Source organism: Leptosomus discolor, chromosome Z, assembly GCF_034619465.1.
Source record: "Leptosomus discolor isolate bLepDis1 chromosome Z, bLepDis1.hap2, whole genome shotgun sequence".
NCBI lineage: Eukaryota > Metazoa > Chordata > Aves > Leptosomiformes > Leptosomidae > Leptosomus > Leptosomus discolor.
In genome coordinates, this window is record NC_141419.1 from 14,564,965 (window position 1) to 14,636,590 (window position 71,626).

At 39.4% G+C, this 71,626-nt stretch overlaps 1 protein-coding gene across 2 annotated transcripts; it reads left to right on the forward strand.

The window, feature by feature from the left end:
• Window positions 1–6,279: 6,279 nt before the first annotated feature.
• HAPLN1 (hyaluronan and proteoglycan link protein 1) lies at window positions 6,280–35,016 on the forward strand. Of its 2 annotated transcripts, none has more exons than XM_009959551.2 (4): window positions 6,280–6,379; window positions 18,097–18,471; window positions 28,079–28,381; window positions 34,727–35,016. In XM_009959551.2, exons 1-4 carry the CDS (start codon window positions 6,280–6,282, stop codon window positions 35,014–35,016), a joined length of 1,068 nt encoding a protein of 355 aa, XP_009957853.2. The 2 variants fall into 2 exon arrangements, with proteins under 2 accessions (XP_009957853.2, XP_086335941.1); XM_086479815.1 differs by having other exon boundaries at window positions 18,100–18,471.
• Window positions 35,017–71,626: the final 36,610 nt, after the last annotated feature.

Consider the following 71,626-nt stretch of genomic DNA (forward strand, 5'->3'; position numbering starts at 1 on the left):
CCTTAACTGCAGCACATTTGCCTTATCCCTGTCTGCATTAAACCCAGAGTACCAAATTTTCTAACTTCTAGTCATAAAACCAGACCACATGACCTTGGCTATACTCTATGAATTACGTCAAAAGTGTTGTTACTATTGTTACCCTGTGTATCTGGAATAAATTTCATATCTAACATAAGGCATACACTTCAAAGACTGTAAAGATATTTTCTTTCTCCCTGCAGGCAATTTATCAGCATTCTTCCCAGGGAATTAATAGAATCCAGGGGATTCCAGATGTCTTTGAGTGGTCATGCTGCTTTTCCACTGAACAGTTCTGCCTGTGCTTAGGGAACTACTATGACAACCTGTTCTCCAGACATTGACCGTCTGGCACTTTACATGGCCCCAAGACTCACACAGTCTCACAAACTTCCAAATTGCCTTAACTAATGAAGTAGCATGGGAGGAGGTCTTGGAAAGCTTGCTCTAAGTCATTCTAATAGAGCATGTAAACATTATCATTCTTATGCCATCAATTGTTCTTTCTTTTTGCTATGGCAAAAGTTTCCTTTGTGGGAAAAAGTTAGCTTGAGGACCAGTCTTGCCTTAATTCCATCAGCCTGGGAGGCTTTTTAACTCAGGAGAATCTGTCTTAGCAGAATAAGAGAAAAGTAGACTCAAGACTAGGTGGTGTAAGGGCATATCAGGACAAGAAGGGGATTTTCCTTTGATTCTACTAACTACAGACGGTAGCTGGAACTAAGTATTTTACTGTTGCCTTTGGAGAATGGAAGATCTTTGAAGGAGAGTGGAAGTGCTTGTGAGAAGCTAGATGTCCTTCAAGAGTAAGGCTGACTTTGCTGTTGCCTACTTTAGATGCCCACTTTTGGCACCAGGACATCTAAAACGAGTGTGTCAGTGCTACCAGGATGAGTCAGAACACTCACTCTCCTTCTGTAGTCGATAGAGAGATGAATATTTGTTTCTTAAAATGTTGCTTACCATGCTGAGTGGGAAGATGTCTAGAACCAGCCAAAAGAAATGCTAATTATGAGAGGGACTCTGAAACACTGCTTGTGAGGAACCTCTGAGTCAGATCTGCATATCACATACCTCTGTCTGCTGTCAATTTAATCATGAGTGATGAGGCCTTGACTATACAAATTTACATCTGTACCTCATTTGCAAAACAGCCTCATGTTAGGCCACTCAGCAAAAGAGGTCGTGCAAGGTGTGCCCTCCATGTCAGTGTGCAAGATTCAAGCCCACTATTTCCACGTCTCCAGAGAGGTCACAATGAAGACAGAGGAAGCTATGCAAAGATGAAAGTGAATAAACAAAAGTCATTCTAGGTCAAACACACATCTACCTTCCACTGGTCACATTGGTTAGGTATAAACTGACTATAACAATAGCTTGGCTCCTGATATAAATGTGAGCATTTTACATACAGACGCACTTAGGTGTCCACAATCTGGAGCTGAATTCCATCCTTATGGCTTGACTCAGTTGCTTAAACCTTGGTGTCTACACATATATATAACTTATGATCTTTAGGAGAATTGGGCCAGTCATTTGATACCAGAAATATGTCTAATCAGCTAGATTGAAGTATTCTACTTCAACTTCCCACTTTTAGGAAAGGCTATTGAAGTGAGTGTGTAAGTACTGCCTAGATCAGTCTTCATCCTGTTCTATTAACTACCAACAGTGTCTAAGGATGAGAGGCTCTTGGTTACTGCAGCTGAAAATACATAAATTTTGTTTCATTAATAGGTGCTTGTCTAGTGCTTAGCACCAATTCCCAGGCTGAACAGAGCTGCACAGAGAGGGGGCCTTATATTATACAGTAGGTTTGTGCACGGATGTATATAGTCCACAGATTTGGGGGCTATTTCAACCCTAAACAATTGAGACTGGTTTTACTGATTCTGTTATGTGTTTCAGATATCACTGATTACTGCCTTTACTTGCTGAGTCTCACTGTATAAATATAGGAAACTCCCAAGAAAGACAGAACCTTTTATGAAGAAGTCCCCCATGCCTGCCTTAGGAGTTTGTTTTTTTCTTTGTCCCTATGCACTGGTACCTCATCTTCTTCTTCTATAGGTATCTGCTTTTGGCCTTCTCTCCTCCTAAACCTTCTTTGCACCATGAAGTTACGCACATAAGTTGACGTAATATATTGTTACAATACCCTCTTCTCTGAGGGTCCTGTGGATAGCTGGGTAGCTGTGAGGGAATCACAGTCCTGCAAGATCCAAAGCAGCAGGGTTGCTTCCACAAAAGCAGATAGAATTTTGCATGAGTTAGATAAAATCTAGTTCAAGCACCTACCTTACTAGGATGACAGTGTCAACAACTGCATTGTAGGAAGTGGTGGTTGTGCTATCATATGGACTGCCATAGGTCTTTCTTCTGAGGGAAACAATCATTTGATATAGGACATCATGTCTTAATATGTGACAAAAATTAACTCCTGTAAGTAAAGGCATTTTCCAGCCTTTAACCCACTGTCAGAGGGAGAATATTGAGCTAGGTGGACCTTTGTCTTCACACAGTGGATGCTCTTGTGTTCTGTAGCTAGAAAGTAGTTGCAATAGTAAATAAGAAATATGTTGTTTTATTAAAGACAGAGATTGGTATGTAACATTATTTTTTAGTACTCTGTTCTTCAGAGAAATGCTTGTTACTTATGTAGTTGAATTACTAGAAGGCATTCTGTTAATTTTCTGAATATTATATTAAAATACAAACTTTGGTGCTTTATAGCCTTTTAGATTTGCCAGTAGAAGATGAATTATGGATGGGTAAGTATTACAAACAGTGATTAGTATCGGAATTTCAAATTGTATCTAAGAATGAACAGTTATTGAGAATTTAAAAACTAAATGTACAGTCACCTTGACCACTTCTCTGAGCCTTGAGATCTCCCTTTAAAAACTACTTTTCAGCTTCTTTGTTCAGGGAGATAGAAGATTCATAAACTGCAGTAATTGAAACTAGTGTGAATTTCTTGAATATGACTAATCATTACCATTTCTTACCAAAAATCCACTTACTCATAGCCAAGATGTTATTAATTTTAATATGAAAACATCCACACCTATCATTTCTCCCCTGAGGTCTTCCTAGGCTGCTGCAGAAATGGAGCCTGACTTCTATTGCTTTGGCTAGAGCTGAGGATGTGAATTCCTCTGGCTAATTGCTTTTTGGATAACCTACAAAACACCAGAGGTCAGATTCTTGGCCTGGTAACGTTTCTTTGCACTGCTCTGGCTCGATGCCACAGCTCCCATCATGGGGAATCCCAGGAGGAGAGTGGTACAAGTTCAGGGTATTCCTGACTTCAGATACCCAGATTTTTTCAGCTCCTGCTGTACATGGGACAGACTTAAAACTACCCAGACTTAAATGGAGGGTTGAAATGCCCCCCAATGGGATGCTTCTGCCCAGCTAAAACTTTACTGTCAGTTGATTGACCTCAAGCATCTGGTGACTTAAACAAAGATATGCAATAGACACATTTTCTAAAATGTTGACCAGTCATTTACTCCTCTGGAAAATAATTTTTAAGTTCTTACTATGTTTGCACAATCTGACAAACACACCTTAGCAGTGCAGATAAACTAGACTCAAAGAGAGCACAGATGTGCATACACACGCTATTTGTCCGTGTGCTTCTGCGCACACAATGAACTCTTTAGGATGCCCTTTCTGCCTGTGGCAATTAGGGAAAACTGGAAACCCAGCCACTGTAAACTTAGCCTATTAACAAAGCTAAAGTACCACCATCTTGTGTATATCCCTCCAAAAAAATTGTTGATCTGTAACTGAATGTTGATTTTACCACGTCTGTGGTTTGTGACATCTAAAATTGTTCAGCTGCATCCAGGAAATTGTGGAAAAGGAAGAGCAGATCTCCAAGTCATCATTGACCTGCCTCTTTTCCTGCTTATGTGATACTATCACATAAACTCTATAGAGTAACATGATATTTGCCTGAAGGTATAGGCAAATATCTCTAAAAGGTGTATCCTGCCCCCTCAGTGCACCAGGCTAATCCTGAAACTAATTGTCTGACAATCATCACCTGATGATGCTACACGGGAGGACTTTCCCCCATCATATAACGGAGACCTTGACAAGGAAGAGGGGGCATGTGTGGAGTTCTCCATCCATGTAACTGAAGGTAAATCTTTCTCATTGCACAATACAGCCCCAGTCCCTGTGCACACAGGGTTTGGTGGAGATGGTGATGCTGTCCCCAAAAAAGGTAGTACTGCCTGTCATCAGATTATGTAGCTGTTTCTTTTCACTAGTGCCATGGAAAAGAGCAGGTTTATGGCAAAAGGTAGAGACAAAAGTGTTAATGAGCAGCTACAGTGCTCCCAGAGCAGGTCTGTAGAGCCCCTGTGGGCTTTAACCCCACTCACTGGGTCCAGGAGGTTTTGCATCTAGCACAGCTCCAAGCTGCATATTGAAGTGGGAATGCCCCCATAAACTTTACCTTCAAAATCAAAACTTATTTACTAACTAGACTATTTCTAAATCAATGACACTCTCCCCCACCAATAAAGAATTGTCAGTTGTTAGTCAACAGCCAAAAAACAAACACCAAACCCAAAGCATTTTTCACTCTTAGATGGAATAAAACCAGCCAGGCTGACTGTCCCATGATGCAGGAGGGACACCAGCTGCACTTGCGTGACCCCTCTGCTCAGCCTTATACTCGGGCTGATGTGCTCTAGGGGGAGCCACATCTGTCCTTGCTGTCCGGAGTGGAGGTCATCAGCCTGACAAGCTTTCCAGGAAAGAGGGAGTGGCCGGAGAGTCTTGAGTTACTGAGCGTGGACCACCTGGAAAATAGTGTGCAGCGAGCACTTGTCCTACCTCTAGACACTCCACAGTAAGGAGTAAGAGGTGCTGAATTGGCTTTGAACTCCCACCCAAAGTCGCTTTGAAGAAATGGAAGGGCAGGCAAGTAACATGCATGCTCTCTTATGAAAAAATGGCAATAGCATTTCTGCATTTTAGTCAGTAACAGAGATTTGTTTGGATGACGATATTTGGATCTTGACTTGAAACACATAGGTGTTTGAGTCTATTTGGGAACAGGGACTGTTGGCAAAGCTTGGACCTTGACCCAGGTTCTGAATAAGAGCATCCTGCAACATTGATATGTTTCTAGCTCTGATAGAGAAAAAGGGGGGAAAAAAATTCTCTCTGCATTACAGAGAAAGCATATTAATAATGCTGCCACTGTTTGATGATTGGGGAAAAAATCCTAGTCTCTTGAAAGGTAAAGATGGGAAATAGCTATCTTTTATTTCAAGAAGTCAGGGTCAAAAAAATTATAGCTATAAAACACACAACAGCCTGAACCCTCTACTTAAAACTTCTTGCATTTTATGCCTCCTTTTCTATTTCAGGTTGTCATTTGCCTAATTACTACTCAGAGGCTGGCAGAGATTTTCCCTGCAGCGCTCAGCTCTGCTGACTGCAGAGACCCTACCTGGCACACACTAAGTTAGTGCGTCAGCATTCTAGGTAGAAATGAATGAAAAATCAATCAGGGCAACTGCAGTGGTAGCATATACAACTCTAACCTACTTTGTGCATGGTTTCGAACATTTCATTGTGTATTTAGACATCTTTTAAAATGGTAAGTGGATCTGAAATAAAATAGATCTTTCTAGTAAGCCTAAGAAATGTTTTGTCATCTTTATTGCTCAGCTTAAACAAACTTGCCACCCTGACTGCTAAGTTAACTTGCAATCTTGATTGAAATGACAAAACCTATGAGAAGATTGTTTTAATCTTGAAAATCTATCACCAGCAGATTGCATCATGCAGTGGATGTAGATATAGTGATAGCTTTGATTGTTTTAACTGTATGTATAGACCAGATCTAGAGTAGGGGCTGGAAAAGCAAAAGTACATTAGAACATTTTTTGAAACACAGGTATTACTTACATATGGTCTTGCAAGGAGTTTGGTTTATGTATATTTGTGTGTCTGCTTTTGTTTTTCATGTTGTATTTCTGCATAGGCAGAGTTAAATATGGATTGTCAGTTTCAATTAACAAAAGTCCTGTCTTCATGTCTAAGAAATTACTAAAAAATTACTAGCTGTTGTAATATTTGCAGCTGAGTGGATTAAATATGTTATAGTTCCCTCATAAGATCATGGCTGTAACAAGTTGTGCAGTGCATCATTGTTAAGGTTTCCAAAAATTCACAAGCCTCTTTGTATGTGATACCCTTACAGTGAAGAAGATTCTTTTGACTATGAAGATGAAGAGTCTACTTTTTCTGGTGCTGATTTCTGTCTGCTGGGCTGAACCTCACCCTGACAACTCAAGTCTGGAGCATGAAAGAATTATTCACATTCAAGGTAAGGAAATACATGAGAAAATAACAATATCTGCAGGCTGATGAGGGAAACAGAATAATGCACTTTACGATCCTTATTTTTTTATTCTGTTACACTGTTTTTAAAATATTATTATCACTGGTAACCAAACCTTTTCTTTTCTGGTTCTGTTGCATTATTATTAGTCCTAAGGAAAGTAAAAAGCAAAAGTTGCACTGTTTAATAGCACTTAGTCACAACCTTGCAAAGATTAGTGAGTAAAGTACAGCATGATTTAAGATAAAGAAAAAAGGCATGCATTCTAAAGTAATAAGAAACTGCAATGGGTTGCAATAACTTTAATTTATTGTGGAATAGATTTAAGTTTAAGAAGACTGTTATACATAGTTCTTCACATGACAGAAAATGATTGCTGTTTGTTATTTGAAAAGGCTCAGCACATCTGAGATCATAATTGGGCAATTTAAAACAGAAAAAAAAAAAAAAAAAAAAAGTAGCTTACCCCGAAAGAAATGTGTCTTTCCTCATACCTTGAATTCACACTAAGTGTTATGCTGGCCTTCGACATAATCTTGTTTGGTTCATGTTTGAATCCTAGAGCTTATAGCTGTAGCAGAATTTGATGCAGTACAATGCAGCTGTTTTTTCAGTCCCAGCTTCAGTAGTTGAGGGTCATTCTGTGTAAGAAAAAACAGGAGATATATGCAGTAAAGACAGGCAGAACTAACAGGGTTTTCCTGCTTTCATTTATAGGTTTCTTGAGGCTGGCTAAGATTAATTTTGCAAAATTAAGAAATGCAGCATTATTATTCTCTTTGTTTGTCTTTAAAGTTTGATTTCTGTCTCTCAACAGCTGGCAAATTGTGTTATCTGAATGTTCGTGTAAATATGAATTACCAAATTAGGGCAGGTTTCTAGGAAATCCTGAATATTTAGAAGTTCACAGGAAAGTCACAGAAGTTAAAGGTACCCTGCACCTATTAAAAAATAGGCACTTGGATTGTCAAGGTCAAATAAGGAATAACAGATAGGTGGTTTCACTCTAAGGAAACGCACAGGACGAAGGTCAAATAAATGTGTTATATCAAAATGAAGATATTTCGCTGTTGTAACATGATGAATATTTGTCCTCCAGAGTAAATTTCAAATTTGACATCAATGTCTAATAAATATAAAACATATAGTTTGCCTTTCCTTGTATAATGCAGATATTTATCTCTGAACTTTACCTTGCTGGAAGATTAAATTAGTGGAAATAATTAAATTAAATTAAAATTATTTTTCCTTAATCTGTGTATGTTATACTTTCTTAGTCAGTAGTTTAGTGTGATTTGCAGGTCATACAGGTCACTTATGACTAGTCCTTCAGCATGTGTACAGTGCAGTCTGCAAGTGCTAAATAATACAAAGTTGTTAGTTTCAAGACAGATAATTCTCCCTATCCCTGAAAACTCATCTGAACCTCGAGAGTTTATTCCTTTAAGGAAAGTTGGAAAATGCTTAAAATTGAGCTCCACCATGAGCTTTGTACATCAGCTGATTCAGGCTCTGAAATACACAGACCACAAAAGAATGAATCTGCTAGGAACTTGGTATTTTTACTATTATTTTTTCTCATTCCTCTCTGCATTGTGGAATCCCATCAGGGTTGGGATTGCACTCTGCCCAATGCTGCATAAACACATACGGTGATCTACACCTGGAAATGAGCTGGAAATCAGGGAAGCCTGTAGAACACGTGTGTTACAGCTTCATACAAAAGGTATTTTATATTACATTAAGGATTGTAGCATCCCCCTCCACAGCTGAAATCCAAGAGTTGTGTAGCTGAGCTCCTCCCAGATTGCACGCTTTGGAATGCCTTGGGATTACAAAAGGTGTGGATAGATGTTGTGTAGTCAAGAACCCAGAGCTGAAAGGGGTCTCCTGAGGCAATGAACTAAACAGCCTTCTATTCTCCTTTCTTTACATCATGTAATTTCCTGCAGGTATTAGTTCGTTTTTAGAAAATCTGGGTTTCAAATCTTGTTACTGCAAGGTAGTTTTGGACCCTATTTTTCTGATACAAAAAACCTTCTAACTCTCCATGTTTATTCACAGATGGACTTATGTATGGACTTATGCTTCTCCTAGTGTTGTTCCTTAGCTTCAAATAACAATTTTTCTTACTTAATTTTCACTTTAAAACGTTGACAAAGTAACACGATATCCTCACAACTATCATTTGAGTAAATGCTTTCAAATTCTTCTCTAAGTGTATAACCTCCAGTTACCTGATAATGTTAGCAGTTCATCTTTACACTGGTTCTTGTTTGAATTCATACTTCTTGAGCGTGCCCAGCCTGGATTTTATTCCAGATAAGGTCTTACACTGGCATTAGTATTTTCATTTCCAAGCTACAATGCTTTGTTTTTCAGACCTTGGATCAAATTTGTACTCTTCCCAGCCTTGCTGCAGTGCTGATAGATGGTCTATTGTGACAGACAATATTTAGTAGTCATTCTCCCTCATTATCACTTGCAATTAACAAGTACAAGCTTTATGTCAATAATTCTTTGCACTAGGCCTTAAAAATCTAGATTATACATTCGATATTAAATGTTATCATACTTTTTCCACCCTTCTTTCTTCAAACATTCTCCTCTCTTCAGTGATGCTTAATCTGCCATGTGAAAATTTTATTAATTCAATAGTGACATTCACTTCACGAGGTAAAATAGTCCAAATATCAGAGTCTCAAAATTATACTGGAGACAGTTCACTGGCCTTTTTCTAGGCTAATCATTGATGTTTCAGCCCAACCAATTGCAGTCTCTTCTGTATCTGGTTCTTAGACACATATCAAAGTTTCCAGCAAAACACTTACTTTCTCTATCCTGTCTAATTTCATATATTTCCCATATCACTCACTTCCCTGAGCTCCAAACAATTGGTGCATCGCGTTTCCCTGGTCCTGTACATTTATTTTTGTTATACAGTTGGTATCAAATTACTCTGGCACACTTTGCTAAATATCTGCTGCATTTTACCCCTCTTTTTAGTGACTTACTCTATTTCTGTTCTTCGACAATTTTTCTCCAAAAATTGTTCTAAGGTCCTGTTTTCTGTTGAGGTCAGACTAATTGTCCTGTTAATGATTAAATTACTTTTCTTACATATATTCATTATTTTGCTGTTGTCCAGAAACACATGGTACCACTCTTAAAGTGACAGATGAGCTAATATCTCTGCCATCAGATTTGCCATACCAAGTGTCAGTAGTAACATCAGTACTTCAGGCTGTGGGGGCTTCCTACCCTTTTCTTTGATCAGGCTGTATTTTCTGAGTTCAGCTTTCATCTTTATGTTTTCATTTCATATCAATGCACCCATGCACTTTAAACAACATCACACTTCCAGAGCATCAAAACCAATGTTATTAAAAAGAGAGGGTTTGTTATTATAGCACTTGGACCATTTCTCTATTGTCCTCCATCTTTATCTGCATAGTGACTCCATACTACAAAATGAACTCATGCCTGTTTAAAGGACTTTTTTTTCACTGCTACAGGAAGATCTTTTACAGTCCTTCCTGACATGCTTTTGATCCGTGTTCCATTTTGTCCTCACTATCATTTCTTATTTCTTCACAACCTGCTAAAGCAGTAGTGTACAGTTCCACCTCATCACCTCTATCTTTCATTTGGCTTTCCTAAAAAGCACCCACCTATTAATACTGTATTACAGCCTGACAGCTATTTCAGTGAGCTTCTGACTCCCTTAACAACTCTCTGTGTCAGGAACCAGATCTAGTTACCCCACTTTGCTGCCCCTGCATTAGTATAAAAACTCCTGCCATCTCTCTCAGACTCAGTGTTTGCTAACCAGAATGAACTGTATTTCATAAATTCTATTGTTCTCTGATTACACTGACAGGTCATTGCTTTTATGAACAAAGCTCTGTCTTTCAAATGTCCACTGTCTTGAAACTGTGGATTTCTTTAGCTTTTCTAAACACATGCCAAACTCTTAACATTGCAATAGGTAGAAATGTGTCCTCTCTTAAGTCTTTCAATTTTTCTTAGAAATGAGTCGCTGGCTTCATGAATATCTCTGTTCCTGCTGTCAGTGTCAGCTCTAGTTCCTGATTCTCCTCTTGTTGTTTAATACAGTGAAACTGGATCTCAGTCAAATTTCTCATCTGCTAGACAGTTTTACCTCTCTACCTTTGCCAGTATTCCTTTCTGCTTCTTTCCTCTGACCCACTTCTTTTGTTTATATCTTTTCTTCTTTGGTTTCATTCCAATATCCAGGAACAAAACTTACAAAATATCTAAAGCTGCATTTTATCTCTTCTGTGACTTCATTCCTTTCCTGAAGCCCCTGGTAGATTTCATGGTTTTGGCCAGGCTGCTCTATTATCCCAGAGTGCTTGACCATATCACCTTCCTCTCTGGTAGGTTGTCTGCATACAAGAGTCATTCCAGTTTAACTTGTGTACATAAAAGCAAATGAGAAAACTATATTTAAATACGTTAAATTTAAATTTAACTTATTAAATTACCACCCACCCCGGTAAACTGTGTGTGCCTTAGGGGATACCAATTTCACTCTGTAGAAAAAATCGTAATCCTAAATTAAATAATCTGCTGAATGTGCAAATGGGACATCAGTATACCCTAGCCACGTAATTGTCCACAACAAGAAAACAATACTACTCTAAGCATATCTATGTAATTAAAGACTCATGTTTTTCTCTGAAGTCGAGATCTGCAAAGGACTCTGTGACCCATGAGAGGGGAAAATGATTCTTTTCAGTGCTCAGCTTTGTATATCTCTCTAATCTATTTGTAGTGCTAGTTGCTGACCAATTATTCAAAAAGGCAGAGTACACTTCAGAGATAAGAACATTCTTCTGTGTATAGCTGTTCTGCAGAATAAAGGAAGTTGACTAAGCCATTACAGTAATTGCTAAGTTAATTACTTAAGGGTGGCAGGAACCTTTAACATATGCTTCCAGTTTGTTCAGGTTTTAGATACATCAAGAAAGGCCAGTGAAGAGAATACAAAGTCTGGTTTATGAAGGATCAACCTTTAACTTTTTAGCTTTTCCTTGCTTGTAAGTGAATTTACATTTTGCAGCATTTCTTTCCATTTCAGATTAAGAATACACCCATTTGCCTGTCAAGATCTCTTCACAGGTTTGTTTGTACATACCAAGAAATATATCAACATGGAATGAGTAGAAAACTTTCTAATATTGCCCTATTGAAAAAAAAAAAAAAAAGGCAGTTAAATCAATTAATCAATAACAAAAGCAGAACAAATCTTTGCCCAACTTGTGCCCAACTTGTTCTGCATGATAATGCATTTTATTTATAATCCGCTTCCTTTTCTTCAAAACAAGCCAGAACCAACAGAGAGAAAGAAGCTGCACAGACTTGCTGGACTAGCCAAAAACATGATAAGAGATTAGATGCATTTCTGATTTGACCTCTTACACTAATTCTTATCTTTCCGAGTTTCATGCTCTTCCACTTTCCTTTTGATTTTCTTCCTATGGTCCACGTTTCTGCATTTTTCCATTTTCAGTGATGTTATCTGTTATTTCTTCCCATTTTCTTGCATTTAGCTTCTCCACTTTAAATTTCTTACTAGTTTTGTTGCCATTCAGGGTACTTTAGATTATGTCATGATCCATTTTGCAGTCTCTTTTTATAGTTGAGCTGATTCTCCTACATCAACATTACTTGCTTTCGTCTTCAGAGCATGCCATGTTGCAATAGCATGTAATACAAATATCAGGAAAAAGCAACCTCGCCTCCTCTTGACATGTTGGTTTTATTAAAGACATTCAGGACTGCATAATCTGGACTAGACCTTAAATGATAGGTACCGGTATATTTGGGTTGTAAAAAATTATTACAGAAGCAAAAGGATTCACATTAAACATAAATTTAAATTACTGATTTATCTTTATTTGCTCCATCAGTCTAATCCCATATATATATATGTAGCATTTAAAGGTAATTAAAGAACTACAAAAGATCTTCGCTGCTTTGGTGTGATATTTTGATTTTGTCAAACAGTCTCAATGACACCCATGAAGATGTTGTTCTGTGCAGAAGAGGTGCAGAGACATTGTCATGATTTCTGTTCTATTCTGTTCTATGAACCCTGATCTTCAGGCAATTTCTTTATCTATACTGAAGTAAACACATACTTAAAGTTATTTATGGCAAAAGGTGGCAATATTTTAGAAGAGCTGAAGTTTGTTATTGCCTTGATGGTTTTATGTGCTCTTAAGAAACCCAAACTTGAGTTAATACGGCCCCTTTAAAAAATACACTCCAACATGTTACTCATATTGAGTAGATGGGATCAGCTGAAAAATGTTTTACCTTAATCTTGTTATCTCTATTTTTGAGAAACAGATTTCCCCTCTGCCGTTTATAAAATGGGTGTTTTTAGCTGTACAATGATTTGGAACCAAGTACCTGAACTTTTTAACTAAGATTTATTTAGGATCTCTTTTACAATCTGTACGAGAAAACTTAAAAGAAATGTGTAGAGAGTATTTTATCCATTGTAGAACCGGATCTATTTAGAAGTTTAAAGTCAAGAACACAGGAGTGTGGTGCTTGTATTTTCTTTCTCATTAAATAAAAAAAAAAGATTGCATTAATGCTAGGTCCAAATTAAGAACAGCTTTTCCCAGTCTTACAGCTGATATGCAAAATTTTTTATATTTATTTTTCCAAAAGCAGAAAAAAATAAGTAGTTATTTAAAACACAGTAGAAAAAATGTAGTAGGCAAAGCATGTGCAAAAAAGTGTGTCTAATTCTTCCTCATGTTTTTCCCGTCGGATTCTCTGAGTAATACACACCTATATATATATACATATTCATAGTGCACTTTTGTACATATTATAGCAAGCGCGATTTATTGTTATCACAGAAATGATTTTTGAGTTTTAGATAAGGGTGGCAGGACAACAAAACATGCCACTGCTATAGGAAGAGTGAGGATATATTCACATGCAAGTTATGCTCAAGTCACTGGTAATACTACAGGAAAGCAAGAAACAACTGTGTGTTTATTTAAAGTAGGATGGCACATGGTGTTATTAAACTAATGGCTTGCTAACAGCATGGAACATTTAGGCAATACATCGGTTTATCTGACAAAACACGTCTATGATGTGATCCCTGATTTATTACTTTTTGCCTCTAAAAATGTACAAAGTTTTTTTCCACTGTTATTCTGTAAGTTACTCCATTAAAGTGTGGGAATAATCAAGCTTTCTAGCCAGGCCAGCATAAGGTTCTCCACAGTTCTGATGGATCAAATGGATAAAGCTGTTTGCCGAGGGTCGTGTTGTGACTCATCCTTTCTGCCCTGGACTATGTTCCCGGTTTTCCAAACCTGGCTTGCCATTACTCTTGAGTGCATAAGCCAATTAAGAGAGGAAAATAAACCAAACCCCAAACAAAAAGAAAACTCCACACTGAGAAAAACCCCACCAAACCAGCTAAAAAGCAAAATGAATCTGAATATGGGTCTAGCAGTCAAATTTGGAACTAAACAAGTAAGGCACCAGGTGAAACTGAACTGAGGGCTCTAGCAGCATGAGAGCAAGTCCATTCACTGTCGTTGAAATGGGAACCACACTGAAGCCAAGGTTAGATGTGTACAAAGTAATGACAACCAGAACAGCAGTGCTAATTGCAGAGCATTCAGACGAGTGGGAAAGGGAGGTGGAGAATAAAAGAGGTGGATAGCATGCTGCTGCCCATGCCTTTTTTCCTAAGGTAGCAAGATACCCTTTTGCCTGCAGTATATATCTGCTTGATTTGGCACCGCTGAGATACAGCAAAGCAACCCGAGTAGCAAGTTTCTAAGTGAGTTTTTGTTTGTAGCAGGCAGTCTTTTCCTACAGCTTGGAAAAGCAGCTCACAGAGTTGTGTATTACCCTGCACAGCTGGACAGTTTCTCTACTTGGACAAACTTATCTATAGCTAGCTTAGCTGTTTTTGCATTATGTTGCCTTTGTCATCAATCTAATTGCACCAAGAGGATTAACAAAGGGCCATAGCCTGTTTGAATCCATAGTAGGGAAGCAGGAGTGGAAAAAATGTGGCGAATCATTCACCAGTGGTGCCTGGTTCTGTACTAACAGTTAAGCTGCTGCCTGTCTAACAAGGCAAAATATGCCAGGAAGGGTGAAAAGCCCACCTAGCAAACCTTTCTCATCCCATTTCTGACCTTGGAGCTGAGAACAGAGCCAATGACCAGGCTGTTGCCATCTCTGTTCACAACAGAAGGAGCAGCTGGTCATTGCCCAGCACATTTCTCACCCTTAGTCCACTATCTGAGGCTCTTGAGTGACCATGCATGTGGTCTGTCTTGTCTCCAGCAAGGATCCAAACTGTCCTATTGCAGACAACTGTTTAGCAAGGCATTATCTGGGGTTTGCAGAATTTATAGTTGTTTGGCCATTCACCTTACAAGTTCTCTGATGGTAATTCTGAAGAAAATAATTCTGGGGAAAAAGACGTATTGTCTTCTTCAAGCAACATACTGGACTCTGTGATAACACTCACGCATCCCATCTTTTTCCTTCTTGCACTCGTCTTTTAGATATCCCTGCCATTTAGATACAAAGATAATTTTGTTCAGAAGGAGAAGACTTGTCAGAAACCTCATGAGGAAAGTAGTCAGCAAGCCACTCTAACAAGCCTTTAAAAGAGTGTTTATCCCGTCTTCCATGATCAGATCACCACCATTTCACAACAGATCATTGTTCATTTTATTAAGGTAACCCAGGAAGCAGGATTCAGTCCTTATTTAAACTGACTTTCAGAGCAGTAATATAGAATACTGCATCCAGACTGCTAAACATACTATAAATGAAAGGATTGTGGTTTGCTCTATGTTTGGGCATTTTTTTTTGTCTGTTGTGGTTGGTTTTTTTAACTCCTTCTCTGTCCAGAAGAACCAAGACCATTCATTTTGCCATGCTCCCAAAAATATGCAGGTAGGTGAATTTGGCCCTGATTCTCACTGGCTGCTGGATAATAAAGAGTTCTTGGCCTGTTGCTGAATCCCTGCTGCCTGCATGTCTTCTGCATGTCTTCTAGCCCAAAAAAATTATGCAGCATCCCCCGATCTGACATCTGCTTTTCCTTGAAAGCTGGAGATTCTTCCTTCCTCCTCTCTTAGGTTTGGAAGCAGCAGCAATGTAATTTTCTGCCTCGCTGTCTTGCCAGAGAGAAGGGCACATCGTCTCTTTTTCTGTAAAAAAACACTGGCTTTTAGAAAACTTGAAGGTGAAGCCACATTTCAAGCGTTGCATCTCACTTTGAGCCTCCAGGGACATAGCAGGTGTTCCAGGCTGAGAGAAGCCATGCTTTTCCTTTCTTTCCCAGGTTGCCATCCCCTCTGTTCTTTTACACATACTGAGATATAAAGGTAATGGCTGCTGCAAAGGGCCAGAGAAGGTGGGAAACTGACAGGAGAGAGTTACACCACCGCATTAGGATGCTAACACTGGAGTCAGAGGTGACAGTGCTCTGGGCAAGTCTCCAGGCTTTGCTGGCATCGACTAGTTGTTGTTAGAAAGAAAGACCTTCAGCAGCCTGAGTCAGCCTCTCCCTCCTGCCCCAGTCCTTCCTGCTAATATTTATTAACTTGACTATTTCAGTGTTAAAGACCCAGCATAGTTGAGCTCTGATTCAGATTTCTTGGTAATAACCACCCCAAAGCATAACATTTCTCCTCCCAAGGTGGACAGAAGTCTGTGGAACATCTTTGTCCCTGAAGGAAGCAGGGAAATTCTCAGACAAACTGTCCTGGCTGCCTTCACTTTCTTCCTTCACCTTGTCCTGTGGAAACAGTGTTAGCAACACTTTCCATGGTGTCTTGCCTCAGATCACCTCTCTCCTTGGATGCTCTACTCTGAAAGGGGGAAGATGGGTCAGCAGAGCAGCCCCAAGCCTCTGATCACCTCTGAGAAGAAGGGCATTGAAAAATAAAACCAGGTGATCTGATCTGCAGTAATGATTTTTCACTGGGTAGGAAAGTCTCTCATCCTGGTAAAACAACTTGCAGCACTCAAGATTGTTCATTCTTGAGGAAGCCACTGCCCTGGCTAATCTGTCCTGTGCAGATAATATCAATGCTTTTGACACAACATCTCCTGACAAAGAACTACATATTTGGGATACCTGTTTTTCTTAAGCAGATGCACATTTCCATTTGGCAAGTTTGTTTTTGCAATTACCACACCTGAACCTGTTTGCGTCATTAAAAAATGCTGCACACCCTGGGGTTTCTTCTGCAGCTTGGTGTAGGCAGCGTGGACAGATAGCAAAACCAAGATGACACTGCAGTTTAAGTGACTATATCATTTAGCTGGCAGTCCTATTGACAAGACTCAGGAGCCTAGGGCTGTCTGGAGACATTTATGAGTTACAGATCCCAACGTCTCCCTGTAACCACAGGTTTTTTGTAGTCCTGTGAACAGACAGCTGGCTGTGTGGGAAACATCCTGGTGGGCTCGTCACTGAAACCTCGTCTGTCAGCCCATCTCCGTGTCTCAGTGATAGAGGGTGGCAATATCTACAGAAGTGCTGAGCTTGCTAAATCAATTTTGCAAACTGCACGAGAGGAGAGGCAAGAGGTACTGAAAGAAGGAAATATTCTCACTTTTGGATACATGTGCTGACTGCTACCATGAAATCTGCGTTTTCCACAGGCAGCGCAGCCTATCAAAGAAGGCACAGAGACTAAAGGTTGGATCTGAGCACCTGCTTAAGCTGACTGTCCTAAACATAATGATTTCATCAAGGAACATCAGCTGTAGTGACCTACTAGAGAGAAAAGAGAGCAGAGAGTCTGGAGTGAGGGTGAGGAGGAGAGGAACAGGCCAGTTAAATACAGGTTCGTGTGAAAAGTGGGCTCAAAATATCAAAGATAAAATATTGAGTTTGAAGGAGTTGAGAAAAGCAGATGAAGAAAAAAGGATTGAGATGATGAAGAAAGTGGGCAGGAGAGGATTGGATTTTACATTTGAAGGTAAATTGGACTTCCTCACTTTGGTGGAAGTATGTCAGGAGGAAACATAAACTCAAAATTAGAATAAAATACAAATAGAAAATAAGACATTTTAGAATAGACACTTTTCATGTCAATATAAATAGTGTTATTTGATACAGTAATGGTTTTCTTGATTTGTCAGTGTGATCCACTGCATCCCAGCTTGTGAGGGGCTTTGTATGCTGTTGCCTGAATAAGCTGAGTCCATACATAAAAACTGAATTATGAATAAAATGCAGTACTGATAGCTCTTGAACAACCTGCAGAGAAATATAAGATGTGTGTGTGGAGGGTTTTATGGATGATGCCATTCATCCACCAGCTATACAACTATGTAAATACATTTATACAACTCTGTCTTCATGACTATGGAGTATAGGATGGCTTCTGCCTACGTGGGAAGGGCAATGCTGTAAACCGGTTTGCCTCTCTGCCTGTCTGAGATTGTACACACGCAGACATACTCACAGCTAAGTAAATAATTATATGTACTGATTCATACATCCTACTACTGCACAGGTACAAAATGATTGCAGGGAAATGATCCTGCAGTCCTAATGTATAATATAGCTGACGGTTGTTATGGCATTGGTCTTACCCATTTTGTAAAAGGTAGATTGCAGACTAATTCTTGTTTCTGTTTTTCTCCTTGAATCCTAGCAGAAAATGGACCCCGTCTACTTGTGGTAGCAGAGCAAGCTAAGATCTTCTCACACCGGGGTGGCAATGTCACACTGCCATGTAAATTTTACCATGAACACACATCAACAGCTGGCTCAGGAACCCACAAAATCCGAATCAAGTGGACCAAACTCACCTCAGATTACCTCAAAGAAGTGGATGTCTTTGTTGCAATGGGACATCACAGAAAGAGCTATGGAAACTACCAGGGCAGAGTGTTTCTGAGAGAAAGCAGTGAAAATGATGCCTCTCTTATAATCACAAATATAATGCTGGAGGATTATGGGAGATATAAGTGCGAGGTGATTGAAGGATTAGAGGATGATACAGCAGTGGTAGCTCTGAATTTGGAAGGTAGGTAACACATGAATTATACTTAAATTCAGATTTGCATTGAATAAGGAATACCTGCTTTTTTTCTCCTAATACAGCTGAAGTTATCAGTGATAACAGCAAGCTGAGAGGTGCGATTCATTGTGCTCTGGGGATCTTGTCCTGAAAGCCCATCACAACGATCATAAATTAGAAGAACGTTAGGACTTCTATAACTTATACTAGCCTGCGGCATATTAAGCTCCCAGTGAGACTTGGTGTGAGGGGAGCCAAAAAAGAATGGCCAATCACAGTATGAAGAACTCCATATGTTTTTAATTTTCTCCTATCACTTTACAGCAGCCATTGCATGTTTTTACAGCAGACTTAGGCAAAATTTTATTAAATATTCCGCTAATAGCCATTTTACAGGTCTTCAGGACATTTTATATTATCGGGCAAATACAAATCTACTTACAAAGAGGAAAAAAGTGAATGTTGTTTTCCAGAGACAATGTTTTTGTCTTTTCCAGCCTTATAATTATGTAAAATAAATGTCTATATTGCCTGCCAAGACAACTGCTACACGTAGTCTGTTGTCATTTCGCCCAGCAATATTCTTGAAAACAGTAGAGTACAAAGCATTAGAAAAATTAGCAAAACAGGTTAAAGAGGACCAAAAATTCATCTTACGAAATTTAGATAAATTTTATGAGTGTCAATGTATGTAAACCAGCATTTGGGCTGTTTGCCCAAAGCACTGCACTGAACTCAGCAGTAAACTAAAAGTTGCATGAAGATGTCTCCCTTAGCCTTATACTTGCAAGCGTGTGCCAGAGAGAACTTTATAGAAGCCATGTTATCTGTGAAAAGGAGTTAGGAAGAAAAAAAAGGAAAGAAAAGAATATCGAACCCTGCCTCTCACACCTGTAAACAGTTGACTTATTGCGGGTTATTGTACATTGTCGTTACCCTGCGCAGCATGACTGGCTGACTGGTTCTTGGAACCAAATAGATGTTGTGGGCTTAGCTTACTTCTTTACATTTGTTTTTCCATTCTTGGATGGAGGCTGCTAAAAACTTCATTTCTGAGTACAAAAAGGCCCTGCGCAGTTTCCATGCCAGCAGCAATTTAGGTTGTTTCACCTCACATGATCCATCTTTAATAAGAATGCACACTGTTCTTTTCAAACTTGGGAGATAAAGAAAAGTGGACACATACAAGTCCAGTTTGTCTTCAACAGTTTTGAGTGAAGACAGAAATGAGTAGGAGGAAAAAGCATTTTACTTCATTTTTCTCTGCTAGCCAAAGGCTCTTGTGTGTTCAGTCTCCTCTTCACTCAGACAGGCACTGAAGTGGTTGCTTTTTGTGACTGCAGTCATTGAGATGAGACACTTAAGGGAAAGCAGTTTCTACTTGGCATGCTCAGCTTTACCTGAAAGCAAGGCTATGATCGGCTGCCCAGGCTGCAGGTACGGGCCCTGTGGTTGGGAGACACATTAAAAGGTGGTCAGCCCCAGGGGAAGAGAGTGATCCACCTTATAGGGTGGTTTCCAGACAATAAGGATGTAAATAAACATGTGGTAAATGCAGATATTTACTGCCCGTGAGGAATAGCAAATGCCACGTAATCCAGAACTGAAACATCCAGCATCTCTTTAGCTGTGTTTGACCCCAGCACGTCTTTTCTCCTTTTGTGTTGTTGTGCAGATGGTTCTGGAGTCCACCCTTGAGTTGCAAGGATGATGAATAATTTGCTAATATGCTTCCAACAGTCTGCTTACATCCTATGTATGTACCTCTATCAGGCTTCGAGATATTCCAGATAAATAACTACATATAGAATCATGGTTAGTTTGAGTTAGAAGGGACCTTAAAGATCATCTAGTTCCAACCCCTCTGCCTTGGGGAAGTCCCAGTTAGATACTGGGATTTCCCTGCGTTTTACAACATTGTGGTATTTTTGCTAATGTAAAAGGATCAGAGCCAGTGTAAAATCTTTAAAGTGTTCATCACACCACACATCTGGACCAGATACTTGTCTGGTGATATTTAGCATCGTGCCTCTGAAGCAAAAGTACATTAGCTTTCTGCTGTTGAAAGCAAGGAGGTTCCAATACAAATGCTTTCTGCTGTGCCAGGGGTGCATGGGGAAGAGGAGATGCTGATGGCTGTAGCGGCAGATCGGGAAGTTTTGCCTGAAGCTTGGTACAAATACTTGTGCGCATGTAGAGATCCACATTTGAAAGGCAATATTTAATTGATACTAGAGTAAGAAAGCAATGAGAAATCTTTTCTTTACTGCATACAGCAACACAACTGAAAAAAGGAGATTTTCTGCCTTTTGTATTGTGACTGTTTGGTGCTATAGCAGCAACCCATTGGATACAAGATCTGGTCCCACCTCCTGATATGCACTGTCCCCTCTAGCTTACTGCTATTACTCTAAGTAGCGTCTCCCTCTGAAGTATGCCAACTCCAGTCCATCCTGTACAACAGCACCACTCCTTTCCATTTTCCCACACCTCCAAAATGAGGACGTTCATAAGGATAGGAAGAATTGTATTTCTTCAACAAAGTATGTTCCAAGGGAACTGCTCAAGGGAAAGTTTATATATTTTAACTAGCGTCCAGCTGAAGGAACAATAACTTTTTAATGATTTTTGTCAGACATGAGACAGGTGTAGTAACGCTGTTCATTTCTGGTGTTATAGAGTGATGTCTCCTAAACTGACAGGAAAATTCCGTTTCCAAAACCTCATGGTAAAATGTAACCTTTCAAGTGAGATAAGACTAGTGAGTGTGTCAGTGTCAGTCCTGCGTATAGCAACTTAATCCAATGATTTTGAGTCTAAGTTACATTGAAGTTTCCTTCTAAAATGATAATGTTTCAAATGCACTTATATTTACAATAGACATTTACAGTTGATGGAATGTATTCCTCTGTTTGAATACCCCGTGCTTATTTTTTTCACCTCATCTGCAGCTATATGTGGTACTGTCTTTAGTTGCTGCTTCATGTGTTTGAGCAATGCAGAACAGATCAAGGAAAAAAAATCAATTTTTGGACAAAAATAAAAATGTGTCAGCCTATTCCAACATTCTACATCTGTTACAAATAATAAGGTTAATCTCACAGCAGGAAGGATTTGCATCAATTGCCTGATGTCCTGAGATGGTGGCCTTGAGGATGTTAATTGGCAGCAAGACAAACCCATTTATATACAGGAATGCCCACTAGCAGTGCAAAACAGCTGATTGCTCCAATATGAGCTCACTGCACAAGCAGTATAGCTTTGGCTAGGCAAAAGCATGTTAATATATCAATATGAAAATAGTTGACCTCTACCTCAATGGACTTTTTTTCTTCTCTGAATGTGTTAGTGTTTTATTCTTATTAGACTTAAAGGCCTCCTGGGATTGTCATTAAATAAACTGTTCATAATAATTGGGTACTTTTAGCTTTGAAAAAACAGTGGAATAAGATTTAATCTGTCAGTGGAATTAGATTCAGTCTGTCTTTGGTACATACCTTACATGGTTTTGGTATGTTTTCTTCACTATTATTTAATGCAGAACAAGTGAGACAGTGTTGTCTAGCAGTTAAAGCTCAGGACTAGGATTCACTGCAGTATTTCACATCCACCAGCTTTAAGAACTAACCAATCATATCATGATTATCATCATGTTTTGTAGCCTTAACTACAGGGCCTGGTCTAAGGGCAGGAGACTTGGACTGGACACAGTGACTACAAGAAATGTCAAGTATTGCAGAGAGCAGGACACTTTATGTTGGCCTTGCCACTAAAGCCATTTTTCCACTGAACTGGCCTTACTCTTCTCCTGCATGTAAAATATGGTTCATGAGTTTTACACTCTTTGTCAAATGTTCTGAGAGTCAGAAGCGAAACAATTTAAAAGGTCTCCTATGGCAGGTAGAAAATGTTGCCTGAGTCATAAGCAACGAAAGAATTCTCAGCTCACATTAAATCTTCTTTATGTTGGTGTTTTACTGTTCTACACTAAATTTTTTTTATGTTAGTGCTTTACTATTTTCCTTTCTTATGAATACTAGGCAGTGTAATGAATCTCACTACATCGGGTTTGTATGCTTCGGCTTCCCAGGCACGTGAAGGCTCCAGCACTGGCTCTCGGTTATATGGCTCAGGCACAGATTTTGCGTACTATTCCTTTGTGAGAATCATGGGCCAGGTGACAAAGAAAGTGGAACAACGTTAAACTGCCAAAAGCAGATTTTTACTCTACTAGAAATTTTTTTTATAGTTTCTGTCTTCAGGGAGAGGTGATAACTGACTTTCTTAGTTTTGCAATACGGGCTATAAAATAATTACTTTGTATGTTCAACAGTACCACAAATATACAGATTTAGATAAAGCCATTTAAAATCTCTGTATAAAGCTGCTTTTACATAGAAGCTAACTGTTTTGGTGGCTCCACACAAACCAAAAAACCATCAGGTTTTATGATTTTGCTTAGAAGTATGTTTGCCTTTATGTCCAAGATAGAGCTAGAAAAAGAACAGGCATCTCTTTCAAAAACAGACTTTATAGTTCAAAATAGATCAAACAAATCCATAAGCTTCATATAAAGAAATTCTTCCAAATTGTCACAGCAATCATCTTCTAATCTAGTAATTTGCTCTTAAGATGGACATAAGCAATGGGGAATTCATAGCTGAAACCAATGCAAAACCAACTCCATGCTCTCAACAGCAGGACACATCAGATTTAGCCTAATACTGTATGTCATATGTATTTCTTCTGTGTGTTGCTGTTACATTTGTACACCAAAAGCTATTTTAAACATCCTTTGGGTGACATTCTGTTGTACTCTCTACTATAAAACTGGTTTCACAGGACACAGTATTTGTGGGTCACTAGAAGACCACAGAAAGTCTTGTAAAAAACAACAGGAGTTTGTCAAGAGTAAGTCATGACAGACAAATGTTATTCATTCTATGACAGGGTAACAGACAAAACTGTGTTTGCTAGTGCTGTGAGAAACGGTACTTGAAAGATGCAGGTGAAGTAAAAATTTCAAAATACAGCAGCAAAGTATTATATGGAAATCATAATTGGAAAGGAAAATTTTAAAAGAATTAGGACTAGTTAGCCTAATGAGAACAAGCAAAGACAACAGTCTCCAAATTTTGATAAAGGCCATAGAAAAATGAGGGAATAATCACCAGGTCAGGTGAGTCTAGTTCGTATGTCCGTATTTGTCAGAAATAAGCAATCCCATTGACAGCTTGGCTATGGAATGCTGTGGGATGGGGGGTCACTATCTCAAGCTTCAGTTTCACTTTTAGTGAGATTGGTACCTGATGACAGCTGGTAGCCCACCCATGGAGTCTGTGCTGAATGATCAGATATCTGACAGTTCTGATAGGCAGAGAAATGGAGTCAGAGTCTCAAGGAAAATGAGGGACTTAGCCTTTTTACAGAATTTTAGAAATCCATCATGGAAAATTTTGCCATCATTTGTATGAACCTGCCAGCATAAAACTATACCCTACAGTATAGTATATAGCAAACTCTACTGTTACCCTGTGTTTACACTAGCTACAAGAAAACTCACTTTTCTGTTTGGGCTAGAACTCAAGGAAACCCATTTCTTTACTCTGGCTTTGAAAAGCCCTTTTTTTTTCCATATGGGTCAACAGAAATTTATGTTATTTTGTTCAATGTGTAAAAACTCTTAAAACTGCTAATTGTGTATGATGCTGGCTTAATAGACAGCCATAAATTGTCACAGGAGTTGAGCTTTCTAAGGTTATTTCCTCATCTTGTTGTCTTGAGTAACCTTGCACTTACAAGGTGTCTATAGCAACTGAGTAATTGAAGAGCACTTACACTGAATTTTAGGGATTACCTGCATATAAGACTCTGAAATACAAATACCTTACAGAGGACATGTAAATATCATCTCTTTTGCATTCCCTAAAAACCACAGTAACTGAAGGAGACCTGTACATTGTGGAACTGAATGTAAGGCATTCATGGAAAAAGAGGTGTGCATATGGGGAGGATATGTTATACATCCAGTTCTTATGTTCCAATTTGGTAGAAATCCTAATTTCCACTACAACACTAAATTTCTGGACTGTGATTGCATTGTCACAGGTGCATACAGCAAGCCTCAGCCGGCCCTCCTTTTTGACTAACAGATTTATTCTACACTGAATTGATGTGTCTCAGGTTCTTCCTCTCTTGCTTGGAGGAAAGGAGGTCCTTCCCTGGGGGTACAACCCCTTCCAGGGAACTGCATGTTTGGGAGAGGAGCCACACTGTGAAGTCTAAGTTGTAAATTAATATTCTCCATTCAGACTCCACAAGTGGCTCAGCTGCTTCCTTAGAGTGGGGAGCCAAATCCCTAAGGTCAAATTAAGGCTCCTCAGCTCAGTTGTCCCACAAACTAACCAGATTTTAACCATCTGAGGCTGGAAGTTTTTATCTTACTCCATTTTTTAAGATGAATTTGTTAACATTTAGAAGCGGGTGTTTTGTCTAGTGGTAAAACATAGGGTTGGAGTCAGGAGTTTAGATTCAGTCTGTAGTTTGGGAACAGTAACAAGCCTCAGGACAGCTTTTGTCCATTCAAGAACAGATGGGATGGATTATCTTTTGATGGGTTATAAGATCCAAGATTGAAGAAGATACTTTGCAATTATAACTGGAATTCAGCACTGCTAAATTGTAACAAAAGGGAGATGAATAGTAAGAGCTAACTGTGAATTAGGTCTGATAGGGAAATGAAGAGGAAAAAAAATAATTATCAAAGATACAAGATAATGCAAAGCTATACAAAACACATACCCAGTCAATTTTGCTCTGCAAAATCACCGATTGCCGCCCCCATCTGCAGGGTGAAATTAATGCTAATCAGTTGCAGGCTTGTACTGCAGATGAACTCAAACAAAAATCAGCTTCTATGCAGTCTACCCATATCTAGCACAAAGCTAATATTACAGTTTTGTGCATATTTATGTTATTAAAACATTATGTCCCGAACTGTCAAACTCGAATAAATTTGTAACAAATTTACATACGTATTTAACCCCTTTTAAAAAGTTATTTTGTAAACCTTAAGGAATCAAATCTGATTTGAATAGTTTCCAATTAATTATTGCTCAGTTATTAGAAGTATGTCAGTTTAGATCTTGATTAAAAAATACCCACCTCTGACTATTTTAGGGGTTTTTTAACATGTATACACAAATCAGACACATGTACCAGACAAGAAGTCAGTTGTCTGGGGAAATGTAGTTCTGGAAAAATTATGTTTGAGTTCTAATAAAGTAATAAAGCTTGGACTCCTCTATTTGCTATATTTTTGTTATAGCCAGTGATATTTCTATCCATTAGCGCTGAGGGTAAACGAGGTCAGGAGGAGGAAGGAAAAACAGAGCTCTAGAAAAATACGAAACATCTACAGCTTCTTGTTTATAAAGTTACAGTTAACAGCACATGTTGTATTGCATTACATTTATGCTTTATAGTTCAGAACAGCTAATAAGTTAAAAGCCCTTTAACAAAGGATTTACAAAAGGAAAGATCCTCAGCAGACTCTAATTAATCGCTGAAGGAGAACAAAATATTGTTTATTATTACCCTGCCAGGTTTACATTTGCAAGCTTTATTTTCTTGGAACAAGTCACTGAAGTTTAGTAATAACAAAGATTTTGTTTAACAAAAATAACACTTCTTGGATGATAGATTAGCGAGGAAGAGAAGGGAAAGAAATGAGATGTTAAGATTACTGGTGGAATAGACACCAAAGTCGGTTTGAATGTTCAGAAAGAAGAATGGCTTCATTACATGATGACAGTCTCGCGTGACCATAATGTAATTTCTCTATCCTATGCTACATTGCCCTGGAGACAAGGAACTTGTTACAGGTGGGAGAATTCATCAGCAGGGAGAAAGTAAAAAGAAAGATGATTGTTTATACCAGGGTAAAGGTTATACCAGGGTAAAGGTTTTGGCTCATGTCATGTGTTACCTTGTCTTCAGTCCCTCTGCCTCCTACAGCACTTAGTTCTACAGAGATGTTTGAGAATAAACATTCTGAGCTGTATCTTCCCTGATGCCCTTTTATTTCAGCTTATTATGAGACTGGGCTAAAGCAAACTATAAAATTTAGATCTAGATTAAGTTTCTAAACCCTGCCAAATATTAGGGTGGTCTGATCCAAACTTTTGTTTCAAGTCTCCCTCTTTTCTTTTATCAGAGCCACATGGGGAGATGGTTCTTCAGCATTTTCTGCAACATCTTTCATGCTTCTAGAAGTAATCTGTAACTACAGAATTTTTTCTTAAAATAGGCAGAATATACACTGTGGAAAAATCTGTCAGATAAGGGCAATGACTTTGATTAAATGTTGCTGCTGAAACAATTCTGGATGTGTCCCCACATTTCCCATCTCCACTTGGATGTCCTGTGTTATGAGAAGGTCTCCCTGCCGTCCCTATCTGCAACGGCTGACACCAATGAGCAGCAGACAGGGCTTTGGGCCCTCCTGTGGCTAGTCCTCAGGGGTGGAAGCAAGCATTTGGTGGATCCATGCTTCTTGCACAGTGGCTCTCTGGCAAGCCCCCTTTGGTTAAGCCAGCAGTGCTTTTGGCAGCCATCGGGGTAGCAAGGGAAGGTGGTGTCTCATATGGCTTCCTACTAGGGCTAACTTGCGTTGCTGCATGCTGTGGCTCACCATCTGCAACTGGAGGAACTTGTCTTCTGCTCAGGGAACTGGGCTCCCAGGTGCCCTCTGTGAGGAGCTCTCCCTCCTTGAGTGGTGATAAACTGCCAAAAACCAGCTGGAAAGTAGCAGAAAAGTCTCCCTACAACCACACACATCTTCACTGATTTTATTTCCCTGTAGATCTCCTACTTGAAGACCTCAGGACACTAAAATTATGTCTTCTATCAGTCTATCCTTGAAATGTTATTAAGCCAGGCATGAAATACCTTTCCATTCATAGGATGATGTGAAATAAAATAAAAACAAACAAAAACCTGACAATCTTGAACCTCTCAGGAAATCTTGGCAAGGGTCCGTGCAAAGAACATAGCATTCTTTTTTTGTCAATCAAAATGTTTCATTTCTATGTGTAAAAAGAAGTAGTTCATATGCCTCTCTACTACAGTTTCTTCTTTCTAAATGACTGCCAGAAAATCCCCAGATCCCATACCACAAAAAATATATTGGCTTAGTTTTAATTTACTTTTTTTAGATGAGAAATTGATATTGCAGCTGATAAATTTTCTAGTGAAAACCGTGTTGTCACAAAATTTCAGCCAACTCTGCTCATCTTTAAGCACTCTCAGAGTGCATGAGGATGAGATCACAGTGGGGACAGCAAAGCTGCAGATGACAGCAATGTGCAGATCTGGGATGCTTTCCATTTGGAAAGGAATGAAGTTATGGGGAGAGAAGCCAGATAAGATAGCAGCCCTATCCCCTTCCCAAATTTAATGGCTGATGTGCTGACAGTGCATTTTGCCCCAGAAACAAAACAACTTAACAGTCTGACACACATCACAGAGTTAACTTTCATTTCTCCTGTGACCGTAAATTATGTTTCCCTTTCTTCTGCACTTTCAGTAACTCACTCTCTTTTTACCACTTCAGGTGTCGTATTCCCTTACTCTCCAAGACTGGGTCGTTACAACTTAAACTTCCACGAGGCTCAGCAAGCATGTCTGGACCAAGACTCTGTTATTGCCTCTTTTGACCAGCTGTACGATGCCTGGAGGTCAGGGCTGGACTGGTGTAACGCCGGCTGGCTCAGCGATGGCTCTGTGCAGTACCCCATCACCAAGCCCAGGGAGCCCTGTGGAGGGAAGAACACAGTGCCTGGGGTCAGGAATTACGGGTTCTGGGATAAAGACAAAAGCCGATATGATGTTTTCTGCTTTACTTCAAACTTCAACGGTAAGAGTCTTCTTCACCCCTACCTCATAAATGACTGTTTCTGTCCTTAGGAAAGAAACTCCAATGGCAACAAGTGTTATTTGATCTGTCAAAGCTTATGTTAGGCTTGGAAAATGTTATTGTTGAATTTACAAGGACACATACGCAGAGTAAATTTGTCTTTGCCACATGTTCATGTAGATTGTTTTTACAACTCAGAACTTGTATTGGCAGGAGCTTCTAATATCTCTGCTTTCACCCTGTTAAAATTTATATGTACTCTTTTAATGTTGATATATGCCCAGTTTATTTCAGTTAAAGTGATGAAGAAACCTGTAATTCATTAATTGAACTTTCCTGTTGAATTCAATTATAATTACACTGGTTTACAACATAAATATATCACCAAAACAAAATTCTGATCACCACTTCATCTATTCTGCTGTGCCATGCTCATGTTACAGGTCTAATATGACTAATACTTCCTTATTAGCAAAGCTATTTCTAGATTTTATGCCTAATAATTTAGATTCCTCATCTCAGTACGCTGCCAAAACCCTGTTCACTTTTACTGCGATATTGGTCTGCTCTAAACCTTATTTTGGCAACTGAAAGCTTTTTTGCTATTAGCAGATGTTACAGTAGGTATAAAATTCCTTGATCTCAGCTTGCTATCATTTCAGGTTTAATCTAATGGCAGAAAAGGATTTAGAAAGCATGGCTGTGAATGAGGGTAATGCTGCAAGTGAACATGTACAAAAGGAGTCTATAATCCTCTACAGTATCATACTTGTGGATAATTCCTACACGACTTTGCACATGTTTGGCTTGCAGCCCACCCAGACCAAGAACCATGGCCTTTTTTGTTTATGCACAGATTGCTTATCCACAATGAAGCATTTTTGTCCTCCAACACACCAAAAAATAAGCATAAGCCTTCCTCTCAGAAGATATGCTCAAGTGCTAAGTCTGCTCCACCCTCTCAAAAAACCCCTGAATCCTCAAACCAACAATACCAAATTAGGCTGAATGTGGTCTGAAATAAAAGTTTAACTGACTTTTATCATGCTGCATCATTCCATGAAATGCTCACTCATTTTTTTCTCGCTTGGTTTATCCAAACTGAAATCATATATGAGCTCATCTCTTATATGCAGATTTATCCTTGTAGTATAGAAATAGCACCGATGAATAAAATAAACAAAGAAAAAGATTTAAAATGTGATAGCTGCACTATTTACACTGCGTGCAGAGTAAATGTTTGTGACTACTCTTCAGTAGTCACCACCCTTTTCCACACCAGCAGCTGGACAGTATCTCTTAAGGAAAGAGAAAAATAATTTCAGAAACAAACAAAAAAAAAGTACTGACAGATAAATATTGTCTGTGCATTGATACAGCAAGAGAGAGAAAGAGGGAGAAAGAGGGAGAAAGAGGGAGAAAGAGGAATGAGGTAATGTGAGGATATGGTACACAGGTAGTGAGAAATCAAAGACAAGGCACTAAAATGGATCTCATCCTTGGTGAGTCTGTTAAACTGACATGAAAGACAGAATACTACACAGCAACAGGATGATATATAGAGCTGAACACCATTTTCTGGTTCCCTACAACCCAGTGTCGTGTGAGTCTCCCAAGGTGTCAGCAGAACATCTGGTCTTCTGCTTTTCTCAGTGTCCATTTCCATAACCAGCAACTCACCAGGTTACATTATCCTCGTATGTCCCTGCTATGTACTCCACTATTCATGTCCCAAGCTTACCTTAATGTCCCCAATAAACTCAGTCACTCTCCCAAAATGCCAACTTCCTATTTTCATCTCAATGCTTCAGATAGCCTCTGTATCCTTAACAGTATATATTAGCTTTCTCACTGTCAAGGGAAAAGCTTACAATAACCCATTTTGCCACCAGGTTGCAATTGCTGAAGGTAGTGGCTATGGGCAAAGAGCTATTTCTGCAACACCCAATATTGATTCTTTCAGCTCAGGAACAGCCAAGGAAAATGAGAAGTGGTTAGGACACCATGTATTTCCAGCGGTGGCAGTGACTGCTGGAGTCTTCTGACTGTATGAAACAGAGAAGCCTTCACCTTTATGTAAGAGACCTGGAAAAATGCCAAGGGCCCCAGGATCTGGGGAGTATAAGAGAGCTCAAAAAAAAATCTCAAAGAGGTCAGTTGTGGGAGCTGCTATGAAGAAAGAGGCTGATTCTGCTCACTGGGCTCTTTTTAGGGAAAGAAATCCCCCAAATACATTACAATCTCAGTGATCATTTAAAAAAAAAAAAGGAACTCAGTTTTAAATAGTTTGTCAGTCAAAGCAAAAAGTCCTTGTCTAAAATATATGCAAAGTTATTTTTTTACCTGAAGAAGAAAGGTACAATACAGCAAAACTACATTCAACCATGAAGGTGAAAAATGAAAACGTAAGTCATCAATGTAGTGAGTTCAAATCCAAGTTCAGTGTTTTCTTGATGGAACTGTTGGATCCCATCTGTGATGAGATGAGTACACCAAAAAGTACTGGTAAAAAAAAGGAGGTTTTACACTCTTAGTGAAGAATTCTACATGCATTCCTGTTACCTGCACAGCAAAATTATTTTAGCAAAGTTTATCTGCAATGCAACATAAAATAATCTTAGTACTTTGTGAAATTACCCTCTACAGTGTCTTTTCTTGGACTAGTGTAAGTGCAATACTGGAAGGTTTAGTTCTGCCTGTATATCTGCTTCATTCTCAAATCTTTCTGTTGGTTAATAGAACTGTTCTTGTTTCGAGTCTGTGCAAGCAAAGCCAAAACCCTGAAAATGCACCAGCAATTTACCAGTTTATAAGAATATGTAGTGATGTTGTTTCATAAAAGAATGCAAAGAGCAATATTAGCATAACACTGTCCATTTAATGCATCAAGATATTGTGAAATAATTTTTTTTTTCTGCCTGCATAGAGATAACTACTGGATGGCCAACCTGCTTTTACATTCCTTGTGTTGATAAAGGCTATTGAAAATGAATATACACAAGTGGGAAACATCTAACTTAAATTTGGAAATTCCAAGTTGGAATTTCGTGGTGTCTGAGGGCTCAGCTCTGCTCCCTCACAGCTAATTTCTGCTCCCCTTTTCCTTTATGGTAGGAGCCACTTTAGTCCCATGTTCTCCTTAGAAAGGATAATGGTTCCTGCTCCGCGTGGTGGGAAACCTGCCATGATCCGAACTTTTGCAATGAATGCAAACCACTCAGTTTCTCTCCCTGCCCTGCCCCAAGGAATGGGGATGCATTACATACATTCTCTCTAGAAGGTCAATTTGGGCTTCTGCACACCAATTTCGAGGAATAAATGCAGATTAAGTCTTTTGTTGTAGTCTTCCCCACAGAGCCCAAAACGCACAGGACAAAGAATACGTATATGTAGAGCTGAGTGGTTATTCTTTGCTTAATTTCAAAGGACTTCTGAAGGAGAGCAGTGAGTCTCTTAAAGGAAAAAACATGGGAACCTTTTGCACTGAAAACTGTTAAGTGAGCTAAATATAAACATATCCATCAGCTCCTCTATAATTAAGCGTTTTCAAAGAACAAAAGGTATAAGTAGAGCTTTTATCACACTTTCTGCTCATTAACATTTTATTATATGCTTTGCACACCACAGAACCACAGTGCATAATTGATTTGTTATCAGCTCTAGCAGAATCAAGTAAAAATCTCGTGTTAACAAAGTGTAAAATACAAAGAATAAATTTTAGGGATCATGTTAAGAGTGCAGCTGTGAACCACCTGTTTGTTACAGTAATGCATGGAATATCTAACCACCTTCGCCATTTAAACAGGAGAAAGGCATAAAAGGTCGTCTCCTAGTAATGCATGCTGACTGCTCATTTGACCATTTCAGAATATTTTATCACTGGGAACATGTAGCCATTGTTCTGAAAGGACAAACAAACCCCACCCAAACTAAAATTACATACTCTTTCCTAGAATTGATTGCTTCTGAGTCACCAGAGTCACTGCTGATATTAAAGGGACTGGAAGAGGATTTTAAAAAATTATTCTCACATATTTAATGTAGTCATTCAAAATCAGTTACCTGATATGATAACTGGATATTGAAACACTTATCAGGACCTTATGATTAAAGAAATGGAAAGCATCTCACTTAGCACAAATTTGTAACTTGTTCTTCAGTTTTGAGGAACAATGGCCTCGCTCAACCGTTTAGGATTGCTGTATTGAACTGAGTCTGCTGAACAGATGATATGGTCTACATGTTGTGCAAGCTATTAGCAGGGAAAACCAGCAAATCTGTACTGAGTTTATTAACAGAATTTTATTTAATCAGACATTCTGGATGAACATTGCACCCATGTGGGGTTTACTATTAAGGTTCTCCTATTTAAGGAAAGGGCAGAGTATAGGAGTTTTTGTTATTGATGTCATATGTCAAAAGACTGACCTTACTGCAAATCCCTAGGAAATTACATTCCATTGACATATGGTTTGAAGAGCAACTAATAAGCTAGGTGAAGTTTACATACTATCAGTCCAAATCCCTGTTCCCCTAAGTCTGAAATCCTGTTTGCTTTGGGGAAACCTCTTAATAATGTAGTAGGAACAGGTTTTCACTTAATAAACATTCTCTTTAACAACACCTTGTAAATGCTCTCAACTTGCCGAAGTGGAGTTAAGGAAGCATTTTACAAAGGGGTAGATTATCTACTCTCAACAGTTTTCTGTGGAAATACTGACAGCAATGGAACTTTTGAAAAGTTTCTTCTCTACCACAGCTGCAATGTAGATGCCTTCTTTTTTTAAAAAATGTTCTTGTCACGGTATACAGTTACCAACCTTTCCAGAAAGTTAATTCAGTTATTTTTATATTGTCATCTGACCCGACATTTCTTCACTTAGGAAAAGCTGAGTGTTTTTTGCAGGCATCTGAAACTGATGGAACTCTTCATCTTGCTCAGTGCTTTTCTTCACCAAGAGAAAATCTGAAACAGAATAGAATTCTGTTTGTGTGTTTGGCTGGGTTTTTTTGTGAGGAAGAAAAAGGGTCTTATTCTGGTGTACATTCTTAATTAAGAAGGAAAGAATGTGCGCTGGAATGAGAAGATCCCCACATGAATAAATTCCTTTGGTTTTCAGCTAACCTGCCTCTTACAGGACACTCAGATCGAAAAGTTGTGAATTTATTTGGAAGCTATTATCCTTCAAATAAACACCATTCCTCTACAATCCATTTCTACCTCACACTTGGTTAAATTTCAAATCAACGATGATAACCCTAAGTATAATGAATGAGAGGCTTACAATGAATTTATATTGCTCTGATAAACGAAATTAATGTTAGTATTATTGCTGCTTGTGGATTAGTAGGGGAGACTTCCTTTTTGAGCTTTACTTGCTGGCATATGTTTTCATTACCCTGAGACAGAGACACATTTTTCTTAGCAGCACTACCGGTTCATGCCGTCTTACGGTGAGGATATACCCTTTGATGACTAAGGAGAAACAGAGCTGCAGAACCGCTGCACATAGTTTTGATACTGCTAATGAAGTCTTACGACAGGCATGGTTTTGATCTACCACAGGCTCAAACTCTGCTTCTGAGGAGCTGTGCAATATCTCAGCTTTCTTACAAACAAAAACAAATCAAAAAACCCCTTGTGCTTGTACTTAATCAAAAGCAAGATCACTGCTTTGTCAGAGAGCAAAACTGCATGTGTTGCCTCCATCTACCCTCATCCAAATGCTATCAAAGGTCAGATCTTGCTATGCTGTGCCTGTGAGAGGAAGACTTATAAGGATTTTAAGGTAATGCTGGGAGCATAATGTAGAATTGCACTGCTTTGGACATTTAACTGATTTCCCTTCTCTGACAGTAAGCTACACCTGTATGAGGTCTGCTTTGCCTGAAATAAAGGGTTCCTCAGACTTTTCACTGGATTGTCATTGTCACCATCTGTTGATAAACAGGGATCCTCCTCCAAATCCCAAGATGCCTTCCATCATCCCTCTGCTCGGATCTTTTTCTTCTTGTTTTTCTACCTCTGAATGTGAAAATGCATTGCAACAGCTCAGTTACTACTGAATACAAGTGAGCATGGGGATGCCATGCTGTGCTAAGTTAGCAGAAAGAAATACAGCACTACTTTTTTTGTTCAAATCGTCTGATTTGATTTGATATTTGTCAACTCACTATCAAAAAATTAAGATTTTTTTAGCAGGGCAAAGTCCAAATTGCACAGTCCCAAATCCACCACTGTTTGATATGATTCTTCAGTGGATTTCTCCCCAAAAGCCACTGTTATGTTATCACATCATCTTAATCACGTTGCTAATGACCCTTTTTCCTTCTTTCTCTTACTAGGTCGATTTTACTACCTAATCCACCCAACTAAGCTGACCTATGATGAAGCCGTTCAGGCATGCTTGAAGGATGGAGCTCAGATCGCTAAAGTTGGCCAGATATTTGCTGCCTGGAAGCTCCTGGGGTATGACCGTTGTGATGCCGGCTGGCTGGCTGATGGCAGCGTCCGCTACCCAATCTCCAGGCCAAGGAAACGCTGCAGTCCTAATGAAGCAGCAGTTCGCTTTGTAGGCTTCCCCGATAAAAAACACAAGCTGTATGGCGTCTACTGTTTCAGAGCATACAATTGAAAATACCTAGAGCACAGAAGTTTTAAATTCATTAAGAACATGTGAAAGATTTCTTTTCGATATGAACTCATGCAAGTTACCAAAACTGTGATAAACGTTTTTTACTTACTGTAAAGCGTAATTTTCATAAACCAAATCCATTCATTTGTTCGCTTTTTGTTTTGTTTTAGTATTTTTGTAAAAGTATCATTCCATAGATATTTTAAATTAATATAATTTAATGGAAGCTCTAGGTAATGAAGTTTTAGAGCCAAATTCTTTAAACTACATCATCCCAACAAAATATAATTTTCATGAACGGGGCATGCAATAGAGCTTGACAATTGCTAGGGCACAATTACGGAATGCAAGGCTACTCAAAGCAGAAGCTTTTAAAAGCACAGATTTTTCATATTTGTACCAGTTTGAGAAATACTGCAAATTGGTTATATCAGGAATTTTGAAATAAGATAATCTTTTTGTTAAAGGGGATCAGTGAGGTTTTGTAAGAAAACCTCACAAAAATGTAGGTTAGAAAATAATTCTTTTCACTGGTTTCACATGGGAACAACACAGAGTTTAATAAAAGCAGCTAAAACAGTCCACAAAAATAGGGCTAGTTTTACAATTTAAAATCTTGCCTTTCTGAAAAATAAGCTCATGGTCCCATGCATAGGAACAAGCACAATTAGTTTTCCTGAACATTTAAATTGTGGTTTTGTTGTGTATAAATCATTTATGAGCGATTTAATAATTAACTAATGAGAAAACATTGTTTTCTTCTTAACTCCAATTAAAGATGCCTGAGAAGTGTTGTATTACCTTTGAGTAGCTTTACTGAGTTACTTTAAAATTCTTAAAGGCCATTCGCTAAGCAGCATATAGCATCTACTCAGGGCAGTTGTATAAATGAACTGCTGGACAGAGAAATTGTAAACTTTAGCAGCTTGATTTTACATTAGCCTTTGAAATGTTATTATCTTAAAGAAAGAGCATTACAATATTTAGTATGTCTTACCTATTTACACATCACAAGAAATAAAAATGAGGAAAAAAAAGGTTAAAATTGTGAACAAGATTATTAAATAAAATCTGAAAACAGCTATTAAGGTTTAGAAGAGAAAAAAAAAAAAAACGCTTTATTTCCTTACATCTTATTTGTGTCTGAAAAGTTTTTTAAACTATCAAGGAAAAAATAGTGTCACTAGCCCTGAATTATTTAGTTGATCCTCCTTAGAGTTATAGGAAAAAAAGCTATTGAAATACTTCTTTTCTCTAAATCTGCAGTGGTCTAAGTGAAAGATGTTTACCTATATCTGCCAGTGTCAGAGACAAACACGCACTGTGCATGGTGCCTAGGATTTTCAGAGCTGCCTAAAGCACTAGGTCCTTCCTAAATACTAGTTTGAGGGAATTTGGATTTCTGATGCAAAAACTTATTTCGGATGCAGCAATTCTTGGTGCTCATCTTCAGATACCTTAATGCAACCAGTTTTTCAGAGAGTGGGTGCTCAAGGCTTTCTGAAAATTTACTCCACTTATGGTGTCTCAAGCTGGATATCCAAAAAACAAAGAGGCCACTGATTAAAAATATCTTGGTCTTGAGTAATCTCTTAGGCAGTTTTGACATTCTCTATCCAGTATTGGTTCTGCCACTTAAAAATGGAGAACTTTTTTTCCTATTCTACACTTGCTGACTATGAAGATTTCAGAGGACCAATATTTGTATTACACAAAGTTTTATAGCTTCTTATTGTTTCCATATCTAAATGAAATTTAGTGGTATTTATCCAAGCAGGACACAACTGATAGGCTTTTCAAGAATGGTTTGGTGTAGTTATTTTCCCATGGACATGAGTCAATAAATCTCTTTCCCAGTGTGGTTGTTGTCCTGTTTTAAAACTCTGTGAACAAACCAGGACAAATATATGGCAGGATTGTAGTGGAAAGATAGCATAGTGTAAGAGGTATTTTATTGGAGTTTGTTCCCATCAAGCTCAGAGGCAAATTTCCATCCTTCTGAGGATATTTACATCCACTGTGGATATTTGCTTATACTATACAGATGAAGCAATCTCAGTGCCAAAACCCTACCTTTTTTAAAATCCACTAGGGATTGGATTTTCTTGAAACTCTATCATCTGTCTATAAATAGAGACTTATTATAGGTCAAGCCCCTAAACCAATGTAATCTTTTCTGAACGGCCATTTTTAAAATTGGTGTCCATTTCACACATTTCCTCAGTCCATTCAGAACCTTTTCTGAACTCTTTGGAGAAAAAATGGAAATGGAAACAGAAATGGAAAATATCCATACAGAATGAGGATTGGGGTATGCAAGACTGGACCACAACCAAGAGGAATACATGTTATTGCCTCATCCAGCCTTCAGAAATGTGGAAAAAGTATGCAGACTATTTCATAGTCTTATCTGAAGCTTGGACAGGGAGGTTGTGGGATAGGACAAGCTATAGGGAATATCCCAGTTGTTACCCCAGCTAGATCCAGAGTTGCTGTAAAGAGGGAAGCCTTTTATGCAGCTGGCTCTATCCTCCTCAAAGATCTGTTAGATCTGAAGGAGGCTGCATAATTTTCCTTTTGCACAGAGGTGAAGAGACCTTCATGAAATTTTTATTTTTTTTTTTTTACCTCTCCAGGGAAACTCTTCACAGGGTTTCACCCAGACACATCTTTTTTGCAGGACTGGGGATTATATTTTGCCTGCATAAAAAATGTACACACCCAACCCACTTTTGGGGCTGGCTAAAGTGCCCTCACTGCTAGACCAAAGGCACTGCGGGAAAGGTGAATTCAGCCTTTCACCAAATTTGCAACGCTCTGGAGATGGCTGGTCAGGTCCTAAATCACAGCAATCTCAGGCTTGCGCTAGCTTATGCCTTCTGTGTCCGTATCTCTGGGCTGCCGCTGTGACAGCCTGGGCGTAGCATCCCCCCAAAACCACCCTTGCTTTATGCATCACACATACCCCGGGCCGGTGGCTGAGCAGGCTCTGCACCACCCAGGTGATCCCTCAGCTCTGGGGAAAGCCCCTGAGCTCCCAGCTTGGCAGCACAAAGAGGCCATGAGGCAACAAGGAATTAGGTCTCCAGAGACACGCTGAGCTGGCAGATGATCACAGATGGCCAAATTTATCGTTCAGTTACGCCTGTAAGTTCGCATTGAAGATATTGCTTGCTAGGAATCATAAGTTCATGTAATGGAGTCACAGTATGTGAATTTGCATTTGTCGTGTTACTTATGAAGAGCCCAGTAGTCTAATTTGGGATCAGGTTAGATTTCGATCTGTGTATTGATATAAACCATTATGTATTATTATAACAGATACAGTTAATTGGATAGTCTGATGAAAATATGTTTGTATGAAAAAAGTAATTAGTTCTAATGTAAGCAGGTATAAAAACCATAGAAAGTGTATGATTACCTGAGAAGCGGGCACAAATAGACAAAAAGACACGAATTATATTTATTTTTACAACTACTGACTCCATTTCCTTTTATAATGTCAAAATCAGGATGTTTTCTTATTTTTGACTAAGCTAGCTAGGTGCTTCATAAAAACTTTAAAAAGCAGCTTAAGAACTGGATAAAAGTTTGTGCTATTTTCTGTTCATGAGAGAATATTCTGTCATTAGATTCAATTCATGTTCTCTGTCATTATCTTGTATTTCACAGTGTATCTGAATTTTAATGTCCATGAATTGACAACAATTAAATCATGTTCTTTTCAATATGATTTGTCCTTATTGACTGGCCATTCTTCTACTTCTGTCTCAGAAAACACAAAAAGGAGAGGAATAGATCAAAGTATGAAAAAAACTTCCTTTGCCATAGTAAACAAAGTGATTAAGGGCGAGGGGTGGGGGGGGAGGGGGTGGGGGAAGACTACTCTGTGAATACGATTTCCAATGAAAATGAAGAAAATTCTATTCCAAAACCTTTATTTCATGCTTCCTTGAAGCATTTTGGAAGAACCAATGCAAGTACTAATTTCTTCTTTGTGTTCTCTGCCATCTTCTAAAATAAAATAAAGCATAAGGAAGGCTTTTTTTTTTTTTGTGGTTTTGGTGTACACTGCATATGCATCACTAGAAATAGGATGTAGAACAGTGTTTCATGTATGGGAAAATTTATGAAATTATTTATATAATCCTATGGCCTTAGAAATTAAAAACCAAAAAAAATCACTCTTTGTAATGTGCAACAAGAAAGATTTCCAGTGTCAAACAAAGAATTAGTTATTCAAAGCACTGGGCAAAGTTCTCAGCTTCTGTAATCACACTATTTCTGCATTCTCTTATTGATCTGTACCAGAGAGTTAACCTTGAAAGTTACTTGCACTACACACCTTCACTGAGAAAAATTAATCATCCAGAAGCTTTCAGTAGTTTGGTCATGTATTAAAATAGATGAAAAAGAGCTTAGGAAAACTTGTCACTCAGAATAAGGGAAATTTGTATTACCATTAATACATGATTGAGATAAACATACTTTATTTCCTAACTATTTAGTTAAAACAATTTTAAAACTAGTAACATTTTCAATTTACAACGTTAAGCGTAAAATTGAAACTGCTTTTGGTAGAAATGGTCCCTCAATTACTAGGTTTTTCATTAATAGTAGCAGTTTCCATTGAATGACATCTCACTATGCAACATAGAGAGACCGTATTTGTGTTTGGACATGACTGGATTTAAGACTTGATGGAACTATAATAAAACTAGAAATGTCTAGATTTTCCCCAAAAGACTTAGTAAATGAAGTAGTAGGCTGCCATTTTATTTAGCCATTCTCTCATTTACTCACAGAGGATACCAGCAGTTTTCTGTACAACAGTAACCACAACAGCTACTTGTTCTTCTTGAAAGTTTTGAGAAGCTGATTTTTATATATCTTTTGGGTGTTTTATCCCCTTTTCAGAAGCAATTACAAAAGTTGAAGAAGTAAGTAGTAGAACAGTAAAATTGCAATGCCAGGTAATTTACTATGTAAGAAGAGACAAGATTTCTCTGATTTTCAAATAAAAAATACAAAAGTACATTTTGTCTTAATTTCAAGAGAAAGGCAAGGTGAACTGATGAAAAATAATAATATTTTCTACTGAAAAATAGTTACTTGTCTTCCCATATCATGAATAGGGATGGCCCCTTTAAAACAGGGGCAATGTAGAAAGTTCTTTAAGAATAAAAAAGGAAAGACAGCATAAAGCAATACTTCTGCTCCTGCTCTTTCACACTGAGTTTGCTTTTGTTTTATTTTGCCCAAAAATTATTAAGCCACAAGTTTAAATAATTAAATGAAAATAAATCAAACACATTAATAATAAATCAAGAGTTTGGAAGAGATTTCTTCTTTTCCCTCATCGAGCCTCAAACTGGAAGTAGGAAATTCTCATTAAATGTTCTTTGAGTCTAATATTTTCCCCTTTTTGGCTAAGAATGTCTCAATCCATAAAGCCACAACAGAGTCAAACGTAAAGTCCATCTATTTCTTCAATATTGTGCCGGAGGCGAGCAATAGTTTGACTAATAACAATAGCCCTATCATGGGACTCAGCTAATGAATTATGCACTAACATATTTTTCAATGTGTCCAGTGGGTATTTAATGGATTCATTTTTTTTTAAAGGCCAGCAAACAAAATGAAAATGGTATGCCTTGATACTAGTTGAATAAGAACACACGAGTTTTTTTCCTTTACTAAAAAGATATATTGTAAGGCATTTCAGCTCCTTACTTCCTACACTGTTTTTCTCTGTACTTGTATGCATAATGCCATTTGCTTTCTACTTAATTTCATCCTAATTTCTTTAATAGCTACAAGAAAATTAAGTTTCTGGTTTTATTTTATGTAGAAAAAGGTCAGATTTCAAAATTTTGAAGTTCTAGTTCAAACACAAGATAGACCAATTGAGAAGTCTTCACTTCAGCAGAACTGACTTTTGAATTTGTGGCTGCCTCTTACAGTGGCAAACTTCAAAATCCCAGCATAAAATGAATTTATACTCTATGTTAACAAACATGAGTCATCAGTGATTATTCCTTTTCTTGACTTTCAAGGATGTTTTTTTGGAGGTTTAGGTCTTTGTTAGCACTTCTGATTTGGAGCTTTTTATTTTCACCACCAATTAAAATAAAGTTAATAAGGAACCCACCCCCCCAAGACACCACACATAGGAAACAGAGGAAAAGGATGACAGGAAGAAGCCAACAAACTAAGAACATAACAAACTAGGAACAGTGGATGACAGTAACAGCTCAATAATGACACTGAAGTATCAAAAACAAAGGAATATAATAACAGGTAATTTCACAGTTTGTGGTCTTGGTGAGTGACATTACTTCCTTCTGTTGAAGGTGTGCCAGCAGACCCAGGTCCTCGCAGCTCCAGCGCAGCCCCATGCTGATCACCTTCATGCCACTTTGCTCCTGGTCCCACACCTTGCTCCAGCCCCAGGAAGGAGAGCAGGAATGGGATTACCCGTCACTTAACACAACAGATGCTTGCACTGTGGGAAGGGCGAAGCTGCAAACACCACAACTGGCAGGAGCTCTGAATTCACTCTGATTGCTTATAAATTAGGAAATCATCTCTGGTGTAATCCCCCAATAAGTCCACTTGCTAAGGTTTTGTCAGTGAACAACAGAGACAAGGACACTCACATATCAGGTTGTCCCACACGCTCAGGCAAATTCTGTCATGTTGATTTTCATATTTGTGTTATTAATGGTCTCTAGCGGAAGAAATACTTAAACTGCTTGCTTGACCTTGCTTAGCCCTTCCTTGAACTTAAACATCTGCTGGCTAAGTGTTTCTAAATTTGTGACTATAACAGAAATAACCATGATTTCTTTAGTTAAATGAGAGTTTAAATGCTGCACACACGGGCTAAGGTCACAGCTACATACGGCTGCGTGTACATTAAAAAAATTCGGTGCAATCAGTTGAAGGTAGGTATGTGGTTTTGAAGTATGTCTTCTGATCATCTCCACTTCTTGCCCTCTGGCTTATTTTAGGGGGTCATTTTGGTATGCATAAGTTAGGTTCCCTTTGGAGGACACTAAATTGGAAGCTCAAGCTGAGGTAGACATCAAATGCATCACAGCCATAAGGGGATAGAAGGGTCTGAACTAATCCTCAGTCCTTCAGACATCTTCAAACCACATCTATGGTGTGGATTTTTGTTTCAAGGCCTGAACTAAAATCTAGCCTGATGAAAAAAGCCCTATAACTCACACTGTGCAGAGGTAGGAATCTCAGCACTAATTGCTCCAACCTACTGAACCACTCCTGTCACATTGAATTACTTGCCAATGCAGATATAGCACAGATGGACAACTTGGAGTGCTGTTTACTGGCATGTGGCCACAGGGGCAATGGTCCAACAGTATTTTATAACTGCGTATGTCTCAGCTACCAGAAGTATTGAATACAGCATGATTGTACCTGTAATACAGACCTCCTCCAACTCCTGGTGGAGTCAGTAAGGCTGCCGCCATATCCAGTGAGGCTTACAGAGGGTTTCAGCTTTGCATATGTCTTTATAGCCACAAGTGTTTTGCACAAAGAAATTAATATTTTCTCTTCTAAATTTCATAAAAAGAACAAACTTAATAGCCGTTGTTGTGTTTGAGTAGTGTGCCTGACTGGAAACACATGTTGAATCCTCCCTTCTGCTCTGGGTCTTTCATGCCCAGCAAAAGGGATGGAGTGTCTGGCAGTGGTCTGTGCTGAAGTATCAGGTGGTGAAAACTGATGAACTTACTCCAGTGCAGGCAGTTTGGAAGGCCACCTCAAGAATGTCCTCCAAATCCCACTCTTACTTTTGCAAGCTCAATTGTAGGGATGTATTGTGGTTGAAATATGGTGGCAGTGTTGGGGTCAGTCTTGGACACTGAGTGTCCCTCAAAATACATAGTCATGAATGAAGGATGCAGCCTGCTTTGCATAACCTCTCCCAAGATGGACATCAAACCAAACGACTCCAAAATACATTCTCAGAGCTAGGCAGTTTCAAAAACATGTTTTAAAACTGTTTGAGAAGAGCCTGTCAACATGAGAATACAAAAATAAGGTTTGAGAGTAGCTTTCAGGTTCATCAGACTGTGTCCTAACCTGACAGTAGTAAACTGCAATCATATTGTTTTCATCAAATCATTATATCCTAATCTGTGCCAAAAGATCCAGATAATCTGGTTTCTGTCTATTCATTATAGAAAACTAATAATAATTTTTTTTGTTTAGTCATCAATGCAGCACAACATTATTAGCATGCACTGAATGTTTCTTGTGTGGAAAGCCTGTTAAAATAAGATTTTATGCTGGTACTGACTGCAATCAAGTGCAGCTGAGCTTTACTGCACCAGCTTGTCTCAAGGGAGTTCCTTGGAATATTTAGTCCTGAAAAATACAGCACTCAGCACAAAACTAACATACAAGGGATATTTTTAACCCTTCTTTTCATTTTTCAGTGTCTTTACTCTATAGCAACATGTTCACTTTAATTACACCAAGAGGCGACATCTTAGTGAAGAAGAATGGCCTCAGCTAGAAAACACAGAGCTATGGAAAGGCTTTCAATTTCCACAGCTTTTCCAAATTTCAAATTATCTTGAAGATAGTTATCATAAAATGAGTGCATCAAGGATTGCACAAAAATTGTCTTTCCAATTTTTAAAACATGACCTTCAAGGCTGAATACTTTCAGAAAAATTGTATCTACATGAAAAATTTCTAAAGATAGCATAGAAGACTTGATCTTCTCTGGCAAAAGGAAAATAATTTTTACATAAACCCTAAAAAACAAACATCCAACACTTTCTTTATGACATTTCTCAGTTCATAATTAACATTATGGAAATAGGTGTTCATTTTTCTAATGCATTTTTCAACACTGAAACTTCCCCACTGATCCACAATACAAATGAACTTGACAATTTTCAGCCAATTGTATGACATGTTCTTTAAAAAGGCTTTTCTCAAGTGTGTATAAGCTGCAGTATCAATGCAGTTATCAGTCATGCAAGGTTAACTGTACACAGAATTCCATCAGGCTTTTAGAAGGAATTTTTTATTTCTTACAGAGTACCAGATTTTTAAGTAACACTTATACTAGCATTAGTTTCAGAAACATGGGGGATCAATATAATTAATAATGCAAATTTGTATTTGGATTGTCTTCACTTCTAAAATGCTGTTAGGCCTCAAAAATTGATTATCACATATAATGTTAAAATAACAGCTGAGGGACTAGGGATGGAGAGTCACATGGGGATCAGGGCACTTCCATGTGAGTTCTGCTGCCCCAGGCAGTTCAGTGCCCAGCATGTGAACAGATATACCAAAATTCCCTCTGATTGGGAAACTCAGTCCTCCACACCCACTTTATGGTAACTGCATCTATAGAATCACATCAATTATCAAATGCTGAAGAGAAGAGCTTTTAGGTATTTTCATCACCAAAAAAATAAGGAAAAATATCCAATATAAACGTATGTATTTGCTTTGGATACAGATGGATGAATCACTGATTTTGCTCAAAATACAACTAAAGCAAGAGGAGTTGCAATGAGTGGTAAGGATGCAGTATTTCTCCACCCTAAACTATTTCAAAGCCTGGTAATCACTGGAGACTAGATTACAAAAAACCTTGTCTGAGAAAACACCATCAAGCCCCTCAGCCCAGCCAGCCTAATGGTATTTCCAGACCTGTGCAGCAGTAGATGTGCAGCACTTATATGAGTCTTAGCCCAAACTACTCCACTACAGCTGCTTAAATTTAATCCTTTATGAACACAGGCTTATCTTTCAGTGTCCTTTAATATAAACACATAACCATAACTTAAGGCTTTGCAGCAAATCGTGATGGGTTAATACGTTACATCAATGCACTACATAAATTCAGATGAAATAGCTCACTAACACAGATCTCTGTAGCAGAATTCACATCACCTGGAGTCATCTGCATACCTGTTGTTGCCTGAAGATGAAAATAAGTGTTGTTGGCAGATAACACAGACAGCAACTTATGGAAGCATCAATGACTGCATTACAAAGTGAATTCCAATACGAAAACTGAGCACATACATCTCTGTCACCCCTTTCAACAGGTATATGCCTTGTCAATGTGACATTGCAGCCCACATCATCACCCTGTCTCTGTGAGAGCACACTGGGCCTAAATTCGGAGTCAAGCTGGACATTGCAATGCTGAGCTTTGGTGTGTACCTTGGAGCCAAGCTGGTCCCAGTTGAGCTCCTTGGTGCTGAGTTAGGCTGTCTCTTACCCCACTCCGCTGGGGGTAGAGGAAGAGGAACTGCTCAACGCCGTGCTTCTCAAGAGGCAGTTCCTTGAACCAGCAGCTGCCTAACCTGGGAGCTGCTGAGAGACGGGAGTGAGACATAATCCAAACTGCAGGAAACCAAGCAAACCACATTTGCAAGCCACTCAAAAAAAGTAAATAAATACATAAATTTAATAACTCAAGGTGCTCACCCAATCTGTCCTGCAAAGCAAAATACTTTCTTTAAAATTCCTCTATCACCTGATTTGGTTCTAAGACATTACTTAATTTTTCTGTGTTTTTCCTAAAAATGCCCTATCAGGAAACATGGAGCAAAAGAAGTCAGAAAGACCGTCACTTGTCACTGAGGGGACAAGGATGGAGGTGGATGGACATATTCACCTGGAAAGGTGATGGAACGGCTCATTCTGGCTGTTACCTCTAAACAGGTGGAGGAAAAGAAGATTATCAGGAGTGGTCATCATGGATTCACCAAGGGGAAATCATGCCTGACCAACCTGATAGCCTGCTATGACAGCATGACTGGCTGGGTGGATGGGAGGAAAGCAGTGGATGTTGTCTACCTTGACTTCAGCAAGGCTTTTGAAACTGTCTCCCATCACATCCTCATAGATAAGCTTAGGAAGTGTGGGATAGACGAGTGGACAGTGAGGTGGATCGACAACTGGCTGAAGGACAGAGCTCAGAGAGTTGTGATCAGTGGTGCTGAGTCTAGTTGGAGGCCTGTGACTAGTGGCGGTATCCTGGAGTTCATTAAGAAGTGTGACCAGCAGGTCAAGGGAGGTTCTCCTCCCCCTGTAGTCTGCCCTGGTACTGAGGTATATTTCAGAAGAGACGATGAGAACTTGTACCCCACAAAATGGTGTTTTGCATGCATATGATAACTCTCTCCCTTGTGACTGCACTGGGGCCAAAATTTATGTAGGTCAGTGGGAAGACAAGGCCACGATCAATTAGCAATTCATATCTACTCTTGCGCAGTTTTTTAAGCTTCATTTCCATTACAAATAAGGCAACCATTTCAGCCCAACTTTGAAGTAAAAGTCCATCTAAAACATATCCTAAAACATAAACACTTTTATAAAAGTCTATGCCTAAACTGTAGTTAGCAGACTAGAATTTATATCCAGGAAATGTGACTTAGATTTACGAAGGAGAACTCTGAGATCAAGCATCTGAACAGCACTAAATATTTCCATCATGGCAGGGATTAAAAGTCCACGTTAATAAGCCCACCACATTTCCTAAACTAATGGTTTATTAATAAGAACTCTTTAGTAAAAATTTGTTGCAATGATTTATCATAAAGCAATCATGTTTGTTCTGCTGTTTAAAGATTCCCTGCCCATTTGGTAAATGCCTATTTATAAGCACTAAAAAAGCAAACATTATGTGTATTTCATTGTTTCTTTCTCTGAATCTAACCTAGCTCACTGAGTGAAAAAAAAACAAACAGCATTTCCATAACACCAGGACAAGGACCCTGAGGTGTCTCTGCCCCACCAAATTATATTCTTGCACAAATTCTCAGATTTTTAGACCTGATGCATAGGAGTAAGCGGCCACCCAGCTCGGAGAAAGTCAGCGGACGAACACTGCTTTCAATGGCTAGACATAGCTGTTGTGGGAATGGGGCAGCAGCTGTTTGCAGAGGGAGGTAGCCACGGCCCCTACATCCCCTCCTCTGCAGATGCTTGTGCGGCCAGCAGGGATGTACAGTCAGTGCCCCTCACCTCCTCCAGGCGATGGTGCGAGCAGACAATATGCATTGTGCACACCTATAGCTTGTGTTCAGGTGCGGGCTGGCATACCCAGCAAAGCCATGTGGGATACGAAAGGCTGCCGCACGATGTAAAATCCTGCAGGGATCATGTTGCACAGCCCGGTTGTTCAGCAATAGCCCCAGAGTTACACTTTTCTCCTCAATCACTCTTACTGGAGGGTCCTCCAGGTCCTGGATGGATCATTGACTTTTGAGCCAGAAAATGAAGTATTCAAGGTTTAATTCCTCTAAAAGTAATATTAATGAACTATACTGAACGAAACGTGACCTCTGTACAACTCTTCCAGTACAACATCACATTTAGGTCTTTTTCCAGGAGCCATGAGGAGGAACACTGTTTCATTTCTCAGGATAAATGCAGTGCAGCTCCACAGGCTGCGCAGACCAGCTGAACAGAAACTTTCAAATGAAATAAAAGATATTGCCTGCTTTTGGGACAATATTATGAACATTCAAGTATTTAAGTAGCTTACAGAGAGCACAGATAGGGAGAGATACTTTAAGGCTCGCTAACAGCAGCTGATAGGCTAATTACACAAAGCAATTTTGGCCTGAGTGGTAACAGATAAGCTGAGCTGTGGTGTCCAAATAGGAAGAGTAAACAAGATAACTGCAAAGTACTACTTGCCTACAGATTAGCACAAGCAGAGAATTTGAAGAGAGACTGGTATTGTCCAATCCTCCCCACTGATCAAAACCGGCGCAATTAGGAGAAACTGCACTGCAGAAACCAACACCTTCCACCTCATAAAGCTGTGGGTTTTGTTATACCTTTTCCTGCAGTTTTGTTTAATTATATAAGGCATTATAATTCTTGGCATTATATTAAATATACAAAACACATTTAAATACAATTTGCAGATGGCCCAGACATACAAAGTTGTTTGGCCAAACTTTTCTATGACATGCGTCTGCTTTATATGACCACCATCAAAATAGCAACTTTAGTTGTAATGGTGATGACAGGATGAGAAGAGATGCCTTTAATCCTTTAGTCTTCACTTTCTCAGGTGCTTAAACAGGAACAGAGGTCCACTGGTAAGTCAGTGTGAGGGTCAGTTGATAATTATGAGGCTTAACCTAACCCAGCACGGGGAAAACCAGGACAGGTCCAAATTCAGCACTCAGCTCAGTACCATTCTCCAAGTACAGGATTTAGACCTGTTTCTGGTTTTTCCCTTTGTTGGGTTAGGAGAGTACTGCCAGAGCAAGTTCAGCTGTAGCAAACCAAACAAATCCAAACCTTTAATCCTCTTAAAAAACTCCTCTTCATTTTTCAAAAAAGTGCTTGTCCTATGATCCTTTATATATCCCCTTTGTGCTGAGATGTTACACACTTTTTTTCCTTAGATAGGGTACCCTTTCACTATTCTTCTGCTTTTTAGTGAGGAGGTAGAAAAGGACAGCAGGCTTATTTAATGTGCCCTCCCAAGTCAGTAAAGCATTTCCTCCTCTCCTTTTCCAGCGGTTCATGACTAACAGAGACAGTTTGTGAAGATGTAGTCTAAAACTTCAGGGTTTTCTGTAGGGCCATTTGTTTGACTCAAAACCCACAATGTATGCCAAGCCCACGACATCATGTTCAGAGCCAGCAATTTAATGGAAATTGTTTTAAGTTTTTATTTCCTACCACAGGTTTTCTGAAGCACTCTCAGAATTTTCCTTTCGGGTTAAGCTAAAGCTGTTCTCTATAAATATTTACGTAAGGGTGTGAAGGGGGAATCACCTTCCGCGCTCCACCCAACAAAAATGTTAGGAAAAAATGGTGCATTTTTAGTAGTGTATTTTAAACATGTGGACAAGGGCAGTCTTTGAATGTATTTTACTTACTTGCTGGCTGGCATCCACTGCAGTCTTTGCCAAAATAAAAAAACACAGAAAATATTATATTTTTTAGAAGGCAGAGGAGAAAATATTTTCCCTGATCTCTTTAATTTCTTTCTGAGTTTAAATGTACAGCTGTCTATAAAAGTAAGACTTCTACTCAGGAAGTCAGATCTAGACATGAGTAAAACAGTGCCCCAATCAGTTACAAGAAAAATGTCTTTTAATGGTGTTTCCACACTGGAAAAATAAAATAGGCTGGTTCTGTAACGTGCTACAGCAGGCAGGGATTCCTTATTGCCTGCTTCTCTCTGTTTTCTCAGAAAAGTACAGGGAGGGTTTGCTCATCATTAGGGGACACAAAGCCTAGTGGGTATCACTCGTGGAAGGGGAGGAGAAAACGGAGGCCATTCTGCACGCTTTTTACTTGAGGTCTGGGGAGTTTGGGATCCTGACATTTCTGTCTCCATACGTAACTCCTAACCTGTTTTTCCTTTTACTTTCTTTTAGTTTACACCATCACATTGGATAGACTTCAGCTGGGGCTTACTGATTCCCAACCAGGTGAGTAGCAAGAAGACTCGGGTCACAGAAGTCCTTGTTATTTAAACATGAGTCCTTCAAAGCAAGGTCACTGCAGAGGTCAGCACTATGACACTCTCCCAAGCAGGCTCAAAATTTTGTTGCTCTTCTGTTATTTATGGAAGGGGAATATGAGAAGAAAACCCCAGTAATTGCGACTACTGGATGACACCACAGAGGTAAATGACTTCTGCCACCTCCCAGGGTAACTTTGAAGCCCTGTGTTTGCTATTGCCCTTTTTACTCGATGGTTGCATTGCACAGGATGGCTTTTGAATTACTGATGTTCAGAATCTGTCTTTGATATGTAAATTTGCTGAGACATACTGTCTTGTCAGACGCCAACTGTCCTTTGGACAAAGCCTGACATGATATAATCCTGTGACCTTCCTGAAGGACAGCAGAATCCCAATTGCTGCTCTGATCTCTGTGTGCCACCAGACCTATTGTACACTCTTCACTTAGTCAGAGGGAGAGACTTATGCACTGAGGATAATGAATAAAAGAATGAATAAAAACTCAGTCAGAACATGCCATTTAATTCCCGCACTTCATTTATTGGTGTAATTTATTTTTGAACTTACACAAATATAACTCTATGTCATTCCATGCTCATAATGAGTTTAGACCACTATTTAAGAAGCTCACTTTGAACATATTTGAAATTCTCATTACATTATGTTTAGATTGAATTAGTAACCAACTTCTAATGTAAAAAGTAATTATAATGAAAACTTGGCAGTACAAAACCATAGTTTAAAGGCAAAATTTAAAAAAAAGAAACCATTCATTTTTCCCTTACTCTCTAAAAGAATAAATGTTATGCCAAACAAATTCTAAAGTATTATTTTAATCAGATTGAGACTGATCAGTTTGATGGAGTTTGTCATTTGTGGAAATTCTCCATCAGTTTAAATTAATTCCCTAGCCTTTAAACCAAGGCCAGATGAATTCTTAATAAATTGCACTTAACAAATAATTAGTGTAGAACTGGACATCACCAGATGAAAATTAAATTTTTGAGGAGTCCAAATTCTACATGAAAGATGAAGGAAATTGCCCCCTCTGAATTGATAAAAAGGCCCATAGCCCTAATGGCATTTACAAAGGCAGTAGGCATTTCTCAGCTGACATCTTTCTGACCGGCGCTGGGGTTTTCCAACCAAGTCAGATATCCACAAGGACCAAGGGAAAAAACAAGCAGAAATGTGTCCGGACTGGACTAGAAGAAAGGGCCTCAATGACAAGTAAGGTCTGCGACCGGGTACATACAGGGAAAATTGGTGTGATTGGAACAGACAATGTAACTCCATTACTGTCATAAAACTGCCAAAATAGAAGCCAAGTTTTACCCAAGCTAAATCCATGTTGCCATACCTAGCACAGACAATTTACAAACTGGTATTTGTTTGCAATGGCTTTTCTACCTGCAGCACATGCCCTGCCGTACAGAGAAAACAGGTACCACAGTCTGAAAGGGAAAAAAGAGACCAGGTTGGGACGGGGGTGAATGTTCACGTGTCAGCATGCTTTATTTTAAAAAGAAATCAACAAACACAATTCCTGTTTTCAGGAATAATTGAACTTTTCAAACTCAAAATTTGTTGCTTCCCTCATTCTCAATTTGGGATTTTGTCATAAAGGCAAGAAAGGATCCCCATAACTTCTCCAGCTCAGTGAAGTATAAAGTAAAAAGTATATGTTTACTACAAACTCATCCGATGACGGCATCTGCAGATTTGCTGTCCTGATTCTTGCATGGTCTTGAAATGGCTGAGAAGGGGGTGTACATCTTTTTATCTGTCCTGGCTGCAAACTATTTTTCTCATTACCGTACTGGAGAGTGCTCGTGCAGAGGTTTGTGCTCCAGACTGCACAGAGTTTGAGCAATCTCTAGACCTGTGCCAAAGAAAAGAGGGAGGAGAAAGTGGGACGGCAGAGTGCATTTCACAGCGTGGTGAGCACGACTGGTGTACCCTAGCAGCTACTTTTACAATGCTCATTTGTCACGGACTTGTCCTTAAGTCTGATTTAATCAATGTTACCTGGAATTAAGAACGACCACAGAGACAAATATTTTTCTGGGGATATTCAAGGGAGTATGCTCCTGCACAATGCATGTATCTTTGTGAAGAAATACCTTTGTGAAGCAGCACAACCTCGTGCTTAGGCTGGTCCTAAAGAAAGGCAGGGCTCATTGGCTGTTGTGGAGTGTCCTACTAACAAAGCAAATCGCACCACCTCTGTGAACTGAGCCATGCTCTCACAAAGTACTGTGTCGTTGACTCTAAGGATCCACCACCCAGTGCTCACTAAGACATCTTGCACAACATCTTGCTGTATGGGACAGCCAGGCTTTAGCATTGCTTTTGACGTGCATTTGCCTGGCTGGCTGCTCCTAATTCCCGGCAGAGTGCAGAAAACAAAAACAAAACCTAAGCTAAACAATGCAGGATAACTTGTCAGCAGTTTGTGTAATGACAACACACTTAAAGGTAAATTCAACACAGTAAAGCAGAGTTTTCTTGCCCAGATGCATACAGCTCACAAATTTTGGTTCCTTTAGAAGTGAACATAGGTGCTTGCAGGTTTCTGGTCTTGGTCGGTATTTGGTTCTCTGCCATAGTTTGGGGATGCTCATCCTGCCTCTTACCTCCACTCCTGAGGGCCTGGACCCTCAAGCTCAGCTGCCTTAAAAACTCCATGACCAACCAATGTCTGAGCTGCTGGCTGAGTCATCCCCTTTCGTGTTCCCCAAATCCTCACAGGCAGTACATTCTTGCATTTTAACCTAACTGTATTTCCAGCATAGACTTGTGAAATCTCCAAGCACATGCAGTAGACTCAGGTTAAGAAAACAGCACCAAAACCGGTGTTAATTTGGATTTACCGTGTACCAAATAGTGCAAGTCCTCTAAATATCATTGTTCTGACACAGAGTGCAAGCACCCTTGAACACAAACCACAACAAAACATGCCATTGTGCTGGACAATCATGTATGTCAGCTGTAAGCCCTAAAGACCAAGGTCTCAACTGAACCTCAAATGATTCATTGCATTGTGTATGTGACTCAGTTTTCATTGGCACCTACGTTTGGCTGAATAATGCTTTGGCTCAGTAGATTATTTAATGAAAAAGAACAGTGGCAAGTCATCTCAGAGACTGATCATAACAAAGAAAATGAGGTGGAAAGCACAGGAATGCAGCATTTTTCAGATCTTTTGGTTAAAAACAACAGACCTCTTAATTTTGAAGTGCCATCTGCTGAGATATCCCACTTTCAAAAATGCAGCAGCATTCAGGGTTTGGACACCTATCAAAGAAAGATAGCAAAGACCATCCATTTTTGAAAGAAAACTTACAGCCTTGAAAATTCAGCAAATTCCTATTACTCATACTGCCAAAACAAGTGCTGCAGGTAGCTTATCTTGTATCAAGTGCAGTGCACAACAAAATAAGGTAAAGAAATAATTGTTTTCTTGATCAGCACAACATCAAGAGTTCAGGGGATAAAGCAATCACGGTCCTGGGAAGGGTGGAATCTTTTTTTTAAATGTTATAGCTTCATGCTGTATTAGCAGCACTGCTGACAAGGCCTATGTAGGCCAAGACAATGTAGAAATTACTTAAGAAAACTAAATTCAAGATCTTTGAAGTGGAATGCGGGATTTGTTTTAAACTAATCTAATTTCAGTCACTCTTTCAGGTGTCACCCACTCTTTTTTTCATACTCGCAAGCACCAAAATGGATATGTCTGACTAGTCCAGCAAGTGTTACTGATGTGCAACACAGAGGACAAGGCATACCAACTATCAAGTTATCAAGTTCCCTTCACATCTCCTAAGTTTGCCTTGATGGTCAACAACAAGCTGTGTTTTGGATACATTCTTTAAACTCTTTAGGAGTCACAAGTCATCACAAAGTCTCCAGTAAGGTTGCTGCCTTACTTACAAATACCCTCAAGATTTAATGGCAAGTGGCCATAGACTTTCTAAAAGTCACACAGTCCCAAGATCCTCTGGTTTTTTGTGGCCATGAATTTCAAGTGGCTGTAGGTCCTGTCCTAGCCAGCCAGCTCTCCTCTACCGAAAGAAAGACACAGAGATTCAGAGAGGCTTTTCACGAAGTTCTGCAGCTTTTACTGAACTGGTATTTTCTTTGTCCTGCTTAATGTTGAGACCTGAAACTCTGCTTTCAAAACTCAGGAGAAGGACCTCATTGGGAAGCTGAGGGATGTCTCAAATGCAGTGCATATTCTAGTACTGCCACTGCCTCCACTGCGCTCCTGCCAAAGACATCAAGCGCCAGTGCTCAGCTATGTCACTGCAGCCAAAGATTTCCATGTTAGGTCACAGCAGTGTACTTCAATCAGCACTGAGATGATAGAAGAAATAATAAGGACCAACATATCAAAAACCCACCAAAGCCCCCCATGAAACAAAACACACACAACTAATACTTCCTGCTGCAAAATTTTAAACACTATCAATTTCTCTCAAGCTTTGAATACTCGCAAGAAACCCGTCAGGAAGATGTCAAGCAATAAATTTCATTGGAAGCCATCCAATGAACACTTCCCTTTGGACTGATTTTTGGTGACTGCCTACCATTTGATCAGTAAGTCTTCTCCCCTCTTGCAATGAGGTGTCTCCTAAGGTGCAGAAAAGACGTTAGTATAGGCAATTAGGATGCTTCATTTTTGTACAGGCTGGTTTGAAGCATTTTACTTAGCACAAAAACCCTGTGTCATCTTATACAACTCATTTCTGTATCTTCTGTGTGTGTCTCGTGTAAAATGGAAATAATATTCCCCTGCCTCATCTGGACTATTATCAAGCACAGAGACATTATAGTTGTAGGAGTCACACGGTACTCACAACAGATTAAGCATAAACCCGAATATCTGACAGAACAACACTACAGATTATCCCAAGTGACGCCTACTAGAGGAGACAGCTGATACATAATAATCCGTAGCCACTCTCCTCTGCTAGCATTTATAAGGATAAGATAGAAGGGTGACAGACACAGAAAATCCATCAGAAAACTTGGAAATTGATATTTTTCCCTTGAGTGTGAAGGAGAAACTTCAGGAGGGTCCTCCAGGTCTCAGATTTCAGAGGGAGGATCAGGGGCCATTTGGGAACCAGCAGGAACTCATAAATCAGATGGGAGGGGACTTTGGGCCCGCAGAGGAGAAAAGAGAGATCACTAACCCCTTCATTTCAAATGTTGACTTAGCCTCATCGACCAGACCTCTCAAGATAAACTGCCAGACATCTTTTGAAGAAACAGCCCTGCTGCTTACTGTCTTTCGCCAAGAAATCAGCAAGTTTTGTCTGTGTCTCAGCTGGAGTTCACAGCTGTGGTCACAGAAGTCATGAAAATGTCTTATCCAAACTCTTGTCTCTCAGCGCTTTGTACCACTCTTGCAGGTCTCTTTTGCTGCTGAGCCTCCCTCACACACCACTGCAGCTACGCCTCCACTGCAATACAGTATTGTAGCACAGTAATGTGAATTACCTTTTATCTGCTGGTTGGCTCATTCATCCCCTTGGCCTGCCAGTGCATTTCCAATTGTACTTTCTTTACTGTTGTGGACTCGAGGTAGCCATGCTCCATAGCACTTCTGCTATAGTCACACTATGGTGCAGAAATCTCCCCTGCTCGCTGGGGTGCGGGGAAAGCAAGCAGTAAAACACCAGAGGAGCACACACCTCAGCTACAATTGAGCGGCTCCTCTTGGCAAGGGGAGGCTTGCTGATTTAAATGGGGCTGCTCAAAGAATAAGGTACTAGTAGCTCTACATGATGGCAACAGGGTCTGGGTCTATGCCCCAGGCCACTGAGGCAAAGGCCCATGAGACCACCGCCTCCAAGCGTTAGTGCACAAGCGAGCAGCTGTCCTGCAGGGAAATAATCGGAGTCTAAGAAGAAATATGCCCTCATTGAGATGTCCCAAGAGAGGTCAACTTTATGTCAAGGGAGTCACACTTTTTTTCCTTCCAGGGCAGCTGGAGTTTTCCAGGGTGACCCCCAAGAGGTCTTGGAAATAAAGGTGCTGAAAGCCTGCACAGATCTTTGCTAGTCGGTGGTGAAAGCTGCTATTTTCAACACAGAGACCAAATATCAGGTCTGTGGAGGCTCAGGATTCTGGTTGGGAAGAGAAGCACAAAAGATCCAGCCAGGATCTTACCACCACCACCCACTGCCTCCACTTTTTCACAAGAAACATTTAATACTCCTCATTACCTGGGTTTTCTTTTACAAGTATTCATACAATGATTAGTACATTTTATTTAATGACCAGTTTTGAATAAATATAAAGAAAAATGCCCTTCCTTGCTATTTGAACCCTACTGAAGTTTGCCTGTTTCACCCACTAACTCCATGACTGGAAAAGAAACTGAGCTTATATTAATCAATTTACAAAAAAAAAAAACACCTAAAAACCCACTAATAAGATGATTTTCTGATATGTCACAGTAGACAAAGTTTAGTTAAACAAATTTCGCTCTAAAAGAGGTTTTAGCAAGGAAAATTAACCTTTTTCTCTGGAAGACTGGTGCATTTGGCATGTTCAGATGTTGGGTTTGATCCTTAGCACTATTTCAATCCTTCGCGTCGTTCGGTCAATGAAAGGTGGACAGGAAGCTGAGTTGGATTGCACTAAAAACATTCCTCTTGCAAGAGATATGCAAATAACTCCCACTCTTTAATACTGTCTGACAAGTTTTGAGTGGAGATACTGGGGATGCTGCACTCTGGAAATGCAGCACAGACTCATGAATTTATTGCCTTGCAAGTTAAAACAACAAAAATACAATTCTTACAGCAGCCCCAGGTATTGAGGGAAGGATATTTATTCAGCAGACCTTCCTCTGATCCCACTTTCCAGGCTGGTCCTAACTATTCACAGCAAGGCCTGACTGTTTTGTGGCAGTCAGTATTGGACTGTACCGATTCCCTAAAAGAATCCCTGTACTGAGCACTTGGAAAGCTTCCAAGGATGTTAAAAGGTGATTAGGAGAAGAGAAGGAGAACTGGCCTAAAATAAGCATTGAAAAAAATAGCCTAATGTTCTTTTTATGTGTTTAATGTTACTTGCTACAACTGCTGTAGTTCTTATGAATTATCTCTAATATATATGTATAACCAGACATACATTAGCTTTCTTGCTCCTCCTCATGTGCAAGATACCAGTGCTCCCTAGTCTAGAGCATGCTTGGGTCTTCAGGCAGGTCTCTAGCAGATCTCCACTGTTTAGCCTCCTGCTGAAAACCAACAAAAAGTAAACTAAAACATCACCTTCCACTCATGTATTTGGGTTGTGTATGAGCACTCCTTTTATTTTGCAGAGTGACACTGGAGACATAATGTTTTTACAAGATATAAGAACCCATGCAAAAGTTGCAGAGTTATGCATCACTGACAGAAGAAGTTGTGCAGATACCATTGTGGATAATTTTTGCTCTAAGCTGCCTGCATGCCACTTTATTTGGGTAAAATATTGCATTATTTCTAAAATTAGGGTTTGTTTCCAACTTGGGCAGTTTACTGCCATACCAACAAAAACGTCAGTATCAAGGTTTCAAGAAAAGTCTGGGGCAAGGCCAGGGGTGTGTGTAAAGAATACATGAAGAGAACAGGAAAGTAAAAATGTGCCTTGCAAGTAACAAAATGTCTCAGAAAAATTATGAATAATACAAAGTTAAGAAAAAAATTGTAGCATAACTCTGGAGGAGATAGAAAAGAAAATAACTATTTTGTTTCTAATATTGGGCAAACTTTTATTAACAGTCAATATAGGGTTGTATCTGAACTCAAATGGGGATTCAGTCATGTAACTAGACAGTGAACCAAGCCAACAAAAACTTTCAGAATTTTTTAAAAATTCTAGATCTAGATGAAAAAAAAACCACAAAATGAACAAACCAAAACAAAACCAAACCAATGCTTGATGCCTTTTACTTCTTCTTTACTTCTTCAGTCTAAGATATAAAGCACAACCAAGCCATTATTCATGTTGAGAGTCACATATGCTGAGTGGTAGACCTACAACCTCATCCCCAAGTGATCCTGTATGAATGCAGCCAACTGCACACAAACATAAACATGCAGAGCAAGTCAGAGTACAGGCCAGCTGTCAACAGCTTATGAAAAAACTGTTTCTTTCCTAACTCAGCAGTGGCCCATCACACTGTGACTGTACTTGGTTTGAGTTGCGAGATGCTGGATTCTTATCGTGAGCACAAGAGAAAATAACCCTCACCTGGTTGGCATTCACCTTCGGTACATGATCCCAGGGCCACCACATTGTGGTTTCATTGCCAATGGCTTTGTGGAAAGTTTCTTACAACGAGGCAAGATACTCACCCCTGGCTCCCTCAGGAGGAGCACCGTTGGCACTCACTGCTGATTCTGGGGACCATCTCTTCCAGCCTGAGGACTAAACCCAGTATCTAGGTGAGAATAAATTCTAAACCCCTCAGAGCCATTAGCAGCTAGACAGACTGCGAACTCCAAGGTCACAGTAAAATAACCTTTGAACACCGGTTGTGTAAGGGTTTTTCACTGCTTTGTGACTACACCATTTAACCCCATTTAAAATGTCACTGAAATAACTAAAAAAAATCATTCAAAATTTGCAGGTTACTCAAAACACCCCAAATCTTGACTGATCATGGAAGAAGGCAATCACTGAAGTACAGCTTTACAAAATTAGAGTTTCCAAAGAAAGATCACTCAGTTATAAACCAAATGGAAATGGGCTTCTGTTTCCATTGATCCATCCTGTATTCTCACCCTGCCCTTTCACACTGACAACCTTTTTTTGTGTTAGTATCATTAAACAGTGGCTGTGAATTCTTTATTTGATTTAAAAAGCTGACATTACTTTACAGTTAAACACTTTTGCAGGTCACTCAGGCAAAAGACAATACTGCCTGGCTTTTTCATGTGACATTATAACTTACAAATAACCTTTGTGATACTTCGTCACATAATCCTGCACCTCAGGTACTACTGCCAGTGGTTGTTCTTTCATAGTTTAGTTCTTGCACTTGTCACTTGCTGAGACACTGTAAATCTGTTTGAAATCACATGCCTGTACTAAACATTGTAAAATTGCCTTCTTTCTGATCTAGCAGTATTTGTGCAGGAGCAAATTTTCTTCCCAGTCCTACCTAATCTGTATCTGACCTTTGCAGTTGTACCATAACAAATTTAAATTCTGGGTACACTTCAGTTTGAACTTGTTTCTTCTTACAGCAAGTATCCACTTTATGTTAGGTATGTATTGTATGCTTAACATCGACTCTCTGATTTCTCTGTGAAGAATATATGCCCTGTGAAGAAGAAAGAAACTGATTATCCCAGCAAGTCTCTTGAGGATATCAACAGTAGGATATGACTTTTTGTAGTACACGTTTTTGTTTAATGACAAACACACACACAAATGCTTGGTATTTGCATATATAGATATGAATGCATCTACGTATTACTATAGACAAGGAAATAACAGAGTGAGTCCAGCAACAGCTGGATGACTAAAGGACTGGAACATCTGTCATACAAGCGTGGGTTTAAAAAGCTGAGACTGTTCAGCCTGGAGAAGTGAAAGTACAGGGGGACTTATCCACAAGTATAAATAACTGATGAGAGGGAGTAAAGAAAACAGGGGCAGGCTCCTCTCAGTGATGCTCAGTAAGAGGACAAGAAACCATGGACACAAATCCATCTGAACACAAGAAAGCACTTTTTTATTGTGAGGGTGGTCAAACACTGGGACAGGATGTCCAGAGAGGCTATAAAGTCTCCATACACAGACGTACTCAAAACCCCTGGGCAGGTTGCTCTGGTTGACCCATCTCCGAGCAGGGAGGTTTGCACAGGGTGATCTTCAGAGGTGCCTTCCAACTGTAGCTGTTCTGTGGTTACAAGCAGGTGAAGGTACAACAGCATCACTTTCTATAAGATACTGCACTAATGTCCCATAAAGTTTAGAAATGCAGGTTCTAGTCAGTGGAAATATTTTGGGCTTAGAATTTCTTTTTGATGTTGACCGCTTTTCTCAGCAGGGCTTAGAGATTTCAGTTGCCCCATCAGTGCCTCACCCACCATGGAGACAATCTACCAAATGGTCCAAACAAAGGCTCTGAAAACATCTCGTACGTTTGCATTAGTCCCTATGAAAGGGGTAGAAGAGTGGATCCCGCTTGCTTTTTAGTACACCAATCTCAGCTACCAGCTCTGAATACCCTAGGATTATGAAGATTAACACAAGTTTTCAGGTCTATGCAAACTGAGAAGCAGGTGTCTCCCATTCTGAGATCTTATTCATGATGTTATGTTATAATCAAATCTAGTAGAAATCTTGTGAGATCAGTTTAGCTGCATTTCTGAAATACTGTATTCCACTTTCTGCATATAGTCTCTAGTCTCATTTCTACATCAAATAGGAACTCAAAACAATATCCACAACCAGAGCTTTGAATACTAACTCCTCGGTTTTCCTCTCTTCCCTTCTTTAATTCCATATGCCTGTTTTAGTAGTTAAACTGTACTATTTAAAAGGCAACACCTTTTGCTTCCCCCAGGCAACAAAGTAATTTTAAAAAGTCATGATAATTTAAGGTTTTAACTAGTCCAGTCACCATCTTCTACATCATTTACAACCGCATGACATTATCTGACCCAGCAGGCTGCCATCAGAAACTGCACCACTGTTTAGCTGGGATGGAGGTTCAGAAGTATTCTGAGACCAAAAGTGAAAACTTTTAAAAAAATTCATTGACAAAACTCAATGCCTCAATTCCATATCACATAAAGTCCGGCTCCTCATGTTGACTTTGGTGCTCTGAAACTGATTTTCAAGAAGAAGGGATGGCTGAAGTCCTGCGAGCCCAGCTGTTGTAGCACATGCCACAGCAAGGCTTGGGAGATGAGTGTGAAGCCAGTCTTGGCTACTGACGTTCTGCTACCATGGGACATTCAGATTTCACCAGCTACTCTACTCCTGCTCAATATTTCACTTCCAGAAGTGCATCCAGGTTATCCTGATAATAACAAGCCACAGAAAATTCTCAAGTTCCCATTCACTTTGGTGGTAATTGTACAGATGATGAAAAATGTATTTGCTTTATTCTTAATCTTTCTCCAGCATTGGTTGTTGCCCATTCCTTCTCACAGTGGTACAGGGCTTGTCAATGTCCACCTGTGGCCATTTTCCCAGCCTTAGGCAATTGTCACTATGTTTGTGCACACAGTTTTTCGCCAAACCACTGAGTTAACACTAGACGTGTTCAGCAGCAGGCATAGCAGTGAGCACCCACTTTCCTGCTTCTACGCTGTGCAGCTCTGTTTACAAATCCATGTAGCAGGAAAATCATAGCCTGCCTATGCATCTCCCCTGAACTTCACAGACTTCAAGTATTATAGTCACAACAAGCACGTCTGCACTGCAACATCTCAAACCTCTGCTAGCATATGACATTGGCAGAGATTCCTAATGGACACCAAACTAGAATACCTGGGTTTTTTTCTCTAGCTGAGGAAAATACTCTAAAATTGTATTTGTCATGTGTTGATTTACAGACCTGGGGTGGGGAGGGTGGCAGGGACAGATATACATGGGCTGCTGCAGAGGCTTGAAAAAAGAAAATGAGGAGGCTTTATCTTGCTGGAGGAAGTCACTTGAAGTATTTTAGAAATCTGCAAATGGAGAAGACTTGCTGAGCCTATACCACAGGATATTTTTCCTTACACTTTCAAGTTAGCATACTTTGACCAGTACATCTATGTTGTTTGGATCAGGTTATTCCATATCACAGATAAATTCCTTTCTCAAAAACATAACAATTTAACAGACAATGGCAGCTATCAAAACAGAATCTATTTCCCTCTGATGATGATTAGATTAACAAAATATACGATTGTAAAGTTTTGGGGTCTGGGTCCCAGGCATCAATTAACAATTTAAAATCATTACTCAGTAATAAAAGGAGCCAAACTCTGCAAATGAGCTTCAGGACAACTCATACAACACCACAGGGCAACTGTAGTGATTTTAATAGAAATAATGACACACAATTGCCCCCTTTTCCCAAACAGTCTTCAAAGATTAAGAAACAGAAAGATTGTAAATATGATTTGTAGAGTTCCACATAATTTTAGGAAAATTTAAGACTTATACTTTAACGTATAAAGCTATTGGTCTTTACAGCCAGGAAAAAGAAAGATCTATCAAGAGTGAAGTACAAGCCCAAACTTTTAATTATTTTATTGAGTACCTAATGTGGCATGAGAACTGAGGACATTAATGAAAGAGAAGATGAACAGTTAAAATTGAGTCAGACAGCTCTTTGTGTACAGGAAATGTATGTGATTTATCTGAAGCATCTAGTGCAGCTTTGGGTTCATTTGAATATTCCACATTGTCAGTGATTGCGGGAAGACCTTGCATTTCTATAGCAACTTCCACCAACAATCCCAAACATCTGGAAACACAATTTTAAGTAATCTTCACCTACAAGTAGCAGCCTACCCACTTCAAACGACCCTAAGCATGCCTTACTCAAATAGAGGTATGCTGAAATGTAGAAGGGATCTGGAAACAGAGAACCCAGATCTCAGCTGTTGGTCCTGTGACAGGAATAGATTATATTCTCATTTGGATAACATATGAAATGCATTGCTTTTATTCGCTATAGTAGCGGATATTGGTATAGCTGCTGGTCTACTGCGAGTTAACCTGTAGCTTCAACGAAAGACGCAAAAATAAAACAGAACAGAAAAAACTGCTTTCTCGAGGGTGGTCCCGCAGCCCCCACAGCTATCCCCGCCGCATCGGGCAGTGAGAGCCCCTCCAAAGCAGACAGCGGAGGACCCCATGCAATAACCCTCCTCCGTGTGACATCTAGCGTTGGCTTGCCTGAAGGACAACCCGCGCAAGCCCCACGCTTGCGGCCGTGCAGCTTTGCAGAAGGGGTGCCGGAGCCCCTCCTCAGGCTCCCCCCACAACCCCAGCAGCAGGCAGCTCTGCTCCCCCAGCTCTGGCTCCCACCCTGCTTGCAAAGATAACCTCAGCACCCTCACTTCGGCAAGTCTTTGCTCACCTGCTTGCTTTTTTATTGGAATGGGCTACCCTTCGGGCACAGAAGTCCCCTCTGATGGGGCTGACCAAGGAATGACCATAGCAGGGACAACACCGTGCAGCCAACCGCCAGCCAGAGCCCGTGGCACCTGCCGGGGCTGCAACAGTGTACCTGTGCCAGGGAAAAGACCTTGGGCTTCTGAGACCTCTAACACCTCATCCAAAACTGATCATTTTGGAGTAAGTTGAGACAAATTCAATCCCCTGCCTGAACCTCTCCTCCACAAAGCGCAGAGGGGATAGCTGGGGGCGCCGGGATCAGGAGATGACGGCACTGCTCTCTCCCATCACTGTTATTTCTGGGTCACCCTCTTGGTGCTGGAGGGAACTGTCCTGCCACATGCTGTAAAAGAAAGGAGAGGAAAGAGCCTAGAACTTACAAAGGTTTTCCAAGCTGTCCCAACTTGGTGGTGGGAGTAGGGGAAGTGCATTATTATGATACAATTATTTGATAACAGGTATGAAATTGCTTTACCCATTCTAGCAAGACTATTACTAGTACTGGACCTGAAACAAATTAACCAAATTTATTTCATCTGAAGAGTAAAAAAAATAGTGTTTCACAGGCATTCTCTGGATAGTATACAAGAACAGTTCATAACCAAAAACCAGTTAAGGAAATAAACTTCACTGAGTGAGTTTTAGTACTCTAATTTCCATGCAAATTGCAAGGAATACTAGAGTTGTATTTTAGATCCTTAATTGGATACGAATGTAATGGCCACTGCTCTACAGAGTTATTGACATTTATAATTTCAGTCCTTGTCAGTGAACAGGCCAAATAAATAAAATGCAGAGAAGAGATTTTCACGGGCTCCTAAAAGAATTATAAGTAAAAAAAAAAAAACAACGGCAGAAAGCAAAGAGTACTTTTGTCCCTCAGTCCTCTTGATACTACTGTAAACCTACCCTCAGCTTTTCACCTTCCATGGTATCCCACATTTATCAATCACTGTCAGGGGAAAAAGCAAAATCTGCAAGAGTCTTTCTTGTTGACTGGCTAATAGGAAAAAAGAATATGGTTTTAAACATGTGGTTTGTAGTTTCCATTTGAAACAGTATTTCTGATTGAAGATTGAATTTGCTATTTTAACCAAGGTCATCTGAGGATGTAATGAAAGGCAAAGGTTACAGGAAGATACAGGATTTTTCATTCCTCCAACTGATACAGTTCAGAAAAAGACATTTTTACAGAGAAGGGGAAAATTAAAGCCTTCCAATCCTCTGGTCCAAGAGGAAAGCTGAGAAAGAGCTCCTGGAAGGGCAGTGCTTTTTTTTTCCCTCCCAGTGCAGATAAAATTTAGATCACAGTGGAGATCTGAATTGAATCTGCATATTGCTAAATTTTTGCAGTCCATTCATGCTCAAAAACCTATCATGTGCTCCACCATGGCTACAGATCGCCGGAGAAAGCTGTTGTAAAATTCAAACATATGCTTACTCTATGCAAGAATATCCCTGGAGAGAGCACGTTTTCCTTGTAAGAAAGCAGAAAAGACCTCCAATCATAGCCCACATGAGATCACATTTTCTTATGAACTGGAAACACTAACGGATGGAGTGCTTGAGACTGATTTGGCCAGTCATTGCTGAAAATCAAATCAGATTGTGAGAAAGACACCTCATATTGCAAAGGACAGGAACTAATCACGAAGCTAATAGAAATAACACTGCCCATACTCAGCTGCTAACAAGAAATAAAATTGCCAATAAAGCAGCAGAGAATCAAATGCCCAAGAAACTAATTTAGAAAGTCTTGGCTTATAAAGCACTGGTATTTAACTTGAAAAGCCCCATCACAGTCAATTGTTGAGGCCATCAGTTTACAGTCTTCATGGTAGAAGGACAGAAGTTTTAGACCAACAGCTTACAGACTCATTCAGCCAAAGACAATTAAGTCCAAAGGAGTTACGGAAGACATACATGGCAGGAAAGAAGATATCCTAGATGACGGCTTCAAACACTTCTCCCCACTGTGGTGAAGGAAGAAGGTTGCATCCCAACCAGCAATAGCTGTGACCCTAAAGCCCATCCAGGCTGAGGCTGTGTACCATAACTGCCTCTCAAGTTCAATCCCCCGGAAATTTATCGGGATGTTGCCCAACAGCACTTCGGAGCTGATATAAATATGTTCTGATATATATATATATCTGGAAGGTGAGTTTAGAAAACTATAAGTGTTGGGAGCCAAAAAATTAGTTGTGGTCAATGTCGTTGACTTTCCTCTGTCCCAGACATTGCTGTTTGTGTATTTTAGCAAAAGGTAGCTATTTTTAGTTTAGTTAGTATTTACATTTGTTGACTACAAATGATTAAAAAAAGGTAACGTACTAACCATAAAGTCAGTGGGCACTAATCCTTAGGTAGGATCTGTTAAACTGCAAAGACTGCAAATTCGTTTTACCTGGAAAAGGTACATCTCTCACTCATGTCAGCTAGTTTTGACAAGCAAATGAACAGCAACTTGCCACAAGCTTCTCAAAGCTTTATTTATTTTTATTTATTTACCTTAGCTTTATTGTTTCTTGAACAGTGAAATAAATTAGAGGAATGTGCCATGCCTCAGCACACATAAAGCAAGCATAATCTGGGTGCAGCCAATTTACTGGAAGAATAATGAAGCCCTCTTCTTCCTAAGTTTCTCTATAAATATGCACCTATATATTTTAAGGGATAATTTTGTCATGAGTCAATCAGCCAAGGTGCTCCAAGAAAGCATGCCAGTGATTTACCCTTTGGATGTGAGAAGGCTCTCCTTTGCAGTGCTCTTAAACCCTTTGCTATTCCTGCCAGGTTTTTCGTACGTTGACACAGAAGCTGCAAGCCCTGCACCCGAGATTTGTCTCTCTTGTATAGCCGCCTGCATTTCTTACATAAAACAACCAGGATTTTCAGAAATCCATAGCTCACCTGAGCTTTGCTCCCAGCTAAAACACCCAGAAACAAGGGCAACAGGTCAGTGCTGCTATAAAACCCTCTCAGTCGACACATTACAGAAACTTGTTTTTCCTCCTTTTCACCTAACTCTGTTGCAGAAACCCTTAACCACAGCTGCTCCCCTCGAAGGGAAAAGGCTTTGTGTGTGCTTTCTGTATACTTAAGTTTGACCAGATGGTCCTTGAATGGACCTTGTGCTACTTCAACAAAATGCACAGGCAAGAAATAAAAATAACCTTATGTTTCAGGATTGTTGTTTTACGAGGGCAGACTGATAGCCGAGAGCTTTGTTTGCTGCATTGCGTTCGTTGCTGTTAGTCTTCTCAGTGAAGAGGAGGCAGACATTGCACACTCCTACTTCAAGGTTAAGTCTGAAAATTGATCCTAATATGGTAACAAATGCCAGATTTCTCTTGAAGTAACCAACACACTAAGGGGGAAAAAATCCAAGCAACATTTCACTGAAAACACACCTTTTTGCACTCACATAGTGTTTTCTTCTTTTATGAAGGATACATGCCACCAACACGAAGACTCAAATGGTGAAAGGAAATAATATATTTTTTTCTTTCAGTTTCAATCAGCTTTAATAGGGGTCATAATGAAAAATATATTAATAGGTACTGGCATTTTCTAAGTTCACCATAACATTGTCAATAAAATGTGCATAGTAGTTATCGGTGCAAACCTTTATGCCTCAAAGGGGACTTCTTAGCGTGATGGTGCCCACCTGTAACCTGAGAAGCTCTTTTTTTCAGTTTCCCATGCAGGCATGGGATTCAACTATTATATTACAGGCTCTGCAACATTCAGGGATTTTTGAAGTCCTAATCACGCCACTATGCATAATAAAAAGTGAAAATGTTAAGCCTAGTGTTTTTCAAGTAACACCCCACAAAAAAAAAAAAAAAAATCAATAGCTTTCCAGCACTTCCAAAGTTAAAAATTAATTTTCTCAAGAAATCTTAGAATGCCAGAAGTCCTAAGGACTTTTTTGAGTGTTTGGTATTAGCAAGACAGTCCTTTGCTAAAAAGAGTAAGCTTGAAGAAGAAAAATATAAAGCTGTCTTACCTCACAACTCTGTACTGGTAGGTGGAGAAACGTTGGCACCATTATTGTCATTTGTGTTAAAACAGCACAAAAGAATCTGGCATAAAAAATGAAGGGACTGAAGTACAACAACTTGCAATTCAAGTAGAAGTTAAGAGGTACATGCATGCACTGTAACTCTAAAAATCTCAATATGAATGTAAGAAAACATACATTCACGTTGCTCAGCCTGATAGATGATATTGACCACAACTTAAACCAGCTATGCTCTTGTAAGTATTACCAAAAAAAAACAAAAGGAGTTTTCATTGGACTTGCGGGGTGAGCTTTTGCATTTTTCTTAATACTGAGATAGAAGTTTCTTGCAGATCAACATGTGGACAGTGCTTAACCTGTTGGTGCAGTGGGGTGTGTGGTGCTGGAGACCAATCTTTTAGTGTTGTGGAGAAGGTCACGTGAGGTAGGACAACTTCAGGAGTCAAGTCACTTGCATCTGGTTAGGGTAAGAGCATCAACAGAGCAAGAAAAGAGTTTTAGAACCCAGACAGGGTTAAAGGCTGACAAAACTGTCCTAACACCAGCATCCAATGAACACATCAACAATGCATGATACAATGCCGAAGCCCAGGAGAAAGATACTGTCATAACAGGTAGAATATTAAGTCGGTGCTGCCATTTGGCCATGAGAGTGGCTTGGGAGACCTAGGTGTTGGGGATTCAGAAAGGATTTGCAGACATAGAGGAGATGCGGGATCCCTATCCCTTTCCCAAAGCCCTCCATAAGGTGGGGTCCAGGAGCTAGGGAGGTTCCTTTTGTTGGAGATTCAAGGGTTGATTGGCAACATGGGAGGAGAATTGGGGAAAGATTGACCTGCAGCAACCAGGGGAAGAAGGGGTTTCAAGATACACCTTGTGCTGGTGGTGGCTGAAAACCAAGGATGTGTACCAGGAGCCTCCAAGGCCACTTCTACAAAACTGAAGTAAGCCAAGTGCTGAATCAAACAGATAGAGATCTGTGTAGAGACAAAAGAGAGATCACCGTTGTCAGCTTACAATGTACCAGACTATAGCCAAGTGCAAATAGCAGACTGTTGCCTGCAGAGTTAGAGGATGCATTTGCCCCCCACACATCCCACAGCCACCCTGGAGGGACTTTGGGAAGGCAGGTGTTTATCGCCAGTAACACCAAATTTTACATCCTTCTGTAATATTTGAGACAGTACCCAGCTTGGCTAAGCTTCCACTTCTGCATTCAGGGGTGCACTTGGAGCCCTAAGAACTGAAATCCAACTGTGCTCACGGTAAACCGTTTTCTCATTATACATTTTCTTATCTGACTATTTGGTGTTGCAGATAGTCATGTTTTACAGCCCTCCCCTTTAACGCGGCTGGTTTGAACTTGCTCCTCAACACACAATGAAGAACAAGAACATCTCACCATTTGTTTATTTAGTTGTCTTGGGCTTTATATTGGTAAACAATATGTCTGGGCATAATGTTAAACACATTGCACAATAAGATACTCACTACATTAACAAATATTGGAGCAAAGCCTCAAATTCCAGGTGTACTGAACCATTTACTATTGAAAATCAGTTTGCACAAGCCCAAATCTACTTGAAGAATGAGTATGAGGAGGTGTTGAAAACTTCTAAGACCAAGTTCTTCATCCTTATGCATTTCTTCATGTCCTTGGACACAGGTATTTCCATGCAATGTTTTGAAGCAGGATTTTGCTATAAAAAATACGGCTTGTTGGCATTGCTCGAATGCAGTAGATATGATTAGCAATTACTACACTCATTTTTTAAGCTATTGTGTTTTTTCCTTCCTGACTCTGGTCTATGTCAAAACAGATTATATAAATCTGATGATGATATAAAACTGACATTGTAGCTACCCAAAGCAATCAATCCTTTGAATAACTGAATGGCAATATTAATTCTCATTGACAAAAAATGTATGCTGTAGATACGCAAGGTATATTAAGATTTGACCCCTCCTTGATTAGTTCCCAGTAAAAAAAAAAAGAAGTCTCTGAGCACTAGGGAATCCATCATCAACAAAGACAATTTTTTAAGGTGATTAATTTTCCCAAATAATATCAAATATCTCCTCTGTTCAGGCATTTTTCTACTTCTGAGATCCTGGGAAAAAAATCAATTCTTTTTCCCTTTTCTTTTTTCCTGACTTTTCGAGCCTTCCTCTCCCTGCCCCTTCCCTCTCCACCTCTCCCCATCCCCACCCCCCACCCCACCCACTTTGAACTTCAAGTAAGCAATTTTACTTTTAAACAAATAATACAGGGAAGCAAATAAAGTTCTTTCACCTCTAGCTCCCTGACTGACTGTATCTCAGAAGGCAGGCATCTATGTGTCTGCTGCAGGAGAAGTACAAAAGAGAAAGATACAGTCCCTTATAATGCAAAGATTTCCATTCTGCTGTTGTCATAGTGATGGCTATTTTATCCAGAGATGTTTTGTCCTAGGGCATAACTATGTAGGTTTAATGTGTGTATGTGAAGTTGAAGTCATAAACTTTAATAAAAACCATGTAGTCCAATACTTCTTGGAACCTGTTCTTGGATGTGGAGAGGCTGATCGTGGAAGGAGACTTACTAATGTCCACAAAAACTTATCCCCAGACAATGATTTTTTTTTAATAATACTTCTCTAATCTCTTTCTCTTCTTCCTTATTCAGTCATATCTATCTATCTATCTTTAGATATATAGATACATTTGTAATGTTTGTGCTAAAATTGATACTTTCCTCCATTGTTAAGGGAAGGCTGAACGAAATGCCTCCTTGTGCTTGTATTTCAATATACCATGTTAGCTTGCACAATCAGTCCTTACCTAATTTATGTGGTGGGGGCAAGTATTTTTCCCCGTAATCTCCTGACTGCAAGTGAGGGATCCCAGGTGGCACTTTCACCAGCGAGTGCAACTATCCCTGCTCAATTTCAGAGTGAGGGACCCCAAGCAAATACAGCTTCTCACTTCAGGCAGGGGTTGTTTTGGAGCACATCAGTACTCGAGGAAGGTTGAGAGCTGCCACTCTGCCTGGCACATGCGACATTTCACTGCCACCCCCCATGAAGGTTAGTAAACCTCCTGCCACTTCTAGTTGCCCTCACAACAAAATGTCAATACAGGGTTGGGGGAAAAAGAGAAGTAGAGGTTTGCATTAGACCCTGGTTACATTGTACTCCAAGGCTAATAAGAATAGGAATAGCTCCCAAAGGTGACCCCAAAACTTTCGCTAATGAAAAATATCCACCCAGCAAGCTGTGTGGGTAGGTCAGACTAGAGCTGTACTTGTCATAAAACAAGTAAGAGTGATTATGACACTGGGCGTTTCAGATCCAAATTCAAATGGCTATCGGTTCCTTGATTTGGGAAGATCCCTTTTTTCCCCTAAACTACTGAATTCCAGTATATTCATACACATTCTGGCCCAAGATCCCTTTTTTCCCTCAAGAGTTAAATTCCAGCTTATTCATACACGTTCTGGCCCAAGTTTCAAACGGGTTTATTTACCTCTGCAAAACCGGGTTGCAATAAATCACAGCAAAGGATTCCTCCTCTGTCCTGCTTTCTATGATACTTCCAGCAATGATTTTGTCGTCAGTTCTTCAGCACATCTCTTGCCTTTGTGTTAATCTTGAACTTGCATATCACGAATGATTTAGAGTATCTGAGAACAAATACTGGACAACTCTGTTAATCATCTAGTACTTATAATGGCACCTCCACACTTCTGAGAATCCTTGACAAGTTCTCCTGCACTCAGCTTGCACAGAAACACACAAATGGTTGGGTGAACACATGAAATACTGGGAAATAGCTGCTCTGTTTTTTAGTTAACTGTTATGTACAGCTTATGTCACAAAAGTGGTCATGGCACAACTTAAATCTGAAGAGTTTGTGGTGGGAGTAAGGCAACGTAATTGATGAAAGGTGAACTTGATTTCTCCAGATTTGAGAATTTAACACCCCTGTTACTCTTGGTTGAATCTACTCTTAAAATGTGTGAGATCAATAACTATTTCACACAAAGATTCATGCTCTAATAAAGTGAGATTAAGCTATTAAATATTTACCCTTTCTGCTGACACCAGGAGACACACTTCTTACTATGGTATACAATTTCAAAAAAACCTGTCAGAATTTATTAATTTATGAAACTGGAGAGCACTAATTAATGAAACACACTTCTCAGGTGAGATGAGGGATAACTGTTGCTGTATGTTGAAAACAGTTTTTTTTAAAATGCTTGACAATGGAGGGTCAGGGTGGGATATTTCCCTTGTCATATCTGAAGACACACAAATCTAAAAATATCTATTAAAAAAAGTGAGGAGATAGGAGCAGTTAAATGCTAGGATTATTAGTTACATAAATAGTGATAAAGCAGAGATGAGAAAGGAAAAAAGTTTTGTACTATACAGAATTTGCTTGTTTTGCTATTGTGCTCTTTGCTCACCGTGTGTGGAATGCAAGTTGAAAGTTTACAGCCAAAAAGTGTTATTTACATGGTGTGAGATCAGCTAGAGGCATTTACACTCTGACTATCACACAGGATGTATATATGGGCCAAGATCCAAAGAGGAATTTCTGCTGTGAGGAGGTCACAGAAGACAAGAGGCAGTCCTGGGTTTCCAGGTACAGACACCATCAGACTCTTGGAGTGTGGTTAATAAATAAACAGGAAAATTAGATTATCATCATAAAGATTGAGAGAATTATTTTAAATATGTAATATTATTTTGTTGCACAGGAAAAGCAAGATCTGTGAACTTCACAAAAGTAAAGTGAAGTTTAGCAGCAGCAGAGGATGGTTTGGAGGAGATACAACCTTGTCTATGCTAAGCCGTGAATGCAGCAGAGTAGCTGACTTTGTTCAATATAGATCTGCACCCACTTTTGAAAAGCCACAATGATTTAACAGAAAGGAGACTTGTTCCCCAAGGAATGAA

Bases quoted from the DNA above. Each gene is read 5' to 3' on its own strand.
- HAPLN1 (XM_009959551.2), top strand. From the start codon at position 6,280: ATGAAGAGTCTACTTTTTCTGGTGCTGATTTCTGTCTGCTGGGCTGAA. The intron at 6,380-18,096 runs GTAAGGAAATAC...CTTGAATCCTAG, and splicing joins AAGAATTATTCACATTCAAG to CAGAAAATGGACCCCGTCTA. The intron at 28,382-34,726 runs GTAAGAGTCTTC...TTCTCTTACTAG, and splicing joins CTTTACTTCAAACTTCAACG to GTCGATTTTACTACCTAATC.